The 72,089-nt window shown below is 37.3% G+C and overlaps 3 protein-coding genes across 6 annotated transcripts in view; 2 read left to right on the top strand and 1 right to left on the bottom strand.

The window, feature by feature from the left end:
- Window positions 1–3,856, bottom strand: part of LOC107623290 (uncharacterized) — a 4,049-nt gene extending 193 nt beyond the window's left edge. Inside the window, exons 1-9 of one of the 4 annotated variants that reach the window (XM_016325496.3) lie at window positions 3,684–3,856; window positions 2,446–3,006; window positions 1,831–2,325; window positions 1,659–1,714; window positions 1,481–1,552; window positions 1,119–1,221; window positions 958–1,023; window positions 571–681; window positions 1–348 (exon numbers count right to left, since the gene is read on the bottom strand). The exon at window positions 1–348 is cut by the window's left edge and continues 193 nt beyond it. In XM_016325496.3, the coding sequence (XP_016180982.1) occupies window positions 187–348; window positions 571–681; window positions 958–1,023; window positions 1,119–1,221; window positions 1,481–1,552; window positions 1,659–1,714; window positions 1,831–2,325; window positions 2,446–3,006; window positions 3,684–3,758 (1,701 nt within the window). In that variant the 5' untranslated portion in view covers window positions 3,759–3,856 and the 3' untranslated portion in view covers window positions 1–186. Of the gene's footprint in view, window positions 349–570; window positions 682–957; window positions 1,024–1,118; window positions 1,222–1,480; window positions 1,553–1,658; window positions 1,715–1,830; window positions 2,326–2,445; window positions 3,027–3,181; window positions 3,275–3,683 lie in introns of those variants that run through there. The other 3 variants (XM_021112865.2, XM_088506459.1, XM_088506460.1) reach the window with 3 other exon arrangements.
- Window positions 3,857–48,445: 44,589 nt separating this feature from the next.
- Window positions 48,446–50,671, top strand: LOC107622027 (uncharacterized). Its single transcript, XM_088489213.1, has 4 exons — window positions 48,446–49,856; window positions 49,956–50,160; window positions 50,245–50,411; window positions 50,523–50,671. The coding sequence occupies exons 1-4, from the start codon at window positions 48,446–48,448 to the stop codon at window positions 50,669–50,671; spliced, it is 1,932 nt and encodes a 643-aa protein (XP_088345339.1).
- Window positions 50,672–53,257: 2,586 nt separating this feature from the next.
- Window positions 53,258–54,166, top strand: LOC110268358 (uncharacterized). Its single transcript, XM_021114460.1, has 5 exons — window positions 53,258–53,407; window positions 53,528–53,664; window positions 53,746–53,798; window positions 53,897–53,996; window positions 54,094–54,166. Exons 1-5 carry the CDS (start codon window positions 53,258–53,260, stop codon window positions 54,164–54,166), a joined length of 513 nt encoding a protein of 170 aa, XP_020970119.1.
- The last annotated feature ends 17,923 nt before the right edge of the window (window positions 54,167–72,089 follow it).

Here is a 72,089-nt window from a genome sequence, read left to right as displayed (position 1 = left end):
ATTTGGAAATAATCCCTTCCTAGTTCAAAAACTTATTCATATTCTAGAATCTATAGATATAACTAGAAAACTAAGACTAAAATACAAAATTTTCACTTCTGTGAAACTACACATCAGAAAGATAAAATCTGCTGATCATTTTCACTGATACAAAGTTGAAGTCAACACAAGGGTCAATATCACCCTTCAATGCTGAATATTTGGAGAAGCATTTTCTCGTGTGATCTTTGTCATTGAAGTTACTGAGTTCCTTGTTGATCGGTTGAGTTTTTCTGTAGCACGATTGGAATTGTTGGTGCTGATTGGAGGCTTCCATGAATTTCCAAAGCTTTTATGTGTCACTGAGGTCTGAAAAAGGATAAATATTTAAATTAGAATAGGAACATTTCCCATAGTTAAAAGAAAATATCAACTATAACATTAATGTTTAATAGATCATGTGGGAATAGTGTAAGATGGTAACTGAGATGGTAAATAGTGTATAGATAATACAAGCTATTGGACTATCGAGTTTATCTCGGTACACAGTTTATAGCATTGTCGCAACATTAGAAGTGAATGGAAACACACCTTTTGGATCTGATTACTAGGCGAGCACGATGCACCATGCCCGTCCTCATTTAGTTTGGGTTTAGAGCCACTGCTCTGCCCCAGCTTGAAATCATGCTTTATGTTATTCTGCTGTAAAATCCAAATTAAATATGTCAACTCAGTAGGCACAGGTAGTTACAAACTAATCAACTTCTTAGGAGAAAAGAGAGGGGTTGCTATTGCCATTGAGAACGAACAACACATGATTGAAAGAACATCCGATAATCTGCTTATATATCAGATCATATTCAGTTCTTACAACTGATTGATTTACATAAGATCTCATATTGGCTTATGCAGTTATGCCTCTAATGAATCAATAATAGTTCAAAGATCGTAGTAGCAGAAACCTTGTAAATTACTCACCTCAGGTGTCCTTTGAAACTGAATTTTCTCAACTTTGTTTTTGATTCCATACACCCTTTCAAGGAACTGAAAACAAAGAAATGGAAAAAGAAATGTAAGAATGACCTTTAGTGGTGATGATGAAAAGAAATCATGGTTAAGGTATAAAGATATGAACGTGCCTCTTTGCGTTTTACTGCTCTTTCTTCACTTCTAAATCTAAACGGTGATGACATGGTAGGGGGTCGATGAATAATTTTGTTGCTGCTAGAAGATTTCATGCATCTGTTGCAAAATATATGAAAAGAAATGGCATAATAAGATCGCCACATTGCCTTGAAGGTAAACTTTACACATTCTTATGCACTCGAATTTATCAATTTGAGATTTACATTCGCAAACAGGCATAAAACATCTCTACTGGATCACACTTATTAGGACAACATGTTTGTTCATAAAAGCAGTAGCAGCCAGAGAGTTGCAAAATGTAGCAATCAACAAAGTGCCCATTAAACAATATTAGCAACTTTAAAAATGCACTTACTCAGAAGAGGCAGAGGGAAGTTTCACATTCGCAGCAACACCTCTAGACACAGATTTAAGTACCTCTTCAGTCCTGAGAAGGAAAACATTTTCGTGTTGGTGAAATTTATTAACTCCAAATCAAGCAGTAAAAGTTAGCATATTATTAATTCAAAAAAAAGGTTCAAAAGACAAAATACCTTCTTCCTGGATAAGGTGGATTTTCTGAATCTTGATTCGAGAAATCATAAGACAACTAAAGGGGGTGGATAAAAGAAATCTCTTCAGTAGTCAAAACATTTAAATGGTATCTTGAAAGGAGTATATTTCATTCTCAGAAAAGCCACAGATATAAATATGAAGAGTTAATACCTTAGTTGATATGTTAGATGCCAGTGGACGAACTTTGGGAATATTGCGCAAACTACAATGATTCCTTTCAATTCTTTTATCAAACACTGAAGCCATTTCAGTTGCTTTGCCTGTGCTAGAAGGGAGATTGAGTGATCTACGGAGTGAGCTCGAAGTTGGTCTCTTCTCCACAGAGCCTCCGCCTGGCTTCATACCCTTCAATGTGTGATTTTCAGGTCTAGGTTTAACAGCTGCAGTAGCAGTAGCTGTCATACTTGTTTTATTGGCACCAGAAGGACCGGTTAGTCTCTTCTTCTCAATTGAAACTTCAACAGCCTTCTTACTTTTCAAGGTGCTGTTTACGCCATTTCTGGATTGTGCATCTGTTTTGCTTGTTTCACCATTGCCCGAGGAAAGATTGATTGACATGTGGAGTGACTGTGAAGTTTGCCTACGATTCTTAGTCAAGATGCTGATTGACTTCTTTTTTATTCCACTTCTAGGATCAGCGACACCCTGCAGCATCAATTGGAGAAATTTTCATTAGAGTTGCTGCAGTTACAAATTTACTCGCTGGAATAAATACAAAGAAATCAGATATAAAACAAAGAAAGAAATAAGAAAGAAAATATTTACATGATCAGACTTCTTCTCTTCTCCAGGGAGAGCAATATTCTGATGGATTTCAATTTGATCATGCTGGTTAGAATCATCAGTAATGACACAACTTTCGTTTGTAATAACGTGAGTATACGACCCGTCCCCTTCTCCATGCACATTGGAAATGCCTGAATCACTTTGTCCAACATCAAGGTTATTTCTACTGGTACAATCAATAATAACTTGGCAATCATCAGCTTCTTTGTCTGGCTGTTCATCTGAAGTCGCAATCGCATCGGCACTTAACTCGGCAACATCTGATGAGTCGTTGCAATTTGATTCCAGTGTTTCTGAATTGAAAGTTCCTGAAGCTTCATTAGCTTCTTGAGCCAAGACAGCCTGTTTCTCCGCAGCCTTCCTCTTGTAACGAGCCTCGAAGTAGGCCTTTTTCGCAGCAACAGAACCCGGCTTGGAATATTTCTCGGCTTCTTCCACATAACGATTGCTTGTGAACGATGACCATCTCTCCCAATTCAGACTTTCTGACAAAAACCTCCCAAAAGAAATAGATTCGCCAAGTACCCTCATGGAGTCCCCCTAAAACCAAAAAATAAAAACTAAATAACGAAGGGAAATAAGAAATACTAATTAATTATTGCAATTGGTAAACTCACATAAACTAAAAAATTCAAAATCTTCACACACATGCATCAATTTTTTTTAAGGAATTATTCTTAATAGAACAATTCAACAACAATCAACGAATTTTTACCGATTGGTTCCAATCGTCATTAAGAGCAATGTGAGGTGATACTGCAGAAAAATCCACAAACTGAGCGATGGAAACCATGGCGAAAATATAAAAAAGAAGATGGCACCGGAAAGTTACCACATAGATGATAGCTAACAAGTTCACTATATATATGAATCAAATTTTTGCCAATTAAAGACTGTAACAGAAATCGTTGAGTAGTATGGGAAAAAAAAGGAAAAACCATTCTAATAAAATAATAAAATTAAAAACACAAACAAACCTAACAAAAAACGGTTACACTGTTCATACACTAAAACTTCTCCTTCACTGAATTCTTCTGGTTCCTTTGTTTTCTCAACAACCAAAAACACTAAATGATAGCGGATTCACAATCTTCTAATTGTAACAAAACAGAGCCATAATAAATAAAATAAATAAAAAAAATTAATAAATTAAATGAGTATTATAGAACGAGGCGCGAGAAAGATGAGATTTTGAAACAAAAATAAAAAAGGTTTACCTCTTGAGTGGCGGTGGAAGTTTCCGAGGGAGCGGAGAACGAACGAAAGAGAAAACTGGTCGATTCAGCTGCCATTCACAAGGTTGTTTTTTAACTAATCTTCTGACATTAACAACGAGAGTGATATGAAAGTGCGACACTGAACTGCAACCGTGCTATAAGCGGTTCAAACTTCAAACTTCAAACCAAAGTCTTAATGGCATGCGGGAAAAAAAAATATTCTTTTATTTTTTTTTTTGGGGAGGTTAACGTTATAGATTTGTGTTAAATATTAATGCTCATTTTGATTATTGTACAGGGCTACAGGCATTATAGGGGAAAGTTGTGCATCTTCAGATGCCTTTTTTTAAATACAAGAGTTTAATTTTAATTTTAATGTAATGATATTTTAAAATATTTTATATAATTATTTAATTATTTTTTTAATTAGATATATATAAAATTATTTTTATATTGATACTATATTAAAATTAATTTTATTTTATATATATAAAAATTAATATGTCTATTAATTTATTTATTTTTATGAATTAAATATGAATAATAATAATAATAATAATAATAATAATAATAATAATAATAATAATATAATAAGTATGTTATATTAAAATCAAAAAGTGATCAATTTAATTATTAGAGTTAACAAAACTTTTATATATATATATACACGATGAAGAGTATTTTTGAAAAGAAAATTAAATATATATTTTAATTAATTGTTTTTTATATTTTCATTATATATAGTATAAATATAATTTACAAAAAAAGGTTATTTTGTTAATACTAATAGTTGAACTCATAATTTTTTATTTTTTATACAACATATTTATCATCTTGACTAAAATTAAATTTATAATTCATGTGTAAAGAAAATTATTAAATCGCTTATTTTGATCTTTTCTTTATCATATCTTATCTTTCACAAGTTTGTTATGTTCATCCTTTTCTAAATTTGTTATGTTTATCTTTCTCTAACAGAATCATCTAAAAAATTTGGTTATTTTAGCTATTTTAAAAATTCATGATCAATTTAGTATAAATAAGTAGCATTATTCTCTACATTAAATACATTAAAAAGAATTTTATCTTTTCTTTTTTTTATTCTTTCACAATTTTATTGTATTATCATAGCCATAGTATCTAAGAGGATAAGCTATTATTTTTCTGGTAAGAAACCATCATACTTCTTTTCATACTTTTATCATAGTTTTAACCCCTCCCACAATAAATAATCAATCTTCAAATGTAGCTTAAATCCTACCTCAGTCTTAGTTACTCCTGTACTAAAAGAAAACAATTACCATTCATAGAATAGATCATTCACTATGGCCATAATTTCTAAAAATAAATATGGACTTTTTTCCGGCAATTTCGTTTGCCCTGACAGTTCCGTCTGCACTTCCTGCACTTCATTCTGTTTTCACTTTCTTCTTTTGACAGTTTCATCTGCGCTTCTTTCTTCCGGCAGTTCCGTCTACGCTTCCTTCTTCCGGTAGTTCCGTGTGCGCTTTCTTCTTCTAGTAGTTTTGTCTGCGCTTTCTTTTGACAGTTCCGTCTACGCTTTCTTTCGACAGTTCTGTCTGCGCTCTTACCGCGCTTTACGCGCGTTCTCTAAAGATCGCTGCTTGCTCTCTCTCTCTCAAGCACATCATCTCCTTCTCTGTTTCTGCAACCGGTAGCCCTAGCTCCGCCGCGCCTCTCTCTTGCTCTGCATCATCGCTGTAAGAACCGGCATCACCGTTTTAATAAAATAATAGTTTTAAGTGCCCGGAAAAGATTCAAAATTTAGAAGTTTTAATTTGAAAATTTAAAGGTAAATTTTGAATTCAGTGAATTTTTCTAAGTTGGAAAATGTGTCTTTTGCGAAAGATTTTGTAAAAATGTGTACCGGTGCTTAAGTTGGCAGTACCGGCTCTAGACTGTCCAGTACCGTGATTTTATAAAAATAAGATTTTTGAAAAAATTAATTTATTGTTTTGAAAAGGCAAAAAATAATTTAGAATCGAAAAATCTTAAAGATTTTAGCCCAAAGTGGGCCAAACGGACCAAAAACGCTAAAGGGTTGGATCGGGCCCAAACCGGACCCAAGGCCCAACATATATATGTTCATTAAATGAGCATTTCAGCTCATTTCCACCCCAAAATAAGAAATGGGGCGCTGCTGAGTTGAGAGGAGAGAGGAGAGGGGTTTCACTATTCACCTCCATCTTCCTCAAGCCATAACTTGAGTTACGGAGCTCCGACTGACCAGCCATTTGCGGCCACAAAAAGCTCTCGTCGAGCTCTTCGTTTTTATCTAAGCAAATCTGGTAAAAAATCGCATCTCAAGCTCCAGTTTTCAGCCCTAGAATTTCTGCATTTTTGGGTTATAGTTTTGAGTAGATTTTGTGGTTTTGCTTGTTTAGGTGATCTCTAGTAGTGGGTAATTATTGGGCTTTGCCCCAATCGCCGTTGGATAAGGTAAAGAACCTTTATATCCTTGCAGTTTGATGTAGTGTGAGCTTTAGTTGATAATGCATGGTTATGTTGTATGTTTGAAGCTTGTTTTTGGAGCTTGGTAGAAGCTTGATTGGAATCAAGTTTGGTGTTTGAGCATATTAGGAATCGGTCAAGGTATGGTTTCGGTTTCCTTTATGTAATATGTAATGTTTCATGAACCTTATGCTAGTTGACCTTAAGATAGGATTGGATGTTTGGGTGTATGTTTAATTGTATGTGATTTTGATGTTTGAAGATAAGTTGTAAGATAGTGATGATGATATAGAGTTTTGGGATATGGAATATATGAATTTTTATGTTGATTGTTGGTATTTAATGACTATGAAGGATGAATATTGTGATTTATTATTGTTGATGAGGGTTTGTTGATATGGTTGATGATTAATGAGATAGGGCTCTTTCTTCTTCCCCCTCGCCCTCGAATCCGATATTTCTAGAACGCTAACCTCTGGCGGGGATTCTATACCTATAGCAAACTTGAAATCTCCTTATAAAGAAATTGAAAGAACTGGCTAACGATGAATATTGATGTTGTTGGTAATGGAAGGTGAGTGTTGATATTGTTGATAAATGATGTGGATTATGAATTTTGGATGATGATAAATTGATGCTTGGTGTTGATAAGTGATGAGCGGATAGTTTATACGCTTTTTGGGGGTAATTTCATGTAGTTTTTAGCATATTTTAGTTAGTTTTTAGTATATTTTTATTAGTTTATAGGTAAAATTCATATTTCTAGACTTTACTGTGAGTTTGTGTATTTTTCTGTGATTTCAGGTATTTTCTGGCTGAAATTGAGTGAGCTGAGCAAAAAAATCTGATTCAGGCTGAAAAAGGACTGCATATGCTGTTGGATTCTGACCTCCCTGCACTCGAAATGGATTTTCTGGAGATACAGGAGTCCAAATAGTGCGCTCTCAATTGCGTTGAAAAGTAGACATCCAGGGCTTTCCAGAAATATATAATAGTCCATACTTTTCTCAAGGATAAATGATGTGAACTGGCGTTCAACGCCAGTTCCATGTTGCATTCTGGCATTAAACGCCAAAAACAGGTTACAACCTGGCGTTTAACTCTGGAAACAGCCTAGGCACGTGTAAAGCTCAAGTCTCAGCCCCAGCACACACCAAGTGGGCCCCAGAAGTGGATTTCTGCACTATCTATCTTAGTTTACTCATTTTCTGTAAACCTAGGTTACTAGTTTAGTATTTAAACAACTTTTAGAGATTTATTTTGTACCTCATGAAATTTTTAGATCTGAACTTTGTATCTTTGACGGCATGAGTCTCTAAACTCCATTGTTGGGGGTGAAGAGCTCTACTGTGTCTCGATGAATTAATGCAATTATTTCTGTTTTCTATTCAAACACGCTTGTTTCTATCTAAGATGTTCATTCGCACTTCAATATGATGGATGTGATGATCCGTGACACTCATCACCATTCTCAACCTATGAACGTGTGCCTGACAACCACCTCCGTTCTACTTTCGATTGAATGAGTATCTATTGGATTCCTTAATCAGAATCTTCGTGGTATAAGCTAGAATCCATTGGCAGCATTCTTGAGAATCCGGAAAGTCTAAACCTTGTCTGTGGTATTCCGAGTAGGATTCAGGGATTGAATGACAGTGACGAGTTTCAAACTCATAAGGGTTGGGTGTAGTGACAGATGCAAAAGGATCAATGGATCCTATTCCAGCACGAGTGAGAACCGACAGATGATTAGCCGTGCGGTGACAGCGCACCTGGACCATTTTCACTGAGAGGACGGATGGTAGCCATTGACAACGGTGATCCACCAACATACAGCTTGCCATAGGAGGAACCTTGCATGCGTGAAGAAGAAGGCAGGGAGAAAGCAGAGATTCAGAAGACAAAGCATCTCCAAAACTCCAACATCTTCTCCATTACTGCATAACAAGTATTTAATTCATGCTCTTTTATTTTTCGCAATCCAAACTGATAATTATAATTGATATCCTGACTAAGAATTACAAAATAACCATAGATTGCTTCAAGCCAACAATCTCCGTGGGATTCGACCCTTACTCACGTAAGGTATTACTTGGACGACCCATTGCACTTGCTGGTTAGTGGTACGAGTTGTGAAAAGTGTGATTTACAATTCGTGCACCAAGTTTTTAGCGCTGTTGCCAGGGATCGTTTGAGTTTGGACAACTGACGGTTTATTTTGTTGCTTAGATTAGGAAATTTTTTTTTTGGTTTAGAGTCTTCTATCATTGTTTTTAGTTGAATTTTTTTTTTAAATTCTTATTTTCTCTTTTTAAATTTTTCAAAAATTTTTACAAAATAATAATTGAGTTTTCCTGTTTGAGTTTAGTTTCATATTTTAAGTTTGGTGTCAATTGAAATTTTTGAATTTATATTCATTGTTCTTTCTTAATCTTCAAGTTGTTCTTGTTTATTTTCCTTGTTTGATCTTTAGTTTTTCTTGTTTTGTGATTTTTCTTGTTTTTCTTGTGCTTTTTCAAAATATCAGTTTTCAAAAAAAAAAATTTATACATTAAATACCTTATTAAAACACTTTAAATTTATAACTCAATTGGCTAGAGCATTGTGTTTATATTCCTGGTAATTAGGAATTTTCATTTTAAAACTTTTTCAAAAATAATTTTTCTTTGATTAAATCTGGTGCCAAACTTTTAAGTTTGGTGTTCTCTTGTTATTTTTCTTTAATTTTTGAAAAGTTATTCTTAGTTTTCTAAAAGTTTTAAGTTTGGTGTTCCCTTTTATGTTCTTGAATCTTTGAATCTTGTTCTTGTTGTTCTTGTGAGTCTTCAAGGTGTTCTTGAATCTTCTTTGTATTTTGATCTTAAAATTTTTAAGTTTGGTGTTCCTTGGTGTTCTCCCTCCAAAATTTTCGAAAATAAGGAGCATTGGATCTAAAAATTTTAAGTTTTGTGTCTTTTTATTGTTTTTCTCTTTCCTCATTGAATTCAAAAATATCTTTTCCCTTTATTTTAACTGATTTTTCGAAAATTACCTTTAAAAAATTTAGATTTTTATTTTAAAAATCAAATCTTTTCAAAATTCAAAATTTTATTCAAAAATCATATTCAAAAATTTTCAAATCTCTTCAATTAATTAGTCAATTCAACATTCAAATTTCTTTTTATTTTCTTTTTCTTTTAATTTTCGAAGTCTATATTTTATTTTCTAATTATTTTACTTTATTTTATTTCATTTTTTTCGGTTATTTTTAATTAAATAAAACAAAAAAAAATAAATAAAAATAAAAATATATTTTACTTGCAATTCACATCATCTCCCTTTCTCCGTCATGGATCTAAGAGGAAATGAACAGTCCAGAAGGACTCTGGGGTCATATGCTAACCCCACTACTGCTGCATATGGGAGTAGTATCTGTATACCCTCCATCAAAGCAGGCAGTTTTGAGCTAAATCCTCAGCTCATTGTCATGGTGCAGCAAAACTGCCAGTATTCCGATCTTCCACAGGAAGAATCTACTGAGTTTCTGGCACAATTCTTGCAAATTGCTGACACAGTACGTGACAAGGAGGTAGATCAGGATGTATACAGACTGTTACTATTTTCGTTTACTGTAAAAGATCAAGCTAAAAGGTGGTTAAATAACCAACCCACAGCAAGCATAAGGACATGGAAACAGTTATTAGACAAATTCCTGAACCAATATTTCCCTCCAAAAAGGATGATACAGCTAAGGCTGGATATCCAAGGCTTTAAACAAGAGGATGATGAATCCCTTTATAATGCCTAGGAAAGGTACAGAGGGATGCTAAGGAAATGCCCCTCTGAAATGTTTTCAGAGTGGGTGCAGTTAGACATCTTCTACTATGGACTTATAGAAGGAGCTCAGATGTCCCTAGACCACTCAGCTGGTGGATCTATACACATGAGGAAAACTATTGAAGAGGCTCAAGAGCTTATTGATATAGTTGCCAGAAACCAGCATCTGTACATAAGTAATGGGTCCTCCATAAAAGAAGAAGCCAAAGCAGTATCTACTGAACTTGGTCCTCCAGAACAAGTTGCTGAACTCAATCAACAATTGTGCTTTCTAACAAAACAGCTAGCAGAATTCAAGGAGATGCTACAAGACACTAAAAATGCTAATAAAAATATGGAGGCACAATTGAATCAGACAAAACAGCAGTTATCAAAGCAGATAATAGAAGAGTGCCAGGTAGTTCAATTAAGAAGTGGGAAAATATTAAATCCAGCTTCCACCCCTGGCGTTCAAACGCCAGTGAGGGATCAGACACACACAAGTACTGATAACAACCCCTCTAAAAAGGCTTCTTCAACCACCTCTGTAGGAAATAGACTTGCAGCAACCAAGGTTGAAGAATACAAAGCCAAAATGCCTTATCCTCAAAAACTCCGCCAAGAGGAGCAGGATAGGCAATTTGCTCTCTTTGCAGACTATCTCAGGACTCTTGAAATAAAGATTCCGTTTGCAGAGGCACTTGAGAAAATACCTTCTTATGCCAAGTTCATGAAAGAGATATTGAGTCATAAGAAGGATTGGAGAGAAACTGAAAGAGTTCTCCTCACTGAAGAATGCAGTGCAGTCATTCTGAAAAGCTTCCCAGAAAAGCTTAAAGATCCCGGGAGCTTCATGATACCATGCACATTAGAGGGTAATTGCACCAAGACAGCTTTATGTGATCTTGGGGCAAGTATCAATCTAATACCTGCATCCACTATCAGAAAGCTTGGTTTAACTGAAGAAGTCAAACTAACCCGGATATGTCTCCAACTTGCTGATGGCTCCATTAAATACCCATCAGGCATGATTGAAGACATGATTGTCAGGGTTGAGCCATTCGCCTTCCCCACTGACTTTGTAGTGCTGAAAATGGAGGAGCACAAGAGTGCTACTCTCATTCTAGGAAGACCTTTCCTAGCAACTGGACGAACTCTCATTGATGTCCAAAAGGGGAAACTAACCCTGAGAGTCAATGAGGATGAGTTTAAGTTGAATGCTGTCAAAGCCATGCAGCATCCAGACACACCAAAAGACTGCATGAAAGTTGATCTTATTGACTCTTTAGTAGAGGAGATCAACATGGCTGCGAGTCTCGAATCAGAGCTGGAAGACATCTTTAATGATGTTCAACCTGATCTGGAGGATTCAGAGGAATTGAAAGAGCCTCTGGAAATTCCTCAGGAAGAGGAAAAACCTCCTAAACCCGAGCTCAAACCATTACCACCATCCCTGAAATATGCATTTCTGGGAGAAGGTGACACTTTTCCAAGTGATCATAAGCTCTGCTTTGAATTCACAGGAAGAGGAAGCACTACTTCAAGTGCTAAGGACACACAAGACAGCTCTTGGGTGGTCCATAAGTGACCTTAAGGGCATAAGCCCAGCTAGATGCATGCACAAGATCCTATTGGAGGATGATGCTAAGCCAGTGGTTCAACCACAGAGGCGGTTAAATCCAGCCATGAAGGAGGTAGTGCAGAAAGAGGTCACCAAGTTATTGGAGGCTGGGATTATTTATCCTATTTCTGATAGCCCCTAGGTGAGCCCTGTTCAAGTTGTCCCCAAAAAGGGAGGCATGACAGTGGTTCATAATGAAAAAAATGAACTGGTTCCTACAAGAACAGTTACAGGGTGGCGCATGTGTATTGACTACAGAAGGCTCAATACAGCCACCAGATAGGATCATTTTCCTTTACCATTCATAGACCAGATGCTAGAGAGACTAGCAGATCATGATTTTTACTGCTTTTTGGATGACTATTTAGGTTACAACCAAATTGTAGTAGATCCCCAGGATCAAGAGAAAATTGCATTTACATGTCCATCTGGAGTATTTGCCTACAGAAAGATGCCATTTGGGCTGCGTAATGCACCTGCAACCTTTCAGAAATGCATGCTCTCTATTTTCTCTGATATGGTGGAAAAATTTCTGGAAGTCTTCATGGATGACTTCTCAGTATATGGAGACTCATTCAGCTCCTGTCTTGATCACCTGACACTAGTTCTCTAAAGATGCCAAGAGACTAACCTGGTTTTAAACTGGGAAAAATGTCACTTTATGGTGACTGAAGGGATTGTCCTTGGGCATAAAATTTCAAACAAGGGAATAGAGGTGGATCAAGCTAAAGTGGAAGTAATTAAAAAATTACCACCACCTGCCAATGTTAAGGCAATTAGAAGCTTTCTGGGGCATGCAGGATTCTATAGGAGGTTTATAAAGGATTTTTCAAAAATCGCAAAACCTCTGAGCAATCTGCTAGCTGCTGACACGCCATTTGTGTTTGACACAGAGTGTCTGCAGGCGTTTGAAACCCTGAAAGCTAAGCTGGTCACAGCACCAGTTATTTCCACACAAGACTGGACATTACCATTCGAATTAATGTGTGATGCCAGTGACCAAGCCATTGGTGCAGTATTTGGGCAGAGGCATGACAAGCTCCTGCATGTTATTTATTATGCTAGCCGTGTTTTAAATGATGCCCAAAAAAATTACACAACCACAGAAAAGGAATTGCTTGCAGTAGTTTATGCCATTGACAAGTTTAGATCATACTTAGTAGGATCAAAAGTGATTGTGTACACTGACCATGCTGCTCTTAAATATCTACTTACAAAGCAGGATTCAAAACCCAGGCTCATAAGATGGGTGTTGCTTCTGCAAGAGTTTGATATAGAAATAAGAGACAGAAAAGGGACAGAAAACCAAGTGGCTGATCATCTGTCCCGGATAGAGCCAGTAGAAGGGGCGTCCTTTCCCTCTATTGAAATCTCTGAAACCTTTCCGGATGAGCATTTGTTTGCCATTCAGGAAACACCATGGTTTGCAGACATTGCAAACTATAAAGCTGCAAGGTTCATACCCAAGGAGTACAGCAGGCAACAAAAGAAAAAATTAATTACTAATGCAAAGTATTACTTGTGGGATGAACCGTATCTCTTTAAGAGGTGTGCAGACAGAATAATCAGAAGGTGTGTGCCTAGAGAAGAAGTACAAAAGATCTTATAGCATTGCCATGGGTCACAATATGGAGGACATTTCGGAGGTGAGCGAACAGCCACCAAGGTCCTTGATAAACCACTATTTCATGGTTTATCTTGTGCTCAATTGAGTGGATTTTATCAACTCTTTACCCACTTATTCATATTATTTGCATGGTTTTACATTTGCCTTCCTAAATATGTGCTTTGATTGAAAACATGCTTCTTTGGCCTTGAGTTCCCTATGTTTAATCCTCTCTTATTACCATTAGATGCCTTGATATGTGTGTTAAGTGATTTCAGAGATTACAGGGCAGGAATGGCGCAGAGGATGGAAAGGAAGCATGCAAAAGTGGAAGGAATACAAGAAGTTGGAGAAACTGCTAAGCTGTCCAGCCTGACCTCTTCGCACTCAAACGGCTATAACTTTAGCTACAGAGGTCCAAACGACGCGGTTCCAGTTGCGTTGGAAAGCTAACGTCCGGGGCTTCAATTTGATATATAACTTTATTTAGGGGTTTATTACTTGTGACAACCAAAACGTTTGTAAGAAAGGTTGATTGTTTGGTTTAGTAACTATACTTGCAACGAGTGTTTACTATAACTTCTAAACCATCAATCTTCAGTTCTTCAAAATGGCGCCGTTACCAGAGAATTGCAAACGTATGCCTTATTATTGGTTATTGTAAATATTTATTTTTTGCTTGTTTATTTGTTTTTATTTTTTGCTTTTTCATAAATTAAGAGGTTATTGGTTTTTATTTAGTTATTAAAATTTTTTTTTTCAAAAATTTGTTCTTGGTGTTCATCTTGATCTTCAAGTTATTCTTCGTGTTCATCTTGACCTTCAAGTTGTTCTTAGTTGTTTTCTTCATTTTGATCTAAAAATTTTAAGTTTGGTGTCATTTTATTGTTTTCCTCTTTCCTCATCAAATTCAAAAATTCAAAATTTAAAACTCAAATTTCAAATTTCAATTTTCAAAATTCAAATTAAAAAAAATTTAAAATTCAAATTTCAAAATTTCAAAATTTCGATTTTCAAAATTCAAATTAAAAAATTTAAAAATTCAAATTTCAAATTTCAAAATTTAAAATTTCAAAATTCAAATCTTTTTCAAAAATCATATATTTTTTCAAAATCTTATCTTATCTTATTTCAAAAATCAAATTTCAAAATTCAAAATTTCAAAATTCAAATTTCAAATTTCAAAATTTAATTTTCAAATTCAAAATTTAAATTTCAATAACCTTTTAATTTGAATTTGTTTTTATTTTCGTTTTTAATTTTTATTAGCTACTATGAATTCTTACCCCTCTCGCTTTGAGTTTGGTTCCAATGTTGTTGCAAGGAATAGAAATTATAACAGGAACATGCATCAAGGTCAAAATAATCAGAGATGGAAGGAGCCACGAGGATCTGATCAACCCTTTAGGCAACAACCCCCTCCAAGATACCTTGGATCACGACCATTCCAGAATGCATGTCAAGACAATAGATATGGTGGACCCCCTTGTAGTTACCAACAAGCCTCATCATATGCCAATGAACCACCTCCTCAACATGACTTTGGACCACCATACTCACAAGCCCCCTACTACCAGACATCATCACATGATTCTAACCCGTATCTACCACACCAGCCACCTTATGAGCCATATGAACCATATATAGAACCACCCCAATTCCAACCCAATTACTCCCAAGAACCACCACCTCAACATTTTCCATCTCCATATCCATCAATCCAAGAGCACTATGATCCTACTTATGATAGCTGAGCGCAACAAGAATCAAGGGATCGTCTCACGGAAACATGTGCAAAACTTCAAGCAACCCTTCACCAACTGGATCAAGCGATAAATCGATTACCTTCCCGACGTTCGGATACTCAAGGAACCCCCATGGCCTCATGTGGGCAATCTAATGAAGAATGTAGCATGAAGGAGATATTAGAAACTCCGGTGGACAGTGAGCAGCACGATTTTATATTGAAACAATTGGAAGAAGCTACGCCTGCCATTGAGGAGGAAGAAGTAGTTGAAGACTTAGGAGATGCTGAACCTCCATTGGAAAGTCCATTCATAAATCCTCCTTCCAAGATGTTTAAAATTGATGTTGAAGAGGGTGTACAACCTCCAAGGCATGTCATGGTTAAGGACTTGGAAGAGGTCGATCAAGAGATGGAGATTCAAGAAGAAGAAGCACAACCTCCCATGCCCTTGGAAAGCAATGAAGAGGAGATTGAATTGGAAGAAAGCTACCAAGAGGAAGAGGTTGAAATTGAAGAAGCTTGCAAAGAGGTGGAAGTTTTCAGAGAAGAGCACAAAGGAGTGGAGCTTGCAAATTCGTTAACAATACCTCCCCCTAAGTTGCCATCATCCTTCACAACATTCAAGTGGGTAAAATTCATATCCCTTAGCTTTCTAATTCCACTTGAATATGGGCTACTGGAGACGGATGGTCAACTTAGAGCTCTTTGTGGCATTAAGAGTAAGAGGAAAATGGTCAGTGGTAAGAATTATCCTGCAAGGTTCATTATGGTTGGAAGCTTTAAGTTTAAACACAAAGGTTGGTGTAGAGCTCAATTGAATGGGTCTAGGAAGTTGTTTGGACGCTTCAGTGAGAATTCTAAAGTTGAACCACCCAGATGGAATCATAATGATCAACACAAAGACGGGTGCAAAAGCAACATTTGGGACCGCGGAATTCAGTCTAGCAATCAACACTCTTGGGACCTTGTCACTTGCTTCAACTTACTTGAAGGCTTTCTGCGCCTAGTTTGGGACCTCGGAGGTTACTGGAGATACAAACATTGGTGGAGATTCCTGGATGAGTTCAAGCACAAGCCACCATAACAGGGAGCTCACCAAATGTCCAACTTAAGGACTTTAACTAAAAGTGCTAGGTGGGAGACAACCCACCATGGTATGATTGTTCCTTTTTCAGTTTTAATTCTAGTCTGTTTTGTTTGTTTTTAAGTTTTATTTTATTTCATTGGACCTGGAATCATGCATAACATTCATATTAGCATTGCATTCTGCATACTGCATTATTAAAAAAAAAAGAAGCACGCACGCGACGCGGCAGTGTCACTGACGCATCCGCGTCGCCAGTGCATTGGGAAGCAAAAAAATCAAACAGAGAGTCACGCGATAGCGTGGCTGGAGGCGTGTCTTTGGCACAAATTGATTCACGCATTCGCGTCATGTGGGAACTTTGGCCTCCCACGCGACCGCGTCACCTACGCGGCCGCGTGACATGAAAATCGACGTCAAAAGGGTGCATAGCCGAAAGTTATGCTGGAGTGGTGCTGAACGCCCAATCTTACCACGCGGACGCATGGCTCATGCGTCCGCGTCACATCCCTGTCATGACCACTCACGCGATCGCGTCGACCACGCGATCGCGTCGACCACGCGATCGCGTCACCCTGATATTTGGCAATAATGCATTTTGAACAGAGAGTTGTGCGAGCGCGAGGCTGCCCTCGCGCCAGTAGCACAAAATGCGTCACGCGTCCGCGTGACCGACGTGACCGCGTCGATTAATTTAAGCGCAAGTCGCGCAACCGCGTCCGCGTCGCTTGCGCCGCACAGCTTATCCAGATCAGCCAATTATCTTATCTTTTCTTCCCCAATCCTAATTTCTTCTATCTTTTCTTCTTTCTTCTTTCTTTCTTACTTTATTTCTTTCCCTTCTCATTCTTCTTATCTTTTATTTTATTTTATTTATTTGCATACTTTCATTCATTTTATTTTAATTTTGTATATTTTTTATTTTTTTCTAAATTTATTATTTTACCATTGGTGTTCAAATGTTCTTATTCAACTGTTATATCTTTTCTGGTATTATCTTAGTGCTTATGACTTGTTTTATTCTGATTGGGTAACATTATTTAAATCAATGCTAATCTTTTATGATACTTGTACTTCTCTTGCATTGATATGAACTTATACTATCTTGCATTACCCACACTCTCTTCCCCATTGTTAAAAATTTTGTACCACTGGTATGCCATGTGCTTATATTATTTCCTCACGTACATGTTGAAGCTTCCATGTAAATGAGACCCTTATCATTTGGCATTAACCCAACCATACTTCATTTATTTTCTTATCTTTATTATTGGGTTACCTTTCTTCCCTTTTTCTTTCAGGATGGCCACCAGGAAGAGAACCGGAAGACGTTTACATGGGGAGACAGACAAGTCCATTTGCAAAATCTTCGGAGAAAAGCGCCAGTTGGAATAGCCCGTCCACCTGCACATCTTAGCATGTACCGAGGACGGTGCAATCTTTAAGTGTGGGGAGGTCGATACCGACTTCCATGGGTTAGTCACTTTATATTTTAGCACCAATATTTAATTTTCTTTGTTAAATTAGTTGTTGCATTTGCATATTTGTTTGATTTTATGCATCTAGTTACTACTTGATTAAAGTAATAAAATTCTTTTAAGACCCTATCTTTGAAAATTTTCACTAATTTAAATTAAAAAATTTTTTTTGTGTTAAACTTGTTTGAAGTTGTATTTGGAACATGAATTACAGCTAAGAACACACAACCTATGAGATTTTGAGCTTATTTACATGGTTACATTATTTAACCATAAATTTTTATTCTTGTGTGTTTTCTTCTCTATGATTGCAATCTTTGCTTTGTTCCATTCTATATGTCCATTATTTAGTGTATTTACATGCTTGCATATGATTGAGGCCATTGTTTGATTCTAGCTCACTTATCCCAAATTAGTCTATCTTTTACATCACCCTTGTTAGCCCCCTTGAGCCTTTAAAAAACCCCTCCTGTTCTATAAACCACATTACTAGCCTTAAGCAGAAAAATAAAATAAAAATCCCAAGTTGAATCCTTGGTTAGCTTAAGATAGAAATTGTGTAATTGTTTAAGTGCGGGGAACCTTATGGGAACATAGATGATAGAAATAAAGGTAGAAAGTTAAAAAGAATAAAAATATTTCAAAATAAAATTTTGGGAAGCAAGCTCATATGAAATCAAAATAATTAAATTACCATGTGCATTGAAAAGAAAAAAAATAAATATATTAAGTAATTAAGTAAGGGGATACAAAAAAAAAAAAGAGAAGAAAAATAATATTACCCCAAATGCAAAATAAAAAGAATCAATGCACATGGGACAAAATTCAAAAAAATAAGTTTGATACATGAGCATGTAATACAAAAATGGGAAAAATTTGGGTAGCTAAGTAAAGTATTTTAAAATTGTATAAAGTATGTATATGTTAGGTGAGATCTTAGACTAATCAAGGATTCACTTTATAAAGCTCACTTGGCCATACATATATCCTTACCTTTACCTCAGCCCCATTACAACCCTAAAAAGACCTCATGATGTTTGCATTGGTACATTAAATATTTGTTGATTGGTTAGGTGAAGAACAAAGTTTAGAAAGTATGACTAGAGAAGAGTAGAGTGATTACCCTATACACTTGAGAGATTAGAGTGATATACACTACTAGTGAGGGTTCAATGCTTGATTCTGTGTTCCCTGCTTTCATGAGCTATCTTCTTACAAATTTACTTGTCTTTTATTGTGTAATTTGAATTAGTGGAATTTGATTCATATTTGTCTTGGAGAACTTATTTACTTTTAATCAAGTAGGTAGAATCATTTTGCATGTAGTTGCATTCATATAGATAGGATTGCATTTCATACATTTTACCATTCCCCTTCACTCTTTTAGTTCTCTTGAGTTTAGCATGAGGACATGCTAATGTTTAAGTGTGGGGAGGTTGATAAACCACTATTTCATGGTTTATCTTGTGCTCAATTGAGTGGATTTTATCAACTCTTTACCCACTTATTCATATTATTTACATGGTTTTACATTTGCCTTCCTAAATATGTGCTTTGATTGAAAACATGCTTCTTTGGCCTTGAGTTCCCTATGTTTAATCCTCTCTTATTACCATTAGATGCCTTGATATGTGTGTTAAGTGATTTCAGAGAATAAAGGGCAGGAATGACTCAGAGGATGGAAAGGAAGCATGCAAAAGTGAAAGGAATATAAGAAGTTGGAGAAACTGCTAAGCTGTCCAGCCTGACCTCTTCTCACTCAAACGGCTATAACTTTAGCTACAGAGATCCAAATGATGCGGTTCCAGTTGCGTTGGAAAGCTAACGTCCGAGGCTTCGATTTGATATATAATTTGCCATAGCTTCCCCGACGTGAGGTGACGTGAACGCGTGAATGACGCGCCCGCGTCGCATCTGCGAACTTCAATCCACGCCACCTCGTGGACGACGCCTCCGCGTCACTTGCCCGCGACCTGAACGTAACAGAAATTACAGAGAGCAATTTCTAGGCTGTTTTTGACCCATTTTTCAGCCCAGAAAATACAGATTAGAGGCTATAAAGTGGGGGAATGCATCCATTCATAAAAATAAGCTCATAATTCATAATTTTAGTTTTAGATGTAGTTTTTAGAGAGAGAGGTTCTCTCCTCTCTCTTAGGATTTAGTTTTAGGATTTAGGATTATTTCTTCTTCATCACAGGTTCAATATTCCTTTTTTATTATTTTCTCAATTTTATTTATGAATTCTTCTATGTTACAGATTACTCTTCTGAATTAATGTTATTTGAGGTATTTCAGTTTATTATTGCTCTCTTTTATTTATGTTACTGTTGCTTCCAATCTGAAGACATTTTTATTCCAGTAGATTTACTTTTCCCTTTTGGTCTTGGTTAAGAAATCAGTAACTCAGGAGTTATCAAACTCAACATGATTGATAATCGTTATCTTTGCTAATTGAATTGAACTTCAATAATCCCAATCTTTCCTTAGGGATTAACTAGGATTTGAGGTTCTAACTAATTAGTCACTTGACTTTTCTTTACTTTAAGTAAAGGCTAACTAAGTAGAATTAAGATTCAATCTTCATCATCATTGATAAGGATAACTAGGATAGGACTTCTAATTTCTCATACCTTGCCAAAAGTTTATTTTACAGTTATTTATTTATTTTACAGTCATTTACTTATTTTAATTACAATTTAAATTACTTGTTCGTTATCTTCAAAACCCTGATTTACAATCTTCATAACCAATAATAAGAACATACTTTCCTGCAGTTCCTTGAGAAGACGACCCGAGGTTTGAATACTTCGGTTATCAATTTATTTAGGGGTTTGTTACTTGTGACAACCAAAACGTTTGTAAGAAAGGTTGATTGCTTGGTTTAGTAACTATACTTGCAACGAGTGTTTACTATAACTTCTAAACCATCAATCTTCAGTTCTTCAGTCCTCCAATGTGGCTTCTACTGGCCTACCCTCTATAGAGATTCCCGAGAGTTTGTACGTAACTGTGACAGTTGCCAGAGAGCTGGTAATCTGCCTCATGGTTATGCCATGCCTCAACAAGGAATCTTGAAGATAGAGTTGTTTGATGTATGGGGTATTGACTTCATGGGGCCTTTCCCACCATCATACTCAAACACTTATATTCTGGTTGCAGTCGACTATGTATCTAAATGGGTAGAGGCCATTGCCACACCCACTAATGATACTAATACGGTGCTGAAGTTCCTCCAAAAACATATCTTCAGCAGGTTTGGTGTCCTTAGAGTACTAATCAGTGATGGGGGCACTCACTTCTGCAACAAACAACTTTACTCTGCCATGGTCCGATATGGAATTAGCCACAAAGTGGCAACTCCATATCATCCACAGACAAATGGGCAAGCTGAAGTCTCTAACAGAGAACTAAAAAGAATCCTGGAACGGACTGTAAGTACCCGTAGAAAGGATTGGGCAAGAAGCTTGGATGATGCTCTGTGGGCTTACAGAACAGCATTCAAGACTCCTATAGGGACCTCTCCATACCAGCTTGTGTATGGTAAGGCCTGTCATCTGCCCGTAGAACTGGAATACAAAGCCTACTGGGCAACCAGATTCCTAAACTTTGATGCCAAATTAGCTGGAGAAAAAAGATTGCTCCAGCTGAATGAGCTAGAGGAATTCAGACTCACTGCTTTCAAAAATGCCAAGCTTTACAAAGAGAAAGCAAAAAGGTGGCATGATAGAAAGCTGTCATCTAGAGTCTTTGAACTAGGACAGAAGGTTCTGCTGTTTAACTCTATGCTCAGGCTATTCCCCGGGAAACTGAAATCCAGGTGGAGGGGACCATATGTGATTACAAGTGTGTCACCATATGGCTATGTGGAGCTTCAAGACATTGATTCTAATAAGAAGTTCATTGTTAATGGACAGAGAATCAAACATTATCTTGAAGGCAATGTTGAGCAAGAATGCTCAAGGCTGAGGCTAGATTAAAAAGCTCAGCAAGGTCCAACTAAAGACAATAAAGAATCGCTTGCTGGGAGGCAACCCAACCATTAGTAAAACTCTTTCTGTTATTTTATTTTATTTTATTTTATTCTTCATTTTATTTATTTTTAAAGCATATAAGTTCAATATTAACAAGGTAAAGAATCAATTGCATAAGTTCACAGGGCTACAGAAGGATTCAGAGCACAAAACAGGAAAAAGGAGCTCACTGGCAAGAAAACGCCAGTAAGAGGCACAATTGGGCGTTAAACGCCCAAAAGGAGCATCTACTGGGCGTTTAACGCCAGTAGAGATAGCCATCTGGGCGTTAAACGCCAGATTTACAGCATCCTGGGCGTTCAGAAAAATGCCCAGTGACAAAGGAGTTTCTGGCGTTTAACGCCAGCTGGAAGCAACAGCTGGGCGTTAAACGCCCAGACCAAGCACCAATTGGGCATTAAACGCCCAAAACATGCAGCAGTTGGGCGTTTAACGCCAGGATTATGGGGAGTAGGCAATTTCGTTTTCAATTCAAATTTTTTCCATTTTTTATGTTTCAATTCATGATTTCTTGCACAAACATGTTACAAATCCTAATTTTTCAAATCCTTTTTTTCAAAAGATATCAAATGTATCTTAATTCATAAACCCTTTTTTTTATCCTCTTCAAATTATTTTCAAATCCTTTTCAAAACAAACCTATCTCTTTTCCTTCTACAATCTTTTCAACTCATCAATATCTTTTTCAAATCTTCACAACATCTTTTTCAAAATAAAGCTATCTTTTTCAAATATCTTCCATATTATTCATATCTTTTAAGTTTTAAAGTGCATCCTCTTCCTATCATACTTATCTTTTACAAATCATATCTTTTATCATATCTTCTTTAAAATTTTCGAAAACCCACCCCTTCCCTTTAAATCCTAGTTCGGCCTCCCCCACCTCCACAATTCGGACTTGGCTCTCCTCATATCCCCCTCCTTTCTTTTCTTTTGCTTGAGGACAAGCAAACCTCTAAGTTTGGTGTCTTTATTCGTGATCACTAAGCCAATACCCACTAAGATCATGGCTCCTAAGGGAAAACAAACCAACTCAAGAGGCAAGAAAGAGAATATTCCAAAACCACTTTGGAATCAAGGGAAGTTCTTAACCAAAGAACATTCAGACCATTACTACAAAATAATGGGTCTAAGGTCAGTGATCTCGGAAGTTAAATTCGATCTGAAAGAAGACGAATATCCGGAGATCCAAGAGCAAATTCGAAACAGGAGCTGGGAAGTCCTAGCTAATCCTGAAACAAAGGTGGGAAGAAACATGGTTCAGGAATTCTACGCAAATCTGTGGCAGACGGAGAGGCAGAGAATAGCGGGAACCGCATTCTATGACTATGGAACTCTGGTCAGAGGAAAGATTGTTCACACCCACCCTGACAAAATAAGGGAGATCTTCAAGCTGCCTCAACTGCAAGATGACCCAGACTCCTTTAACAGGAGAATAATGAGATCAAACCTGAACTTGGACAAGATCCTAGAGGACATATGTCTCCCTGGAGCTAAATGGACAACCGACACAAAGGGTGCCCCGAACCAACTCAAAAGAGGAGATCTCAAACCAGTCGCCAGAGGCTGGCTGGACTTCATTGGGGGCTCTATATTGCCCACTAGCAACCGCTCTGAGGTCACCATCAGAAGAGCAGTGATGATTCATTGCATTATGCTGGAAAAAGAAGTGGAAGTTCATCAGCTGATTGCTTGTGAGCTTTACAAGATTGCAAACAAGAACTCCAAAGTTGCCAGATTGGCTTATCCAAGCTTGGTCTCTCTGTTATGTAAAGATGCTGGGATAAAAATGGGAGTAGATGAGTACATCCCAGTTGAGCTACCAATCACCAAAAAATCTATGGAAGGACAACAAGTGCAGGACGAATCCATCAAGAGGAGAGCACAGGAGTTCCTCCCAGAAATCCCTCAAATTGAATACTGGGAGCGCCTAGAAGCATTTGTCACCAAGTTGCAAGAAGCTGTGGATCAACTGAAGGAAGAACAGCAAAATCAAAACAGCATGCTCTGCAAACTGCTTAGAGAACAAGAAGAGCAAGGGCGTGAACTGAAGGAACTGAAGCGCCAGAAGCTATCTCTTGAAGGGCCAAGCACTCCACAGACTAAAAAGGCATCCACCTCCCAAATTCAAGGTTGTTGAGTTCTAATCTTAGCCTTAACTCTGTGATAATTGTTCTTATTAGAAATTTACCTTAGAAGTTATATATGAGTAGTAGTAATTAGTATCTCTATTTTGATTTTATCTCCAATTAAGCTATAATTTATTTTTCTCATCATCATCAAACATGAATAAAATAGCAGATTTTTAGAATAAGGAGGCAATATTTTTTCGAGTTCTTAATAAGGAAAATTCTAATTATCTATATATGGTGGCAATACTTTTTGTCTTCTGAATGAATGCCTTAACAGTGCATGTTTTTTATATTGAATTTTATGAATGTTAAAATTGTTGGCTCCTGAAAGAATGATGAACAAGAGAAATGTTATTGATGATATGAAAAATCATGAAATTGATTCTTGAAGCAAGAAAAAGTAACAAAAAAAAGGAGAAGAAGAAGGAGCAGTAGAAAAAGCCAGTAGCCCTTAAAACCAAAAAGCAAGGGTAAAAGAGGATCCAAGGCTTTGAGCATTAATGGATAGGAGGGTCTAAAAGGAATAAAATCCTGGCCTAAGCAGCTAAACTAAGCTGTCCCTAACCATGTGCTTGTGGTGTGAAGGTGTCAAGTGAAAACTTGAGACTGAGCGGTTAAAGTCGAGGTCCAAAGCAAAAACAGAGTGTGCTTAAGAACTCTGGACACCTCTAATTGGGGACTTTAGTAAAGTTAAATCACAATCTAAAAAGGTTCACCCAGTTATGTGTCTGTGGCATTTATGTATCCGGTGGTAATACTGGAAAACAAAGTGCTTAGGGCCACGACCAAGACTCATAAAGTAGTTGTGTTCAAGAATCAACATACTAAACTAGGAGAATCAATAATACTATCTGAATTCTGAGTTCCTATGGACGCCAATCATTCTGAATTTCAAAGGATAAAGTGAGATGCCAAAACTGTTCGGAAACAAAAAGCTACTAAGTCCCGCTCATCTAATTAGAATCTGAGCTTCACTTAAAACTCTGAGATATTATTGCTTCTCAATTTCTTTTTATCCTATTTTATTTGTCTAGTTTCTTGGGGACAAGCAACAGTTTAAGTTTGGTGTTGTGATGAGCGGATAGTTTATACGCTTTTTGGGGGGTAATTTCATGTAGTTTTTAGCATGTTTTAGTTAGTTTTTAGTATATTTTTATTAGTTTCTAGGCAAAATTTTCATATTTCTGGATTTTACTATGAGTTTGTGTGTTTTTCTGTGATTTCAGGTATTTTTTGGCTGAAATTGAGGGAGCTGAGCAAAAAAATCTGATTCAGGCTGAAAAAAGACTGCATATGCTGTTGGATTCTGACCTCCCTGCACTCGAAATGGATTTTCTAGAGCTACATGAGTCCAAATGGCGCGCTCTCAATTGCATTGGAAAGTAGACATCCAGGGATTTCCAGCAATATATAATAGTCCATACTTTTCTCAAGGATAAATGAAGTAAACTGGCGTTCAACGCTAGTTCCATGTTGCATTCTCGCGTTAAACGCCAGAAACAGGTTACAAGTTGGAGTTAAACGCCAGAAACAGGTTACAACCTGGCGTTTGACTCTGGAAACAGCCTAGACACGTGTAAAGCTCAAGTCTCAGCCCCAGCACACACCAAGTGGGCCCAGAAGTGGATTTCTGCACTATCTATCTTAGTTTACTCATTTTCTGTAAACCTAGGTTACTAGTTTAGTATTTAAACAACTTTTAGAGATTTATTTTGTACCTCATGACATTTTTAGATCTAAACTTTGTATCTTTGATGGCATGAGTCTCTAAACTCCATTGTTGGGGGGTGAGGAGCTCTGCTGTGTCTCGATGAATTAATGCAATTATTTCTGTTTTTTATTCAAACACGCTTGTTTCTATCTAAGATGTTCATTCGCACTTCAATATGATGGATGTGATGATCCGTGACACTCATCACCATTCTCAACCTATGAACGTGTGCCTGACAACTACCTCCGTTCTACGTCCAATTGAATGAATATCTCTTGGATTCCTTAATCAGAATCTTCGTGGTATAAGCTAGAATCCATTGGCAGCATTCTTGAGAATCCGGAAAATCTAAACCTTGTCTGTGGTATTCCGAGTAGGATTCAGGGATTGAATAACTGTGACAAGCTTCAAACTCATAAGGGTTGGGTGTAGTGACAGACACAAAAGGATCAATGGATCCTATTCCAGCACGAGTGAGAATCGACAGATGATTAGCCGTGCGGTGACAACGCACCTGGACCATTTTCACTGAGAGGATGGATGGTAGCCATTGACAACGGTGATCCACCAACATACAGCTTGCCATAGGAGGAACCTTGCGTGCGTGAAGAAGAAGGCAGGGAGAAAGCAGAGATTCAGAAGACAAAGCATCTCCAAAACTCTAACATCTTCTCTATTACTACATAACAAGTATTTAATTCATGCTCTTTTATTTTTTGCAATCCAAACTGATAATTATAATTGATATCCTGACTAAGAATTACAAAATAACCATAGATTGCTTCAAGCCAACAATCTCCGTGGGATTCGACCCTTACTCACGTAAGGTATTACTTGGACGACCCAGTGCACTTGCTGGTTAGTGGTACGAGTTGTGAAAAGTGTGATTTACAATTCATGCACCAATAAGTATTGATGGTGATTTGTTATATTGATGAATAATGAGGATTATGAGAATTCATGGTAATAAGTTAATGTCAAATGTTTATGATTTCTGGTTTGTGTGCGCATGCACACCCTGTGTATTTTTGAAACTGTGCATACGCATACTCTTGTGTGTACGCACACACGGGGATAGGCTGCTGTTGGGAGCGCTAGCATGCTTTGTACACACACACCACCAATGAAATTTTGCAAGCTGTGCGCACGCACAGCCTTGTGCGTACGCACATGCCCTGTTTTTCAACTAAAATCTTGTTTTTAACTGTTTCACCTTTCCAACAAGCTTGTAAACTTCTGTGACACCTATCTAAGATTTTTTGGCTTATTTTTGGATGTTAAAACATAGAGAAGGTCATGGGTGGAATTATTTGGGTATTACCTTGAAAAGTTAGAGAACGGAGGCTTAGGTTTCTGGTGTGTATTGAGGATGAGTTTGGTTGAGAGAGAAGGAAGAGTAGTGAATTTGGTGTAATTTCTAGTTGAACTGGTGGATGTGGAGTTGTAAAGTATACGGTTGAAGAGATTTTTGAGAAATAGAATCGCTTATGATGAACTTGAGAAATATGAATGTTTAAGGATGTTAATGGAAATTGATGATGGTTGTGATGAGTTGAGGACTCAAAAAGGAATGATGATCTTGATGAATGTTGAGAGTGTGTCAGGCACTATATCCTTGGGTTAAGTACGATAGTGTGCAGGGTATTATGTCCCTAGGATTGAATTATGATTAATAACCATTTCTGCTGCAAGAGTGTGCCAGGCACTATACCCTTGGGTTACGCATGCGAGTGTGCCTGACACTATATCCGTAGTTTAATAGAGTATGCCCAGCACTATATCCGTGTATCAATAGAGTGTGTCCGGCACTATATCTGTGGGGGTGGTAGAAAAGCTACATCTGAAAGGATGTGTCGGATTGGCATTTATAGACTGACAAGTGATATCACGAGCCAATAGGACATGCATTCATCATATACATCTCTTATGTGTTTGTTTGCTTTGATTACTTGAGTTTGCCTAATTGTATAATATTCCTACTTGATTCTTGAATTACTTGTTATATATGAATACTATCTGTGTTTTACTTGCTTGTATTATCTGTGATTGTCTGGTACTGAGGAGGATAGGTAGGCGATGGCGATGGGGTTGCGTGGAGGGTAGGTTGGCAAAGGCTGTGGGATACAGCGGTGTGGTTTAGTATTAGTTAGAAATTTCCTAAGTTTAGATAACATTGTTTATGGTTTATGGTTTATGTTATTTATTTTGTTAAAGCTTGAATATTCTGTATCGATGTGAAGTTCTAGGATTGGCTTCGGCGTCCCGGAACCTTATATCTTACATTATTGGGCACTGTTACCATACTGAGAACCTCCGGTTCTCATACCATATTCTGTTGTTATTTTTCAGATGTAGGTCGCAACCCAGCTCGGTGAGTTGCTTGATGGTGACAGAGCGGAGGATCTTTATCATGTTTTGGAGTCCTTTGATTTATTTTTATTGGTAATCTCACTTTTGTATTTATTTTGCCTAAATGCTTACTTTGAAAGAAAGCTTGTATAAGTTGTTTTATCTGTTTAAATTATGTATTATATAACTAGCTGGCTTAAACTCCGCGAGCGGCGGCTAGATCCCTATGATTATTATCTTTTGATATATCTATTCATATGTCTTGGTATCTGTACGTATATCTTGTGCTTCGTTTAGTATAGCTTCATGTGAACGTTTTGATCTTTTCGAACTCTGTTTTTGAGCTTAATCCTTCATCGGGTTTCTAGAATATATTATTTCTTTCTACATAATATGTATAATCCTTAGAATTATCGTAACCTTTGATTAACCTTTGCTTTACGGCATGACGTAAGGCTTAGAGTAATTAAGGTGTTATATTTAGTGGTATCAGAGCGGTTTGTCCTCGTGAGCCTGAGGGATGGGTCGATTGTACTTCATTGCATACTCTGTGTATTTTTCTTTCATGCTATTTAGGTTATCTGTTTGATATATGCATAGCATGCTTTTTATGAATGCCTTTTAGGGATAATTGAAACACTAGGCTTTTGATATTGAGACTGATCACCTTGATATCGGTTGTTTGGTGTAGACAAGAACCCTAATGGCTACTCGCGGAGGAGGTCGTACTCATACACGAGGAGGAACTGAGAATGACCGACCGGCCGATAATCATGCCGAGTTTATGGCAGCGATGGCCAACTTGACTAACACTATGGAGGCGAATGCTGCCACAACTTTGCAAGCTATACAAAGGTTGGGTCAACCAGAGGAAACGAAAACAGTAATGGAAATGGGAATGAAAATGGGGAAGGAGAGGGTAATGGCTCGGGAGGTGCTCCGATGACTTTGGCTTCGTTTCTGAAGGTTCATCCACCAACTTTCAGAGGTTCGACCAACTCAACTGAAGCAGACAATTGGTTCCGAGCTATGGAGCTCTGTAGGTTCTCAAGAGTATGTTAGGAACCCCTGAGACCTATGAGAGTTGAAAATGTATTAAGTACCAAGGAGGTCTCAAGGACGACATCATGACCGCTGTAGCTCCCTTAGAAATAAGGATGTTCTCGGAACTAGTGAACAAGGCGCAAGTTGTGGAGGACTGTGCCAAGAAGGTAGTTGAGGCGAGAGAAAATCATGGTTATACTGACAACCGAGCTCGTGGCGATTACCTTGGACCAAGGGGACAGAACTTTAAGAGAAATGGACACACTCCTCAGCATCTTCGAGGTCAAGGGAATTTCAGAAGAAACAACAATGCTCAGTTCCACATGGCAAATTAAAATGGTCGATGCTATACTTGTGGATTGCCAGGGCACCTTGCTAAGGACTGCCGTCGAGGGAGAAACTGAGATGTGGGTATGAGTTAGCAACCAGGCCGAGTTTTCACTATGAATGCAGGAGAGGCGACTGAATCAGATCCGTTGATAAGAGGTAAGCATATAAAGTTGTTGTGATATGTTATTAGGACCCAGTTGGCTTTTATCTTATGGAAGGTTGTCGTAAGTTTGGTCGAACATAGAGATTTGTTAGAGAGACCGATGGAGAAGGAGGCTTTTGATGCATGTAGCTGAGTAATCCAGATTCTTAATGACGATAAATTAGAATGGACGTGCCAGAATGGTTATCAGGCATGACTAGAAATCTTGTGGGCTCCCTGTATGGGTGATGGGTGCGGTTCAGTACTAGTGACAACGGAAGTACCGACTGACGCTTTTGCGGTTTTTTTAACTATGATTTTGCGGTTTTAAGGTTTAGAATGATTTTCAAATCTGGTTTAGAACTTTGGTTTAAATGAATTGGTTTTGAAACTAAGTCGAAACTCTTAGTTTGAATAATATGGTTTACAGAAAAAGTGAGTTCTAAGATTTTCTTAATTTGTTAATTTGGTCTGACATTTGACTTATCAAAAAAGGATTCAAATTGAAAAGTTATGATTTAAGGATTTTAATGAATTTAAGAAAATCATGATTTAAACTAATTGATTTAAGAAGAAATAATTTTTGAGTCTTTTGAAAAAGCTTTGACATTGAAAAGGTTTAGATTGAACTTGTTTTGAAGCTTTTGGAAAATATTACAAAAGCGGTATTTGATTTAAAGAAAAATCTCTGTTCGAAGTAGTGGAGTGAGTCGGACTCTTAGTGACAAATAATCAGAGTGACGCAGCGGAAGATGAGAGGGAACATCGACACGGTAGGACACTTCGAGGAAGATATATCGCGTGATTTGAATTTTCGAGGGCAAAAATTTTATTAGGAGGGGAGAATGTAAGAACCGGCATAACTGTTTTAATGAAATAATAATTTTAAGTGCCCGGAGTAGATTCAAAATTTAGAAGTTTTAATTTGAAAATTTAAAGGTAAAATTTGGATTCATTGAATTTTTCTAAGTTGGAAAATTTGTCTTTTGCGAAAGATTTTTGTAAAAATGTGCACCGGTGCTTAAGCTGGCAGTACCGACTCTAGACTGACCGGTACCCTATTTTTATAAAAATAAGATTTTTAAAAAATTTAATTATCGTTTTGAAAAGGCAAAAAATAATTTAGAATCGAAAAATCTTAAAGGTTTTGGCCCAAAGCAGGCCAAACAGACCAAAAATGCTAACGGGTTGGACCGTGCCCAAACTGTACCCAAGGCCCAACATATATATGCTCATTAAATAAGCATTTCAGCTCATTTCCACCCCAAAATAAGAAATGGGGCGCTGCTGAGTTGAGAGGAGAGAGGAGAGGGGTTTCACTATTCACCTCCATCTTCCTCAAGCCATAACTTGAGTTACGAAGCTACGAAGCTCCGATTGACGAGCCGTTTGCGGCCACGCAAAGCTCTCGTCGAGATCTTCGTTTCTATCTAAGAAAATTTGATAAGAAATCGCGTGTCAAGCTCCAATTTTCAGCCCTAGAATTCTACATTTTTGGGTTATAATTTTGAGTAGATTTTGTGGTTTTGCTTATTTAGGTGATCTCTAGTAGTGGGTAATTGTCGGGCTTTGCCTCAATCACCGTTGGATAAGGTAAGGAATCTCTATATTCTTGCAGTTTGATGTAGTGTGAGCTTTAGTTGATAATGCATGGTTATGTTGTTTGTATGAAGCTTGTTTTTGGAGTTGGTGGTGGCTTTTGGTTTGACTTTGATGGTTTGGAGCTTGGTGGAAGCTTGATTAGAATCAAGTTTGGTGTTTGAGCATATTGAGAATCGGCCAAGGTATGTTTTCGATTTTCTTTATGTAATATGTAATGTTTCGTGAACCTTAGGCTAGTTGACCTTAAGATAGGTGATGCGTGGCAGAAGTTAACCAATTTAGAGATTCAATTAAGAGACAACATTGTGTGTATAGCTCTTAATCGGCTAGGATCTGCCTCACCAATTTAGAAAAGGGTTGTCACAAATTTTAGAAATAAAATACTGGGAGTATGAGTCCCAAGTCATCTCCCAACAAGTTGAGGAAAAGAGTGCTAGTTTATTAATCAGAAAATTCTGAGAAAGTTGAGTTTGATAATGAGCAATTGAAATAATTGTGAATTAAGGCAATAAAAATAAACTAAGAACAATTATTGATGCTCTGAATAAAAAAAAAGCCTTGACTGGGGGAATAATTAAGTGGAACTTCTATCCTTGTTGGGATCTTCTCAAGTGTGGTGTAAAAAGGTTGTTGTTCTCACTCGATTTTCCCTTACTAAATAAGGAAAGGTATGGTGATTGAGCTAACGATTACCCTCAGATCCTAGCCCTCTCCCTTGGGGAGGTCTAGTGTTAGTAGGTATGGAATTAGCCAACAACGTCCATTTTAACCAGGCACTTGAGCATTCCAACTCAAGTATCTCATCTTAATTAACTCCCATGTCAAGTGGAGGGTCTACTCCATTGACATGAAATTAATAATCATAAAAATATGCGAAGATATAATTAAATAAAATAAAGTAGAGAATTAAAATTAATTAAAATAAAAATGACTTTATATATTAATAAATTCGAAACGCAACATAATCATCTGAACATAATCAATAATTAAAAATAAGGGAATAAGGAAACAAACTAAAGTAATGTCTTTAACGGAGGTAATGATTCTTCAACATCCACTATCAAAAGCATAAACTATCAATGTAATGTAACTCTAAAAACTCAGATCTAAAACTAAGAGTAATCCTAATGTCGTGAATCTGAATGTGTGTGGATGCCTCTTTGAGTTTTTGCATGTTCCCCAGGTGTAATTTGTGTTTCTGGGCCGAAAACTGGGTCAAAAAGCGGTCCAAAATCGCCCCCAGCGTATTCTGTTATTTTTGCAGATCGCGCAGGTCACGCGTACGCGTCATCCACGCGTTCGCGTCATTCAGCGATTTTCCTTGTCACGCGATCACGTTAGGCACGCGTCCGTGTCAGACGTGCTGAATCCGATCCACGCGTTTGCGTCGGGCACGCGTCCGCATCGCTGCGATGTCTTCATTTTGTGCGTTCGCGTGGGCCATGCGCTCGCGTCATTGCTCGCTGGTCATCTCCTCAATTTCTTGTGTTCCTTCCATTTTTGTAAGCCTCATCTCCAATTTCCAAGTCATTCATGCCCTATGAAGCCTGAAACACTTAACACACGAATCACGACATCGAATGTGATAAAGGAGAATTAAAATACATAATTAAAAGTCTCTAGGAAGCAAGTTTTTCAATCATGAACAATTTTGGGAAGGAATTGTAAATACATGCTAATTATATGAATAAGTGGGTAAAGATTTGATAAAACCACACAACTAAACACAATATAAATCATAAAATAATGGTTTATCAATCTTCCCACACTTAAACAATAGCATGTCCTCATGCTTAGTTGAAGGAGATAGAGTAAATGAATAGGGAAATGCAAAACTCATGAAATGCAATGCAACCTATATATATATGAATGCAACTATATGCTTCTTGTCTACTTGGTTAAAAGTAAATAAACTCTCCAAGACAAATATAAATTAAATTTTTCACTAACTTAATTCATATAGTAAATACAAGTAACATTGTAAGAACACAGCTCATGAAAGCAGGGAACATAGAAGTAAGCACTGAACCCTCACTGATGGTGTATATGCACTCTAATCTCTCAAGTGTATAGGGTAATCACTCTACTCTTCTATAGTCATGCTTTCTAAAATTTTGTTCTTCACCTAACCAATCAACAATATTTAATATACCAATGCAAACATCATGAGATCTTTTCAAGGTTGTAACCGGGCTAAGGTATGGGTAAGGATATATGTATGGCCAAGTGAGCTATAATATGAATCTTTAATTAACCTAAGCTCTCACCTAACATACACTCTATATACTTTTAAATTCATGCCTAGCTACCCAAAAATTTCCCACTTTTGCATTACATACTCATGTATCAACTTTTCTTTAATTCTATCACATATGCATTGAAATTCATTAACTTAGCGTTGGGATAATTCTGTCCCCTTATTTATTTACTTAATTACTATTACTTTTTTTTAATTAAAAATAAACATAACTTATCAATGCACATGGATTTTAAATTTTCATAGTTTCACATGAGTAGGTACCCAAATTCTCATTATTTTATTATGACACATTCCCTTATTAACCCTTGTTCCCACAATTTTCCCATACTTAATTAACACACAATTTCTATCTTAAGCTAACCAAAGATTCAATTGGGATATTTAATTATTTTTCCGCTTAAGGCTAGTAATGTGGTAAAATATAGAACAAATGGGATAAAAAGGCTCAAAGTGGCTGACAAAGGTAATTTAAAGGGTAGGCTTATTTGGGATAAGTGAGCTAAACAAATAATGGCCTCAATCATACGCATGCATATAATATATTAAATATTGGACATATAGGATGAAACGAAATAAGATTACAATCATAGAGAAGTGAACACACAAGAATAAAATATTTATGGTTAAATAATGTAACCATGTAATTAATCTCAAATCTCACAGGTTGTGTGTTCTTAGCTTTTTAAACTATGTTCCAAATACAACTTCAAACAAGTTTTCACACAAAAGTTTTGCTTTAAGTTAGTGAAAATTTTCAAAAATAAAGTCTTAGAAGAAACTTATTATTTTCAATCAAGTAGAACATGCATGTGAATAACCTATTTCTATGTAATCTATTATATCTAGATAAAAGAAAAATTAACTAAATATCCTATTTTATTGGTGTTTTAAGGGAAAGAAATTACCTCCGGAAGTCAGGTACTGACCGACCTCCCCACACTTAAGGCTTTGCACTGTCCTCGGTGCCATCTGTCAAGAACAAAGGGGGGCTGGTAGCAGCATCTCCACCATCGGGACCGTCATGGCTCCTTGTGCTGGTAAATGAAGTGGACTCCGAGGTGTCTGGGTCTTTGTAGTTTCTCATAAGTAGCTCCTTGAGGTATGTGAATCAGCGCTTGTTACGGTGCTCTCTTAGCTTTGCTTTGTGTTCCTGCCGATCCAACCTTTCAAGTATCTGATGGAGCAGTTGGTTTGTTGTAGGTGCTTGTGGTGTCGACGGAGGAATGTCTTCAGCTGGTTTTGTAGGCTGGCTTGTGGTGGCTGCTGGTGGTCTGATATATTTTCCGTTAGAGACATACTGATCATCCTGTGGAAGTATGGCTTTGGTGTCCCCAGCTCTGTAGGAGACTCCGGCTGCTGAGATGAGATCTGAAACCAAGGCGGAAAAAGGTAAGTTGCCCACAATTTGTACGTGTCTCATTGCATTCCGGATGTGTCTTGGTAAGTTTAGGTGCTGGTCTGTAAGGATACACCAGAGTAAAATAGCCATGTCTGCAGTGAAGGAGGACTCGTGAGTACTCGGAAATACATAATGGGACATGATCTGTGCCCATACTTGAGCCTCTAAGGTAAGTGCTGAAGCCGATATTCCCATAGGTTGGGAACGATGGTATCCGTAGATCCATAAGCTGCCAGGTTGTGCTATAACTCTGAGAACGGCGTCCCAGTCAAATTGGTATGTCTGGCGCTTGAGTGAGGCTTCTTGGAATGCGTCCAATCCTTCCAGAGCAGGGAGAAGATCTAAATCTTGTTGAATGACCTCTTCAGTTATAGGGACTTGCTTCTGACGGACATAGACAGACTGCATGGTTGCCATGTGAAAGTTGGAGTAGAATTCTACTACCCATGAAAGATTAACCTGCCGTGGCTGTCTCCGTAGGAATCCCCATTGTCTTCGTTCGATTTGTGGCTCAACAAATTCAGCAATGCGCGTTGGGAGGATGAGAAGGTATTCATTGTTGTAATTCCTCTCTGCCAGGATGGGGAACATCTGCTCACAGTAGCGGTTAGGAAACCGCGCAGTGTCCTTTGCTGGAAAAGCTTTTTCTTTTTTCATCGACCTTGATGATCCTCTTGATTTTTTTTGTTGAGGGCTTTACTGCTGTTGAAGATGGCTCTGCCACTAATGCTCTTTTTGTTCCTCTCCTTGCTGGTGGTTTGGGGGTGGCTTTCTCCTTTCCTTTCTTGGTGGCCATCCAAAAAAAAAAAAAAAAGAGAAAGTAATATGTAAAGCTAAGGGTTCGAGCAAGGGAGCGAATAATATGAGTGATAATCAATGCATGGTAAAGATGGATGTCATTAACACATGGTTGCGAATCCATGTGAAAAGTTCATCAAAGGTAATATAGTAGATGCATGTGATGGCAATTAAATACAAGATGTTTATTGGCATGCCGGCAAAAGCATGAGTAGCATAGATCAAGCATTCAATGTCCAAGTTAGATTACCTCATCATTCAAACTAACAATCTGTTTGTATTGACAATTATATTTTAATCAATAAAATATAAAAGGGGTTTTGTGAAAAGCAGGCATTAAAGTAGTGGGATAGAATAAATTAAAATAATGTGCAATGCCATACGGGCAATTTCACAAACACTTGGCATGCATGTTGAATATGTTATTGAAAGTAGTAAATTTGAACATGCAAGCAACCTTATGAAAAGTAATATTTAATTGTCAAACAAATCCATGATAATCCACAAGCAAAATATGGAAAATAAAGACTGAAATAAATTTTCAACACCAATAAAAAGGAAGAAAATAAGGAAAATATAGATAATAAAGGTGAAAAGAAAAATTTAAGACATAAATAAAATTGATAAGGGAAAGTAAAAAGTAAAGAGAGAAAGAAAAGAACCTTGATGATGGTTGTGAAAAATAAGGAAGAAGAAGGTAAAAAGTGAGAATGAGTAGAGAAAGAAGAAGGGGGAAGAAAGAAATAACAAAGGAAAAGAAAAATTAGGATTTGGGGAAGAAAAGATAAGATATTTTGGCTGATCTGAAATTTCTCTGCGCCGCATGCGACGCGGACGCGTGGCTCACGCGGTCGCGTGGCATGTGAATTTGTCAAGTGACACGGACGCGTGGGTCACGCGGTCGCTTGACTTGATTTGTGCGATTGGCGCGAGGGCAGCGACGCGTTCGCGCAACTCTCTGTCTAAAACTTATTTTGCCAAATCATTTGGGTGACGCGATCGCGTGGTTGACGCGATCGCGTGAATGGCGATGCTTTGAAAATGACGCGGCCGCATGGGGTACGCGGTCGCGTGATGTAGCTGGTGCTTTTAGCACCAGTCCAGCCTAGCTCCATCGCAACATGCTGCCATACACCTATTTACGTCGATTTTACAGGGTCACGCGTTCGCGTGGGTGACGCGGACGCATGGGAGGCCATTTTCCAAACGACGCGGCCGCGTGGGTGACGCGGACGCGTGAGCGTGTTTGTGCCTAAGGCACGCCTCCAGCCACGCTTTCGCGTGACTTTCTGTTCAACTTTTTTTTCTTCCCTACGCATTGGTGACGCAGACGCGTCAGCGACGTTACCGCGTCGCGTACATTTTTATTAATTAAATAAAAAAATGCAAAATGTTCATGCAAACTATATGCAGCTATATGCAGGGATGATGATGAGAGTCATTAACATCATGAAAATAGAATAAAATTAAAATTAAGACTGAAACGGAACGATCATACCATGGTGGGTTGTCTCCCACCTAGCACTTTGCTTTTACGTCCTTAAGTTGGATGCTCTTCAGGCTCATTCTGCTTCTCTTGGTGGGTCTTCCAAGAGGAAGATCTCTAGTTCCTTTTGATTCTTTGTCTTCTCACCATGATAAAGCTTTAGGCGATGTCCGTTGACCTTTAGAAATTTGGAGCTAGTAGGATGACGCAGGTGGAAAACTCCGTATGACTCTACCTTTTCTACTCTGTAAGGACCTTCTCATCTTGATCTCAGTTTACCTGGCATGAGCCTCAGTCTGGATTTATATAGTAGAACTAACTCCCCTGGTCTGAATTCTTTCCTTTTAATGTGCTTGTCATGGATAGCTTTCATTTTCTCCTTGTAACGCCTGGAGTTATCATATGCTTCTAGGCGAAGGTTCTCTAGTTCTGCTAGTTATAGCTTTCTTTCAGCACCAGCTTTTGTAGGATTCATGTTGCACTCCTTCACAGCCCAGAAAGCCTTGTGTTCCACCTCTACGGGGAGGTGGCAAGCCTTTCCGTATACCAAGCGGAAAGGACTCATCCCAATGGGTGTCTTGTATGCTGTTCTATATGCCCAGAGTGCATCTTGTAGCCTGGCACTCCAGTCCTTCCTATGAGATTTTACTATCTTCTCCAGAATACGTTTAATCTCTTTGTTAGAGACTTCTGCTTGTCCATTGGTTTGGGAGTGATAAGCTGTGGCTACCTTGTGAATTATCCCATGCCTTTTCAGTAATCCTGTTAGTCTCCTGTTACAAAAATGGGTGCCTTGATCACTCACGATTGCTCGTGGTGATCCAAAGCAACAGATAATATGGTTTCTAACAAAGAAAACAACAGTGTTAGCATCATCAGTACGGGTAGGAATTGCTTCCACCCATTTAGAAATATAATCTACAGCTAACAGTGTATAGAAATAACCATTAGAATTTGGAAATGGACCCATGAAGTCAATGGCCCATACATCAAAAATTTCACAGAAAAACATATGCTGTTGAGGCATCTCATCCCTCTTGGATATATTACCAAATCTTTGGCATGGAGAACAAGATTTACAAAATTTAGCAGCGTCTTTAAAAAGGGTAGGCCACCAGAATCCACAGTCTAAGATTTTTCTAGCTGTTCTTTGAGGGCCAAAATGTCCTCCACTCTCAGATGAGTGGCAGGCCTCTAAAATGGACTGGAATTCTGATTGAGGAACACACCGTCTAATTACCTGGTTAGTACCACACCTCCATAAATATGGGTCATCCCATATATAATATTTGGATTCACTTTTCAGCTTATCTCTCTGGTGCTTATTAAAATTTGGAGGAAAAGTATGACTAACTAGATAATTAGCTACGGGTGCGTACCAAGGAACTACTTCAGATACTGCCTGTAAGTTATCAAATGGGAAATTATCATTTATAGGAGTAGAGTCACCCTTAATGTGCTCAAGGCAACTCAGGTGGTTTGCCACTAAATTCTGGTTACCACTCCTATCCTTAATTTCTAAATCAAATTCTTGTAACAGCAGTATCCAATGTATTAGCCTTGGTTTGGACTCCTTTTTAGCTAATAAATATTTTAGAGCTGCATGGTCTAAATACACTACTACCTTAGTACCAAGTAAATAGGCTCGAAATTTATCCAGAGCAAAAACAATAGCAAGAAGCTCTTTTTCAGTAGTAGTATAATTAGACTGAGCAGCATCTAAAGTCTTAGATGCATAAGCAATTACAAAAGGATCCTTACCTTCGCGGTGAGCCAGCGCTGCTCCTACTGCGTGGTTGGAAGCATCGCACATAATTTCGAATGGCTGGCTCCAGTCTGGTCCTCTTACAATTCGAGCTTGAGTCAGAGCGACCTTCAACTTATCAAACGCTTGCATACATCTCTCACTGAACTCGAACTCAATATCTTTCTGCAGCAATCTGGATAATGGTAGTGCTACCTTACTGAAGTCCTTAATGAATCTCCTGTAAAAACCTGCGTGGCCAAGGAACGAACGGACTTCCCTCACAGAGGAGGGGTAAGGTAAACTAGAAATAATATCCACCTCTACTGGATCTACAGAAATGCCAGTATTAGACTGAAAGAGCAAAACTCTCGTGCGATCTAGAATTTTCACAAATAAATTCCCATTGTAAGTATAGCTTCTAGACCGACAAGAATTCCTTTCTTACAAAAGTTTTGGTTGTCACAAGTAACAAACCCCTAAATAAATTGATAACCGAAGTATTTAAACCTCGGGTCGTCTTCTCAAGGAATTGCAGGGAGGTGTTCTTATTATTGGTTATGCAAAGGTATATTTTGGGGTTTTTAAAAGGTTTGAACAAGGAAATAAATTGCTAAGAAAAATAAATTAATAATTAATAAAACTCTTGGCAAGATATGAGAATTAGAATTCCTATCATAATTATCCTTATCAGGTGTGATGAAAATTGGGTTTTAATCCCACTTAGTTAAGTCAAGTGGACTAATTAATTTAATCCTCAAGTCCTAGTCAATCCCTTTGGAAAGACTAGCTTTAGAGTGATCCAGATCAATCAGTAATCTGCCAATTTCAACCACTGCTGAGTTGATAACTCAAGTGTTACCAAATACTTAACCAAAGCTAAAAGGAAGAAAATATCTAAATTAAATTAAAAGCATCCATAACATAAATAAAGCAAAGCAAAATCGAATCTGAAATACCTCAAATTATATTAAAAAAAATCAATCTAAACATAAAGAGTTCACAAACCAAATTGAGAAAATAAATAAAAGGAACATTAAACCTGGAATTTGAGAAGAAGAAATCCTAAATCCTTTAAGAGGAATCCTAATCTTAAATCCTAAGAGAGAGGAGAGAACCTCTCTCTCTAAAAACTACATCTAAATTATGAAAAGTGAGTAATGGAAGACATGTTGTTGAATGGATGCATTCCCCCACTTTATAGCCTCTAATCTGTATTTTCTAGGCCGAAAAATGGGTCAAAAACAGCCCAGAAATTGCCTCCAACGATTTCTAGTACGTACAGGTTGCGGGAAAGTGACGCGGAAGCGTCGTCTACGCGTTTGCGCGGATTGGGTTTTCGCCAGGTCACGCGTCCGCGTGATCCACGCGTTCACATTGCCTGGCTTCAGGGAAGCTATGGCAAACTATATATCGTTGCGAAGCCCCGGACGTTAGCTTTCCAACGCAACTAAAACTGCATCATTTGGACCTCTGTAGCTCGAGTTATGATCGTTTGAGTGCAAAGAGGTCAGGCTGGACAGCTTAGCAGTTCCTTCAACTTGTATTCCTTCCACTTTTGCATGCTTCTTTTTCATCCTCTGAGTCATTCCTGCCCTGTAATCTCTAAAATCACTTAACACACATATCACGGCATCGAATGGTAATAAGAGAGGATTAAAGTTAGTAATTTAAAGGCACAGGAAACATGTTTTCAATCATAGCACAAAATCAGGAAGTAAAATGTAAAACATGCGATTAGTATGAATAAGTGGGTAAAGAGTTGATAAAAACCACTCAGTTGAGCACAAGATAAACCATGAAATAGTGCTTTATCATAGACACAACATGTCCTAGTACAATTCCTTGTTTGACCATAAAGTGACATTTTTCAAAATTTAATACAAGGTTTGTATTAACACATCTGTCTAATACTTTAGATAAACTATCCAAGCAAAGGCTAAATGAATCACCATATATACTAAAATCATCCATAAAAACTTCCATACATTTCTCAATAAGATCAGAAAAAAGACTCAGCATGCATCTTTAGAAAGTAGCAAGGGCATTACACAAGCCAAAGAGCATTCTTCTATAAGCATACGTTCCAAAAGGGCATGTAAAAGTAGTCTTCTCCCGATCTTCAGGAGCTATATGAATTTGAAAGTATCCTGTATAACCATCTAAAAAACAATAATGAGATTTACCTTACAGGCGATCAAGTATTTGATCAATGAATGGCAAGGGGTAATGATCCTTGCGAGTGGCTTGGTTGAGACGCCTATAGTCAATGCAAACTCTCCATGAATTCTGCACTCTAGTTGTCAAAAGCTCTCCATGTTCATTCTTTATTTTTGTGACTCCAGACTTCTTTGGCACTACTTGTACTGGGCTGACCCATTTACTATCTGAAATCGGGTAAATGATATCTGCTTCAAGTAGCCTGGTCACTTCCTTCTTGACAACTTCTAAGATGGTGGGATTCAATCTTCTTTGAGGCTGATGGACAGGTTTTGCTCCCTCTTCTAAGAATATTATGTACTCACAAATTTGAGGACTAATGCCTACTATATCCGCCAAGCTCCATCCAATTGCTTTCTTATATTTTCTCAGCACTCTGAGTAGTTGCTCTTCTTGTTGAGAAGTGAGTTCCCTTGCAATGATGACTGGAAACTTCTGCTTGTCCTCAAGGTAAGCATACTTGAGGTGTGGAGGAAGGGGCTTTAACTCTAATTTCTGCTCATAGCTAGGTTCTGGATCATCCGGGGCTGGTGATAAAGGTAGAGTTTTCTCATTATTTTCAGAAAGTGTCCCCACACTTAGACCTTGCTCCATGTACTTCTCTTCTAATTCTTCCTGGTGAACTTCAGCTACAGTTTCATCAATAATATTACACTGGAAGATAGAATGATCTTCCGGAGGATGCTTCATAGCTTCATTCAAACTGAAACTTACTGTTCTGCCATCTATCTCAAAGGAGTAAGTTCCTGAGAATGCATCCAGCTTGAACTTTGAAGTCTTCAGGAATGGTCTTCCAAGCAGGATTGATGATGGTCTTCCTGAGTCTTTAGGGGGCATTTTTAGGATGTAGAAATCAATGGGAAATGTAAGCCCTTCAATGCTCACTAGTACATCTTCAGCAATTCTAACTACTGTAATAATGCTTTTATCTGCCAACACAAAACGAGCTGCCAACCTTTTTAAGGGACGGAGCCTCAAAGTATCATATATGGACAAAGGCATTATACTAACACATACTCCTAAATCACACATATAGTCAGAAAATATCACACCTCCAATGGTACAGCTAACCATACATGGACCTGGATCACTACATTTTTCGGTGCATGCGGACCACGCCTAAGGTCTGCAGCACGGTTCTTCGTGCAACACCAATAGCAGCGATCCAGGAAGCTTGCGGCGCCGCTTCCCCCTGATCCCACAAGAAAGAGGAGCGGGAGACCTACGATCAATCTGTGCGACCCAGGGATTTGAGGAACAAGTTGCGAATGGGATGGTTGACGGGTCTGAGGGTGAGAACGAGGTGGATGGCATAGGCGGCTGCGCAGAGGCGTTTCGGGGTGAAGAGTTGGTGGCGGCTCCAGAGGATTTGGCGAATGGAGGGGTTAGAAGGTTGGAGAGGAGTGGTAACTCTGGCCTTCTACCGCTTGCTGGCCTTGGAGATGTTGTGGAGGGCAAGAACGCTGTGGATGGCACAGGCGGCTGTGTTGTGGCGTTCGGGGTGAGGAGTTGGTGGCGGCTTTGGAGGATTTGGAGGATGGAAGGGTTAAATGGTTGGAGAGGACTGGTATCTGTGGCCTAGGAGATATTGGAGCCGTGTTAGGCATAAACGGTGGATATGGAGAGGCTAGTGATGATGGTAACCTTGGGGACACCGATGGCGAGAACGGCTCAGAAGGGGAGAACAAAACTGCTGGTGAAACTGAAGACAGAAGCTGGGCAAACCAGATTGATGCTGCTAACGACGTTGTGCATGCCTGTAATGGATCGAAGATAGGTCTGGGGAGGTCGGATCTGAGTGGGGATGGAGATGGGAATACTACTAAAAAGGGAGACGGAGATGAATATGAAGAGGAAATTTGTGACAACTAGAGCTCAACGCTTAAGGAGCAGATGCTGGAAAACAAGAGGACATGGGAAGTAGCTGTGGAGTCCGGTGCAATGCCGTATAACGAAGAAGACGATATTATGTCTGCCCTCCAAGCTCAAAATAAAGAAAATTCCCAGAAAAGAAGATTGGTGAAACAAAAGGCAAAAGCAAGACGGTGCAGACCTAAGAATAAAAACAAGGTGTGTAATATTATTTTAACATGATTTTTAGTTCATGGAATGTGAGGGGGTTGAAGGGGGACGGTAAAGTGAGAATGATAAACGATATGAAGAAAAAATATAGACTAGATATGCTAGGCCTGATTGAAACTAAAAAGCATGGAGTGACTAGATTTGATGTATCAAGGTTCTGGGGGCAAGATAGTGTTGGATGGGAATATGTTGAGTCGGATGGTGCGTCGGGAGGATTGTTGTTAATGTGGGATGAAATGATTTTTAGAATGATTAATTGTTATAAAGGGGAGAGGTGGCTATGCGTAGAAGGGATAATCTTGAAGAACAATTTCAATTGTGCCTTTTTCTTGATTTATGGTGCCCATACCAGAGATGAAAAACTTGCTGTCTGAGAAGAGTTGAGCTATACAGCTGGATTATGCCAGGTACCTTGTTGCTTCATGGGTGACTTTAATGAGATTGTACATGTGGAAGAAAGAAAAGGTAATGTCAACCTATCAACTTCTGCTGAAGAGTTTAAGAACTGGATACAAGATATGCATCTGGTGTACTTACCGCTTAATGACCGGAAGTTTACCTGGTTTAGAGGACGCTCATGTAGCTGGATTGACAGAGTTCTGGTTAGTTTAGAATGGGTGGAGGAGTTCCTAGAGATTCGCTTGAGAGGAGGACCACGGGGCTTGTCAAATCACTGCCCTATGATAGTAGAAGATACTAGATTGAGATGTGGGCCTAGGCCATTCTGGAGTCTTGACTCGTGGTTTACACATGAAGGCTTTCGAAGAATGATCAAGGAGGAATGGAGGGGATTAGGTAATATACAATTCACAGATAAATTGAAGGCCTTGACAGCTCCCCTGGGAAGATGGCACAGAGATAACTTCGGCGACATGGATAAGAAAATTATGAAGTTTGAGGAAGAGATAAAGAAGATAGACGACATGGTAAGCAATGGAGCATATGATGGAACAGTGGAGGCAAGAAGAAAGGCGTTGGTGACATGCTGTGAGAAGTGGTATGTAAGGAAGAAACTGCACTGGAAACAGATGTCGCGATCATGCCTCGCGAAGGACATGGACAAAAATACCAGGTACTTTCACAATATAGCTTCAGCAAGAAGGAGGAATAACAGGATTGATGCGTTGGTAATTAATGGAAGGTTAATCAGGAATCAAGCAAGAATAAAAATTACTATCAAAGAGTTCTACAAGAAATTATATCAGCAGGAGGAGACTCCTATAGTGGGTTTTAGAGATGGACTGGTGAATATAATAGATGTAGAAGATGCTGCAGCTCTGGAGGTTTTGCCGTCATCTGAGGAGATTAAAGACGCAGTGTGGGACTGTGAATCATCTAGGGTACCGGAAAGTGATGGGTACAACATGAACTTCATTAAGAAGTGTTGGGATAAAATCGGGGCTGAGTTCACGGCAGCTGTGCTAGGATTCTTTCAGACATCTAGGCTACCGAAAGACTCTAATCTCACATGGGTGGCTTTGGCGCCAAAGTTCATTGGTGCTAAGGAGATCAAGGACCTTCGACCAATCAGCATGGTTGGCTGTGTCTATAAGGTGATTTCTAAGGTATTGGTTAGGAGAATGAGATTAGTTATGCCAGGCCTAATGGGAAAGACTCAGAGTGCGTTTGGAAAGGGACGAAAAATACATTATGGGGCTCTGATTGCTTGTGAAACTGTACATTGGCTCAAATCGAGGAAGAAAGAAGCGGCTATAATCAAGCTGGATTTTCAAAAGGCATATGATAGGAAAAAGTGGAGATTTGTTGACATTGTTCTGCAGAAGATGGGATTTGGCTTCAGGTGGAGGGAGTGGGTTATGGAGTGTGTCTGCACATCTACTATGTCAGTGTTGGTAAATGGTTCGCCAACTAAACCATTCAAGATGGATAGAGGTCTGAGATAAGGTGATCCTCTTTTTCCGTTCTTGTTTGTACTTGTTGTTGATGTTCTACATAGGATGATTGGGGAGGCAGTTAGAAATAGTCAGATATCCCCTCTGTTTGTGGGAAGAGACAATATAGAGTTGTCACATCTCCAGTTCGCTGATGATACTGTATTGTTCTGTCCGCCAGAGGAGGAGTCCGTTAAGAATTACAAAAGGCTTCTACGATTCTTCGAATTAATGTCAGGTTTAAGCATCAACTTTGAGAAGTCGAGTTTGATACCAATTAATTGTGGTCAACAGTGGGTTCAGAGCATGTGTAGCTTGCTGGGGTGTAAGGAAGCTGCTCTTCCGGTTAAATACCTGGGAATCCCTTTAGGTGCGAATCCGAAGTTGGTCAAGACTTGGAGGCCAATAATTGACAAAGTGGGGGAGAAGCTCAGCTTATGAAAATCCAAGATTCTGAATAAAGCGGGGAAGTTGGTTCTAATCAAAGCTGTTTTAAATAGTCTACCGGTATATTATTTAAGTTTATACAAGATGCCGAAAGCTGTTGCGGAGAAATTTATTTCATTACAGAGAAGATTCTTGTGGGGTAAGGAGGATGGGAGGAATGGCATGGCTCTCGTTAGATGGGAAGTGGTCCAAGCTCTAAAAAGGTTAGGTGGGCTAGGAGTCGGTGATGCAATGCTCCGCAACACAGCTCTATTATTTAAGTGGTGGTGGAGATTCTCTAAGGATGAATGTCCGTTGTGGAAGAAAGTTGTATGTTCCTGTAATAATCTTTCCCCTAACCAGCTTTTATCCATCCAGGAATTACCTACAAGAGGGAGGCCTTGGAAGGATATCTGTCAGTTACAGATAAAGGAGCAACCTGTAAGAGACAAGATGATAACTGGCTTGTCAATGGAGATTGGTGATGGAAGGAGAACTCATTTTTGGGAAGATGTCTGGTTAAGTTGTGGTTCCCTGAAGGCTAGGTTTCCGAGGCTGTTCTCGGTTTCAACCCAAAAAGGCTTTGTCATAGGGGTTTGTGGGTTTTGGGATGGGTTAGAGTAGATCTGGAACTTCCAATGGAGGCGCGAGCTATTCCAGTGGGAGTTGAAACTTTTAAATCAATTACACGAAACCTTGAGGCCGGTAAAACTAGCTTCTGACAGAGAGGATAGAGTTGTCTGGAAGTTTGACAGGCAAGGTGTGTTTTCTACTAACTCCTTTGTGCAGGTACTACAAGCGGAGACGATTTCAGAAGACGTAACAAGCTATAGCTTCACCAAGACTATCTGGAAAGGTTTAGTCCCCCGAAGGGTTGAGTTATTTATATGGTTTGCTTTAATAGGCAGAGTGAACACTAAAGAAAGGCTGTGTCGACTTGGAATTGTTAGTCAGGGGGATAATGTGTGTGCTCTATGTAATAAGGATGTTGAAAATATCTGCCACTTGTTCCTTGGTTGTGAATTTACATGGCAGGTGTGGTGCGCTTGGTTATCTTACTTTGGCATTAAATGGTCTGTTCCGGGTACTTTAAAGGAACACTTTGAAAGCTAGACAGGTGTCACAACTAGGAAGGAGGAAAGGAAGAAGTGGTTCGTAAACTTCTTTGCGGTTATTTGGAACGTCTGGTTGGAAAGAAATCGGAGATTGTTTCAGAATTCAAGCAAGTGTGCTAGCGAGGTTATCAACATGACTGTGCATCATTACAATGAGTGGAGGTGCGATGATCCCTTTTGTTGTTGATGACAATGCCGGAGATGACATGGAAATGCGTATTTATCGAATAATTTAGATGGTAACAACAGGTGTTATTTTATTATTTCTTTATTTTATTGTTTGTTTATGTATCTGCTCCACGCTTGTGTTGAGCTTTTCTTGTTTCAAAAAAAATTATATTGAATTATAGGAGGAGTAAATCTTTTTCCACTAATAATATCTAGGTTTCTTTATTTCAATTTCTCAAATTCCTTTTTAGTTTTCATTTCGGGTCGTTATTCATTCTCAGTTGAGTTTTCTTTTCTTTTCTTTTTTTTAAATTATTTATTATAGCAATTAATTAATTGTGGGGGAAGTGAATGATTGCGTGTATGCTTTATAGATCCTAACTGGAAAAGCTTAAATTGTGTATTAGCTGAACCTTAAGAAACTAATTTATGACCTCAACAAAATTAAAAGAATATTTAAAAATTTCAATATTTAAATCATAGTTGTAAGAACCGGACCGGACCGGCCGGTTCGACTGGAAAACCGATGAACCGGACCCATAACCGGTCCGGTTGAGTGATGTAATTGGATAAGGAAAAGAGCCGTTTCGAACCGGGTTGAATCGGCCAGTTTTGATGAAAACCGAAAAACCGGCGGTTTCTGGTAAACCGACCAGTTCGGAAATGTTTTTTTTTTTTTATTCCTTTTCCAAAACGACGTCGTTTTGGTTTACTTTAAAAAAAAAAAGAAAAGCCCTACGGGCTACCAAACCCCACCCCCACTCCAGTTCCACTTTCCCCTTTTCCCCCCAAGTCCCCAACCCTAACGGCGCCTAAGCCTCAGACCTCCGCCAGTCCGCCTCACCTCACTCACCCAGCCCCTAGCCCCCAGCCGCCCGCCGTCATCCTCTTCGTCTCACCGCCGGTCTGAAATCTGAAGGAACCAACTCAACCAAGGGAGTAGGAACAGCCGAACAGGACAGATACAGACCCGCCACCTGCGAACTCACCGTTGCCGCCCATTCGAACTCGCCGTTCCAGCGCCGTCGCCCTCGCCCAGTCGCCGTTGCTTTTTCGGTCGAACTCGCCGTTGCCTCGCCCTTCTGTTCTGTGACTCTGTCAAACAGGTAAGGTAAGCTCCAGTTCTGTAATCTGCTTCTGCTCGGTTCTGCACTTGAAGTTTAATGATTGTTATGTGAAAAATGCATTACACCCGCTCTGTTCTGCATTGCACTTGTAACTTGTAAGTTGTAAACTTACTTTTTTTCTGCACTTCTTGCTGACTTGCTGTTATGAATATGAATATGCTTGTTGAAATTGTTAAGCTGAATATCCTTGTTGAAAGCTTGAGATATGAAACTGTTGAATATGCTTATTGAAATTGTTAAGCTGAATATCCTTGCTGACTTGTAAGTTGTAAATTTGTTGTGTTGTTGATTTGTACTGGAAATATGAAACTGTTGAATTATATGCTTGATTTGAATCTATGAAATATGAATATGTTTGTCTTGCTGAATAGGGAATTTAACTATTTAAGCATTTAAGTTTTAAGGTTGCTGTCTTGCTGAATAGGGATTAGGAACTAGGGAATTTAGGATTGTTATTGTTTTATAATTTTGCGGTTTTGCTACTCCATATTCTTTTAGAATGTCTGCTGTGAATACACCATCAGAAACACCATCTTCGCAAGAACAAGGATCAACTGCTGATGCATCAATCGGAACCCAAAAAAACAATAATAGAGCAAAAAATGATCCTGCATGGGGTCATTGTAAACAAGTTGTGGAGTCTGGAAAAACAATTCTGCTATGCATATATTGTGAGAAGCTTATTAGGGGTGGAGGAATTCATCGGTTTAAGCTTCATTTGGCTGGAAAAGGAGATGTTGAGTCTTGTCGAAAGGTGCCAGCTGCAGTGAGACACCAATTCCATGAAAGTATTGAAGAGCTTTGAAGCAAGAAAAGAAAAACTCAAGAACAATATGCCGAAAGTTATAATGCTTGTGATGATATTGAAAGAGAATTTGATGAGATCGAACGTAATGAGATGCAACAACAACAAAAATTCAGGGTTCCAACACCTATCTCTAGAAAAGAAAAACAAGTCAAAGGTTTACAATCCTATTTTCCATCAGCAACAACACCCGGAGCTCAACCAACTATCAAAAGCGTTCTTCAAAGCAAAGAAATTGTGGAGAAGTGTGATATTGCTATTGCGAAATGGATGGTGGATGCCTCTGTTCCATTTAATGCGGTTAATTCAGCTTACTATCAGCCAATGATTGATGCTATTGCAAGCATGGGTGCAGGGTATAAAGGGCCAAGTTATCCAAGAGTTCGTGGGTATTTGTTGAGTAAATTAGTTGAGGATGTGAGGAAAATGATTGATGGTTATCGTGAGATTTGGAAGCAAACTGGATGCACTATTATGGCCGATGGATGGACTGATCGTTGTAGGCGTACTTTGATTAATTTTTTAGTTTATTGTCCTAAAGGAACTATTTTTCTAAAGTCAGTTGATGCTTCTAATATCTCAAAAACTGCTAAAAATTTGTTTAAGTTGTTTAGGGATGTTGTATTGTTTGTTGGTCCTGAGAATGTTGTGCATATTGTAACGGACAATGCTGCAAACTATGTTGCTGCGGGAAGATTGTTGGAGGCTGAGTTTCCTAAATTGTATTGGTCCCCTTGTGCAGCTCATTGTGTTAATCTGATGTTTCAAGATATTGGGAAGTTGCAAGAAGTGATTCAAACTGTGTCACAAGCTTCACTGATCACTAAGTATATCTATAATCATTGCTATCCACTGTTCTTGATGAGAAAGTTTACAGGTGGGCGGGAAATACTTCGTCAAGCTCCAACTCGGTTTGCTACTAATTTCATTGCTTTGCAAAGTATTTTAGCTCAAAAGGATCCTTTGAGAGCTATGGTGACTTCTAAAGAATTTACAAGCTCAGCTTACTCCAAAGAAGCCAAAGCTAAGAAATTTGTGGATCAAGTCTTGGATTCTAAATTTTGGAGTCAATGCACTGATATTGTTAAGCTTACCTCGCCACTTGTTCATGTTTTACGTATTGTGGATAGTGAAGACAGACCTGCCATGGGTTATCTTTATCAAGCTATTTATAAGGCTAGAGAAGAAATGGTGAGGAGGTTTCAGAAAAGAAAGAAAGTTGTTGATCCTTATTTGAAGATTTTGGATACCCGTTGGGATGCACAACTTAAGAAAAATCTTCATGCCACTGGTTATTGGTTAAATCCAGCTTTTCGATTTAATGCTGGAGAATTTGAAAAGCACAAAGAAACGATTTCTGGCTTGTTGGATGTCATTGAGAAATATGCTTATGATGATCCTGTATTGAACTCTAAGCTGACAAGTGAGAAGAGGATCTTTAAGAATGCTGAGAAAGATTTTGGAAGACCCTCTGCAATACGTGAACGAACCACTGTTATGCCAGGTGAAATTTCTTCGTAAATTTGGTCTTTTACTATTGTGATGTATTTATTATGTGATATTTATGATTGTGATAAATTATTTATCTATTTTTTATGTTAAGATCAATGGTGGGAATCTTATGGTTGTGGAGCACCAAATTTGCAAAAGTTGGCTATTCGTGTTTTAAGCCAGACTTGTAGCTCTTCAGGTTGTGAGCGTAACTGGAGTATTTTTGAACACATTCACTCAAAGAAGAGGAATCGGTTAGAGCATCAAAAACTTAATGATCTTGTTTATGTTCATTACAACTTAAGGTTACAACAAAGGTACTTTCTTGATTGTTTTAAGTTGAAAGCATTATTTTAAAATCTTAATCATCACATGAGTAACGAAATATATTGATAACATAGGAACCAAATGAGAAACCAAGTTTATGATCCAATTTGTCTTGATGCATTTGAGGATCATTCGGAATGGATACTGGAAGATTCACCACCATTTTTAACTCCTGAAGAAATTGATGCTTTACGAAATGATCTTGCAAATATGTCTCTTCAATCACCTTTAGATGATTTAGGTATGCTTTTATTTATTTATGAATTTTGATCAACTATGATTTTCGTATGCCTTATAACATGTTTTATATTATTTTTTATCTTGATTTGTGAAACATTATCTATAATGCTAGATCAATTGGATTTGGAAGATGATCGGGAGGATGATGGAGCTAATAATTCTGTGAAAAATGCAAATCAAAATGAAACCAATCAGGATGTAGCTCCACATTTGTCAGATGAAGAGCAACTTGCCGACTTCGAAATCACTCCTTGGATTTAGTTTATGAATTGTTATCCATATTGTGTTTAATTAAGATACTAATGTACTAGTACTAACTACTTTCATGTTTATCTTTGTATTAGTTATATTTAGACTTTGAAACTTAGTTGTTTTTAAAATGTTGGGGAAGAACTAACGATATGTATTTTGAATTTATTAAGTTTATGACTATTTTTAATATTTTATATTTTTTATTCATGTGAAATCGGTTTTACCGATTCAACCAGCGGTTTATCAGTTGAACCAATAAACCAGTGAACCAGTAACCTGACCGATTTGATTACCGGTCTGGTTCTTACAACTATGATTTAAATGCATAATATATATCTTATTAACGTAAAAGGCATTAATTAATATTTTGCTAACTCTAATCGGATTTGTTGCTAGATCGCAAGTTTTCCATATATATAGGTCCAACGGTCATATCTTGCAATTATTTATGTACTTCCATCAATGGCAGCCTAAATACGTGCATATTTGACGCAGTTTAATTTTTAAGTGGCAAGGTAATTGGTATAATGCATGAATAAAGATAGTAAAGATAACGTATGCGGATATGGCTCAACCTGCTTATCGCAATTTGCGTGATGCTGACATAAGTTTTCTCGTACCTTATGAGATGGTGGAGACATGCCACGTGTTTGATTGGTTCACCATAATTCGATACAAAAATATTGTTCGTACACTAAAATCAGCAACTAAAATCAATCACTAATATATTTATATATAAATATATGTGATTTAATTTATTTTTAATGTATATTTATATTCTAATATATATTTTAGAATTAAGTACGATTTTAGTCCCTAAGATAAGAGCTGAAAAATATTTTCGTCCTCAACTTTTTTTTGCATTCAAATTCGTCCCTAAAATTTCATCTAGTTTTAAAATCGTCCTTCGGACCAAAATACCATTATCCTTCTTTACCAAAAATCTCCATTTCTATTCTTCTTTTTCTTCTTCTCAATCACAGCAGCATCTCTTCTTCATCACAACATCAACAATAACAATAAAACAATGTAATAAACATAAAAAAACAGAAACAAAAATAGAAGCAAAAACAGAAGTGAAAAAATAAATGTGTATTTAAAATATCAAAGAATCAAAATACAATTCATTTCAACTAGCAGCAACAGCAGAAGAGAAGAAGAAAAGAGAAACCATCACCATCTCTCTCAACTCCGAAGAACAACAACAATAAAAGAAACAGAAGCAAAAGAATCAACAACAACAATGGAGAATGGAATCAGAATCAAATTCAGAAGTAAAAGAAATAGAAATAGAAGAACAATGGAATTAGAATCAACAACAATAAAATTAGAATCAGAAACAATGTGATTACCAAAATCAACAAATCAATAAATCAACAATGTAATTAACAAAAGAAATAAATCAATAGCAGAATTAGAACTTTAGGGAGGAGCAGCGGCAAGGACATGAAGCAGCGGCTAGTGAGGGGCAGCGACAAGAGACAAGGAGCAGCGGTGACTAGCAAGAAGCAGCGGCGAGCAGCGAGCGGCGAGGAGCAGCGAGTGACGAGTCAGCGTCGAACACTGGCGTAGAAGCAGAAACGGTGATGCGGTGTGCGACGCCGTCCTCCCTCGCCAGCGTCATCGCCACCTTCCTCTTCCCCTTTCTTCTTCTTCCCTTCCCCCTTCTTCTCTTTCTCTCTCTCGTCCGTTCTCTTTCTTTTTTTTTTTTCCTTTTTTTTATTTTATAATTTTTTATCTTAGGGATAATTTGGTAAAAAATTTGAAGGTTTAAACAAAAAGGACGATTTTAAAACTAAGTTAAACCTTAGGAACAATTTTGTATGCAAAAAAAAGTTGGGGAGGAAAAAAATTTTTGACTTATACCTTAAGAACCAAAATCATACTTAACCCTATATTTTATATTGGCAACTAACTTTGGTGATTGATTTTAATATATACGCAACATAGTCAAATCCAATAGGTGTTGCCGGCTTTTTTCTCATAGGGACCCTAGGAGAAGGCTTTGTAACTTTTACTGCGAGAAAGCATATAAGAGTAGGGATGCACATGGATCGGATAATATCCGCACATCTGCGGTAATTATCCATATCGAATCTGTATTTTGCTTATATTATCTGATCTGCAAAGTCATTGGATCAGATTCGATCTGCACTTTAATAGGATCGGATAGCGGATATTGTGCTATACCCGTAGATCCGCGTATCCGCACCTTCAATAAATAAATAAATATATAATTGAAAAATATAAATATAAAAGTTAAAAAACCCTAATCCAATAACCCTATCTATTATTATTATTATTATTATTATTATTATTATTATTATTATATAATAGAAGACAAGTAATGGATTCTATGCTTGACACATGTAGCAGTTCCTTAAATGGCAAGTGGCATGCATGGTAAGTATGAAAATTAATCAACATACAATGGGTAAAACTGACATTGCAATGCACATGAAGTAAATCGGTCATATATAATTCAAATATCTATTCTTTATCATTAAACAATCCTGGCGGGAAACCTGAAATGCTCCACAATATTATTCACATTCCAATCACTACTTCTCAACCTATTGGGAGACCTGAAAAACAATGGAGGAACATTTTGATTTAGTATCCGATGTGAACGCCAAAAAACTTGCATGGAATTTCAAAGTATTCGTTGTAAGGGTATGGGCAACTTCAAACAAGTTCAATGTCAATGAGATTGGCTCCATTGAAATGGTTCTTCAAGATAACCAGGTAGGAGCATTTGTTAATATATATTTTTTACAAAACACAACTGTGCTTTATATGTCATTGTTATGGCTTAAACATGATAAGGATATACTAACTCTTTAAGTGTTCACTTCATTATCACAGGGTGGCAGGATTTATGCAACCATACCAAGATCACTGGAAAAGAAATATATTAGTGTTATTCTTGAGTTCCACATGTATACTATGAGTAACTTCATAGTAGTTGACAACATGACCAAGAAAAAAAATGGTGTTAATAGGTGGGTACTTGTGCTTTCACACAAAACAAGGGTTGAACATATAGAAAATTCAACTTTTTCTTTGGAAGCATTTCGATTTAGGAACGTTGCAGAGCTGCATACAGTCGAGAAAGTAGAGGATCTTGAACTGTTTGGTGAGTCTAACACTATATGTAATGATCCATAGATGTGCAGAAAAATTATAACCACTTGGAAAGCCATATCTAAAAGTGTGTTTCTTATTGTTTTGTAGATATAATTGGAGAAGTTTTTGGAAAGAAAGATCCAAGAGAATTAGTAACTAGCAAGGGAATAGAGACTAAGCACTTGGTTATTATTATGGAAGACTTGGAGTAAGTTGTTATTTATGTATTTTTATTAAGAGAGATAAGTTCTTTATTCGGTTGTCTTATTTATATAATAAGCTTGAATTTCTGGGGCTGATAACAGGAAGAGCAGGTTAAGTTGTACTCTCTTTGACAAAACTGTTGACCAGATACTCCCCCACCTTGATGACGATTGACTTGAACCGTTTATTGTGGTCCTCCAATATTTTAAAGCAACCAGATAGAATGGCAAAACTTCAGTGCAAAGCCACTTTGAACTATCCAATGTCCATGTCAACCCAGAACTAAAAGAAGTTATGTCATTCAAAAAAAGATCAGTACATTTTGAAAAGAAGTTGAATGTATTGTGGTCATATAATGGCGTTGTCTAACCATTAACACGTGAGTTGCAGCCTAGTCAGCGGTTTTGAGTCAACTTCAGTGAGGATTAGTGATAGATGAATTATCGTCGGTCTAGAATTTCTCTTATAGAAAATAATTACTTTGTTGTAAGCATAATTCCAAATCAACTAATAATTCTCCATCAAAGTTTAATTTTGTTTGTCACAAGTACAAACCCAATAAAAACCGAGAGTATTTAAACCTCAGGTCGTCTCACAAGGAATTGCAATGAAGTGCTCAATTATTAGTTATGAAGGAAACAAGGGGGTTTGATTTGGTAATTGACAAGAAAAGTAAATAACAAGAAAGTAAATGACAATCAACTAATAAAGGAAAGGAAAAGAGCTCTTGGCTATGGCATAGAAATTGAGATCACCATCCTTACCTAACAACCATATATTGACAATTATGAGGGACCAACCCATCAAGTCTACTTCTATACTTAAAGTAAGTTAAATAGGCTTGATCAACATCAACCATAAGTTCCAACCTAACTATTAATTAGCTTAATAGTAAGTTAGTGTCAATGGATATCAAATTGATCAACAAAGGACCCAAATCACCAATCCAATTAGACCCAATGACTCAAGGTCATTCAATTCCCTTAGCCTAGGCCAAGAGTAAAGAAAACTACTCTATAACTAGTGAAAATATTTTATCAAACACCTAGAGTGCAATAAAAGTAAACATCACAAATTGCAAGAATTAATGAAACCCATAGCTAACAAAAACAAGAAATCAACATAGCAATTAAGATAAACATAAAAATACATGGAAACATAAAATTGCATTAAAAGAAAATGAAAATCTAACAAGGGTTCATGAAAGTAAAAATGGCAACATAAAGCAAATAACAAGAGAAACTAAGAAGATCAAGACAATAGAATAATAAAATATAAAGAGAGTTGAACTAAAAACAAGAATTAAAAGTTGGATCTAAGAAAATTTAACCTAAACTACCCTAAATTCTAGAGAGAAAGGAGAGCTTCTCTCTCTAGAATTCTAACCTAAAACATGATGAAAACTAAGTTATGACTACTTCCCTCCCATTCCCCTACAATTCTTGGGTTCAAAAGCATCAGAAATGAGTTGGATTTGGGCCTCCTTCAACTTAGAAGTCGCCCCCAACGTATTGCCTTTAATGAAGTCACATGCCGCTTGTCACGCGTACGCATGGGTTACACGTACGCGTCACTGGCAACTTTCCTTGTCACGCATACGCGTCGGTCACGCGTACGCATCACCTTGACGATTCCTTCTCACGCGCACGTGTGAGCCACGTACACGCGTCGCTGGCAGATTACCAAAATCCCACTTCTTCATGAATTCTCCATTTTTGCATACTTTTTCTTCATTCCTTCAATCCAATCTTTGCCTTTTAAACCTGAAACCATTTAACAAACATATCAAGGCATCGAATGGAATTAAAGTGAATTAAATTTATCAATTTTTGGGTCTAAAAAGCATGTTTCCACTCTTAAGCACAATTTAAGGAGAATTTACAAAACCATGCTATTTCATTAAATAAATGTGAGATAAGTTGATAAAATCCCCTAAATTAAGCACACGATAAACCACAAAATTGGGGTTTATCAATTAGCCATCAGTCAATGCAAAGTTCATGGGCTAGGACTGATGAGCTCAACAACGGCACGGCTGTTGTGAAAACGATCGAAGAAGTTTTGAAGTCTGTCTAGGTAATTTGATGTTTTTATTGTTAAAGTAATTTTAATTATGAACCTATTTGTTGTTTAAAAAATCTTATGAGCTATTAGGTAAAAGGTCTTGATGTGTGCTTTCCAGGAGGAGCCAACCTAGATTGCAGGCACTATTATCTTAATCAATTCTGGGAAGGATGATGGTTTTATAAAGCATGCAGGCAATGTCCAAAAAAGGTGGAAACTCCTATTGGAAATAGGTATGAATGTGCGAAGTGTGGCCACACCCATGGATGTGCAGCACTCAGGTGTGTGTTGTTAATTTCAGTGATTAATAGTGATTAGTATCTTCATTTTATTGGCTATTTGTGATCCTTGTACTAAAACTATTGTCATTATTATCACATGAAATAACAGATATAAGGTTGAGATCATGGTCTTTGATGGTATCGGAAGCATTACATTGTTGCTGTGGGACAGAGAAACTAACCAACTGTGTAGAAAGACAGCTGGAAAAATTGCAGATGAGGATATATATAGCACACCAAATCCTTATATCATTAGGGATTAAAGTTACAATTCTGTTTTTTAAAATAGTAAAAATTAGGTACACACAAATACATCTAATTATTGGTTGGGATTTTAGGGTGCTAAAGAGGATGAATACCCTAAAAGTCTGGACAACATGATGGATAGAATGGTTCTTTTCAAAATCAACGTGAAAAATGGCAACATAAAACACTATGATCAGATTTACAGTCATGAAAGTTTGTGATAATGAAGAAACAGTTGCGAAAAACAAGCCTAAGAAATGGACGTTAGCACATCTGTTAACATCACTGTACGTGTATACCTGTTCCACTTTAATAAGTAGATATGTTTTCCAAACTGGTGTACGGAATTGTGATCACACTTTTTATAGCTCCGGTACAACTAACCAGCAAGTGCACTGGGTCGTCCACGTAATAAAACCTTACGCGAGTAAGGGTCGATCCCACAGAGATTGTCGGCTTGAAGCAAGCTATGGTTATCCTATAAATCTTAGTCAGGCAGATTCAAATGGTTATGAGGTTTTGATAATTAAAAGATAAATAAAACATAAAATAAAATAAGATACTTATGTAATTCATTGGTGGGAATTTCAGATAAGCGTTTGGAGATGCTTTTGTTGCTTCTGAACCTCTGCTTTCCTATTGTCTTCATCCAATCATGCGTGCTCCCTTCCATGGCAAGCTGTATGTTGGTGGATCACCGTTGTCAATGGCTACCATCTGTCCTCTCAGTGAAAATGGTCCAGGTACGATTTCTGTACAGCTAATCAACTGTCGGATTTCTCGTCTCGGATGAAAAATACCAGCACAACTACCGCACGGCTAATCATCTGTCGATTCTCACTTTTGTCAGAATAGGATCTCTCTATCCTTTTGCACACTGTCACTGCGTCCAACATTCGTGAGTTTGAAGCTCGTCACAGTCATCCCGTCCCAGATCCTACTCGGAATACCACAGACAAGGTTTAGACTTTTCGGATCTCAGGAATGCTGCCAATTGGTTCTAGCCTCTACCACGAAGGTTCTAATCTCACGGATTTGAGTGCTCTGTTGTCAGGAGAGGCAAGTCAAATCCGTGGATCAGAGACCCAAGAGACTATACTCCGGCTGTCGTCCAATGACTACGTTGAACATCATGTAGACCGTTTGTGGTTGTCAGGCACGTGGATCTTGGCTAAGCGAGTAACGAAGATAATGGGTGATTGTCATGGGTCACCCCTTCATTCTGACTTAACTGAATTAAGTACGAGAGTATATCCTGGAGAGGAAGTAAGCGTGAATTGAAAGAGAAACAATAGTACTTGCATTAATTCATGAAGAACAGCAGAGCTCCGCACCTTAATCTATGAGGTGTAGAAACTCCACCGTTGAAAAATACATAAGAGAAAAAGGTCTAGGCATGGCTGTGTGGCCAGCCTCTCAAATGTGAATAATGGCATAAGCTTAAAAGTCCAAAGATACGAATAGAATAGGAAAGAATAGTATTTATACTAAACTAGTTACTAAGGATTACAAAAATTGAGTAACTAAGTGCAGAGAGTGCAGAAATCTACTTTCGGGGCCCACTTGGTGTGTGCTTGGACTGAGCATTGAGTTTTACACATGCATAGGCCTTTTTTAGAGTTAAACGCCAGCTTGGATGCCAGTTTGGGCGTTTAACTCCAGTTCTGGTGCCAGTTTCGACGTTTTACGCCAGAAAAGGGTCTCTGGCTAGCGTTGAACGCCAGTTTGGGTCATCAAATCTCAGGCAAAGTATGGACTATTATATATTTCTGGAAAGCCCAAGATGTCCACTTTCCAACGCAATTGAGAGCGTGCCAATTGGGCTTCTGTAACTCTAGAAAATCCACTTCGAGTGCAGGAGGATCAGAATCCAATAGCATCTGCAGTCCTTTCTCAGCCTCTGAATTAGACTTTTGCTCAGGTCCCTCAATTTCAGCCAGAAAATACCTAAAATTACAGAAAAATACACAAACTCATAGTAAAGTCCAGAAATGTAATTTTTGCATAAAACTAATAAAAATATAATAAAAAGTAACTAAAACATATTAAAAACTACCTAAAAACAATGCCAAAAAGCGTATAAATTATCCGCTCATCACAAACCATACAATTTTTTTTATCAAAATATACATTAATATCTAATTATGATTAGGGTTTCACTGTAAATAGGAGAATGGAGGTAGCAACACATTAGAGATGTCCAGACATGTTAATCTTAAGAGTGATAATGATCCTTAGCTTACTGTGGTCAGTATGTGCAAGTATTTTTAATATCATGTTGATATATGTTATTTAGGTTCTGAAAATATTCTAAGTGAACTGTCATGCATGTCTTTGTATAGGATCTTGTGGAAGATTGTGTTGAAAGCCTCAAATACAAAACACCAGCTAAAAGAATTACCAGTAGTTTAAAGTGTGGTTCGGTTGTTGCTAATCAGATTGATGAAGAATGCCAGCTTTCAACCAATAGGTTCACCCGAAAGGGAGGAAAAAAACAAAAGTCTCAGACATATGATACTGATAATTAAGTATTAACTAAAGTTTACAAAGTAATTTAATATTGGTAGTATATGTTTAATCATGGACTATATGTTTTGGAAGATGTTCTATGTTTGGGGATCACAAGACTTACATATGTGCAATGATATTCAAAAAGAAATGTATCATTGTAAATATATTTTGAATGAAACTTATATTATATGAGTATGATTTATATTATGTTATGGTGTATGAGAATATATGCCTTAAACATAATCAATGTTGAGTAATACCTTAAAAATTTAAACACATATAGAAATTGATTGTACAACTTATTTTTCACGTGATGGATTATATATCACTACAAATTTGACACTATGAAACACAATTGACAACCTAAATGGGAATTTCTGATTAACAAGGACTATTTACATATTGACAAGGACTATTGATATAGCTAACTTATTCAAAATATAACTTTACTTTAGAGTTGATTTCTCATCTGTGTGATGCTTGGGAAGACTACTCAAAATACTTAACACGGGTTATAAAATGGTGTACAAAGGACAAAAACTATTAATTAAACTTCATTATTTAACCATGTATAATTATGGTGCAGAATAAAATTTATAATTGGAGAAGCCATATCTAAAAGTGTGTTTCTCAAATTGCAAGGTAAATAAAATAGAAAAGCATATTGGTTTTTGAGTGGGGATGCAATTCATGAAAAAAGAAATAGTGAATTGGAGATTAAAGAAGAAGCCATATAGTGATGAAATTTTTTATTTGACATATTTATTATGAATGGTGAGAAGAGTGGCCAAATGTTTTTATCTCTCATTTAGATGATATGAGATTGGATCCTAGGCCAATGTTAATTCAGGGAGAAACGTAAGAACAAAAGACGAGGCGCCAATTTAGATTTCAAGAAAGATAGTGTGAGCTTGAGGAGGTAATCAACTTGATCAAGAGCACATGGAGGGAAGAAGTGGAGGGCTCTGCGATGTACAAGTTGGCTGGAAAATTGAAGAAATGTAGACATCGATTAGTAGACTGGAAAAAGACCTCATGTTCAAACTCTAAGACCCGAATAATCAACCTCAAAGAAAGCATTACTTCTGAATATGAAAAAGGGGAACAAGCCAATCCTATTGACCTAAGGGTGATGAAGGCTGAATTGGACGAAGCATTGTAGAGGGAAGAGAGATACTGGCGGGAGAAATCTAGAGTAAAGTGGCTAAAATGAGGGGGATATTTAGGGGATGACGAAGGTAATATTGCTACTACTTCTAAAGGCATCGCTGAAATGGCCCAAAAATACTTTGAAAAGCTCTTTACTTCGAGCAATCCGAAAGACCCAGAGGAGGATATTCAGGGAATCCCTTAGAAGATCAATAATACAACTAATAGGATGCTGGTCCGAAAAGTCACTGAGAAGGAAATTAAGTCAACGGTTTTCTCTATTAACTCCTTTTCAGCCCCAGGGGATGATGGTTTTACTGCTAGATTCTTCCAGTTCTTTTGGGAAATAACAAAGAAAGATGTATGTCAAGCTGTCAGAAGTTTCTTTCAGGGAGGTAAAATTTTAAAGGCTTTTAATCATACTCATATCTGCCTTATTCCAAAAGAGATAAACACTACCTCTATGAAGCAGATTTGGCCAATAAGTCTTAGCAGTATTTTTTATAAAATTATCTCAAAGATTTTGATCCATAGAATGCAGTTTGTTATGAATAGAGTTATTAGTGATAATCAGAGTGCTTTTGTTAAAGGAATATTAATTAATGATAATGTCTTAATAGCTCATGAGCTAATGCATTTCTTGAAAACAAGAGCTATGGTGAAATGGAGATGGCATTGAATTGGACAAGAGTAAGGCGTATGACAGGGTTGAATGGTCTTATGTTTGGGCCATTATGAGGAAAATGGGTTTTTGTAACAAATGGATGAATTGGATTAAGGAATGTGTGATGACGGTTTTGTACTCTGTTACTGTGGATGGTCAACCTTATGGTTTTTTTAAACCATGCAGAGGATTGTGCTAAGGTGATCCTCTTTTCCCCCTTTTTATTTCTATTTTTTGCAGAGGGTCTTTCCCATCTACTCCACAGAGGAGAGCAGAGGCTAGAGTTTTCTGGTTTGAGGTTAAATCACAGATGTCCTAAGATCAATCACCTATTTTTTGCTGACGACTCAATACTATTCAGTCGTGCAACTGTTGCTGATTGTCAAGGTATACTGCGTACTCTATGAAACTACGAGGAAATTAGTGGCCAAGTGGTCAATATAGATAAGTCATCAGTGTTTTTCAGTAAAAACACTCCTCTTGCTATCTGAGATCAACTAGCTACCATTCTCCAAGTTCCTCATGTTGGTAACCAAAACAAATACCTGGGTTTATGATGATCGGATATTTTATACGCTTTTTGGCATAGTTTTCATATAGTTTTTAGTTTGTTTTGTTAAGTTTTTACAGGTTTTAGTGTTAAATTTATATTTTTGGATTCTACTTTGAGTTTCTGTATTTTTGTACAATTGCAGGTAATTTCTGGCTGAAATTGAGGAGCTGGAGCAAAAGTCTGATTCAGAGACAGAGAAAGCACTGCAGATGCTGTCCAAATCTGACCTCCTTGCATTCGGAAGAGCTTTTCTGGAGTTACTGAAGTCCAAATGGAGCGTTCTCAATGGCCATGGAAAGTTTACTTTCAGAGCTTTCCAGAAATGTATAATAGTCTATACTTTGCTTCAGATTAGAAGGCCCAAAACTGGCGTCCAACGCCAGCTTCCTGCCCCCTTTTAGGCATCCAGCGCCCAACGAGTAGAGACCAGCGTCCAAATGCCCAGAGAGGACCCCCTAGCAGCGTTCAACACCCTAGAGGTCTCCTAGCACGTGGATCTCATCAAACCTCAGCCCAAACACTCACCAAGTGGGCCTCAAAAGTGGATTTTAGCACTAAAAAGACTGTTTTACCCTTACTAGTCATTGTTTAGTATTTAAGGGATTAGATTTATGTTATTCGAACACTTTTTACAATAATTTTTACCATATTTTCGAATTCATCATTGTATTTCCTTTCATTATGAGTTTCTAAACCTCCTAGGTTGAGGGGAGGAGCTCTGCTGAGTCCTATGAATTAATAAAAGTATTACTGTTTCTTCTTCGATCCGTGTTTGATTTATTTCTAAGATGCATACTCGTTCTTCAACATGGTGAATAGGATGACCAGTGACAATCAGCTCTGTTCATCATACTAGAACCGTGTGCCTGACAACCACCCGTATCTACTTGGGTTCATGTGAATATGTGGCTGGAAAGCACGAATCGCCAGCTTGATTAGGCATCTCTCAGACGGCTAATCCATGACTTTGTTGGGGACTTCTCGAGACACCAGTTTAGCCAATTTTCGGGGAAATTAGGATATCTGTGGTAGAGGCTAGAATCAAAATAAGCAGCATTCTCTGGTCTGGAAGATTTGACCTTGTCTGTGGTGTTTTGAGTAGGATCGCCAAGAGAATGAACTGCTAGAGCTTCCCCTCCGTCAGATTAGATGACCACGGGCAATGGCATTTGATCTGGAGAAGAGGAGATCAATGACCACGGGCAATGGCGTTGATCACAAACAGCCTGCCATAGAAGAGATCATTCACAAGCAAAGAGAACAATATTACCAGAGTTAATTCAGAAAGGCTAATAGGCAACTCCTATCCTCAACTATATTCCTATTACTACTTCCATTCACAAAATACCTTATACCATTCTCTCATATTTCTTTTAATGCAATTAAGCCTCAATCTAACAACTTCTTGATTTTGCCTGACTAAGATTTACAAGGTAACCATAGCTTGCTTCAAACCACAATCCTCGTGGGAACGACCCTGACTCGCTCAGGTATTACTTGGACGACCCAGTGCACTTGCTGGTACAGCTGTATGAAGGTGTGGGGATTCGTGCACCAGTTTACTAGCAATAGTCCAGAGATCAAAGAGAGCTAATTTTAACTACATCAAAGACAAGGTTAATCAGAAGCTACAACATTGGAAGAGGGCACTATTGTCACCAAGTGAAAGGGAGGTGTTGATCAACGCGGTGGCTACAACTGTTCCGTTATATATGCTTAGTTGTTTTAAGCTCCCTGAGGCACTTCTAGATGAATTGCAATGAGCCATTCTCCAATTCTGGTGTGGACAAAAGACAGATGAGAATAGACTGCAGTGGGTGGGATGGAAGACTACTTGTAGGCCAAGGAGCCAAGGGGGACTGAACTTCAAGGACTTGAAAGCTTTTAATCTTTCTATGCTAGCCAAGCAAGGATGGCGACTCCTAACTTGAACAAATTCATTGATATATAAGGTGTATAGAAGCAAGTATTTCAAGTTTACAGATTTTCTCAGAGCTGAGGCTGGGAATAGTCCCTCTTGGGGCTGGCGAAGTGTTTTAGAAGGAAGAAAAGTACTGGAAAAAGGCATACTATGGCAAATCGGAAGGGGAACTTCTGTCAAAATAAAGGAAGATTCTTAGGTCACCAAGTTTACAACAATAACCTCTATCTCGAACCCTAACTCAATAGACCTCCCTCTCTGGGTATTAGATTTAATTCTTCCAAATTAATAGTGAAACCACAATAAAATAGAAGAATTTTTTAGTCTAGAAGTCTCAGAAGCTATCATCAAAACTACCATTAATGATGGAGAAGATAAAATTACTTGGATGAAGGAGAAGACTGGCAATTATTCAGTTGCAACCGGCTACCAGATGGCATTCCAATTTAACCACCCACCAGTCGAATACCTCCTTGAACGATTTCAACATAAACAGATGTAGTCAAATATCTGGAAATTGAAGTGCCAACCAAAAATAAAAACTTTGTTTGGAAAGTACTACATGAAGGCATACCTGTTAAATAAAAGCTCTAAGTACGAATTTCGAGTGTTAACCTACTCTGTCCCAGATGCAACTTGGTAGAGGAAACAGTCGTTCACTACATCTGGACATGTGCAAATTCGGCGGAAGCTTGGGAGAGTTCTGGAATTACTGTGCTACACTACGAAGAAGAAGCATGGAAATGGTGGTTAGCAATCCAGAACGAAATCGTAAAGCAAGGCTAATAAAAGGAAGGAGAGAACTAGTTGCGAATTTGTGCTGGCAGCTGTGGAAGGCTAGGAACGAGTTAGTGTTTGAACAGAAACGCAGATCTCCATTCCTATGCTTGGAAGAAGCTCGAACAGCAGTGAGAGAGAGAGAGAGAGAGAGAGAGAGAGAGAGAGAGAGCGTAAGATGACCATTTCCCCAATTTGATTGAAACTCTGTCTGAAGAGTATGTTTTCTATTGTTGGATCTTTTCCTTTTATCTACCTGGTGTAAGTTAGCCCAATTAGGCTCAAATGTAATAAAATTCTACTGTCTTAGGGAAAAAAAGAGATTGCAATTTAAAACTGTAATGGTCAAATGTGGTGTTTTAAAGAAATTTAAACAAGTAATGTTTTAAACAAATAGTGAATTCGAGATTAAAGAAGAAGCCATATATTGATGAAATTTCTAAATTTGCATATATTTCTTCTGAATATAAAGTATTTAAATATGCATTCGAATAGATATGATACATCTTTAAGATGAAGTAAAAATTTGTTTGGTATAAGGAAAAAAAGGTTGTCACATAGCTGAATTCGTTGAGTTAACAAAAGTTGATTCAAAAAGTTAACGTAAATATGGTTAGTAGTATAGGGGAGTTAAAGTTTCTTTTCTTTCATGAGAAAGATTTGGTATGTATTAGGGTATAGACAACGACATGGACGAGGTGAAAAGCAGAATCTTTTGGTACTAAAATGGTTTATTACTATGAATAAATAGAGATGGAGAAAATATACATTAACATCTATTCCAAATAATAAACCATTGTTAAATGAAATTAGTTTTGAAACGAACTTAGTTAACCCAATCAAGTTAATAATATTAAAAATTAATAGATAGTGCAACCAAATGTCCATAAAAGGATGCCTCTCTAACATAACATGATCTTCAATGACTAAAATAAAGTCAATGGATCCTTATACCGATTAAGTAAAATACTTCTTTTTGACAAATACAATGTTAAAAGATGATACAGGCTAACAAAAAATAGTTAATTCTACAGATTTTGGTTTGTGTAGGGAAAAGCTAAGAGAAATAAAAGTCAACTTCATTCTTTATCCATGTTTAATTATCATGCTAAAAGAAATTATAATAATTCAAATTTCTAGGTAAATGAAATGGGAAATTATATTGGTTATCGAGTGGCGATGCAACTCATGAAAAAGAAATAATGAATTTGAGATTAAAAAAAGGTCATGTAGTGATGATATTTCTGAATTGGTATATATTTCTTATGAATATAAAGCAATTGTTAGTAACTTTGCATTTTTTGCACGTAATGGGCAAATGTATTGTTATAAATAAATCTAAACAAGGTTCAAGAGTATAGGCTATTATATTGCTGACTAATTATGGTTGCAGTCCCAATAAAAATTTTCAACATGTTTCTATGACAAGGTTAAAATAATTAAATATGTATTGAAATAGATATGATACATCGTTGAGATGAAAGAAAAGTTTGAATAGCATAAGTAAAAAAGGTGGTCACATAGCTGAAGTAGTTGATTTCACAAAAGTTGATTAAAAAAGTTAACATAAATATGGTTAGTAGTATAGGGAGAGCTAAAGTTGTATTTTCTATCATGAGAAAGCTTTAGTATCTTCTCAAGAATATATCATTGGAAGTGTAAAATTTGTCTAAATTTTTGGGGTACAGACAATGCATTAACGAGGTGGAAGCATAATCTTTTGGGACTGAAATGGTTTATTCCTATGGATAAATAAAAATGGAGAAAGTATACATTAACACCTACTCTAAATTGGAAAGAGAAGTTAGATAAAATTAGCTTTGAATTGAGCTGGCCCAATCAAGTTAATAATATTGAAAATTCATAGACAATGTAACCAAATGTCCATAAAGGGATGCCTTTCTAACATAATATGATTCTCATTGAGTAAGAAAAAGTTGATGGATCCTTATACGGATTAAGTAAAAAACTTCTCCTCGATAATTACAATATTGAAAGAGCCCATATATGATTTTTAGAGACGGTTTAATAGGTTTCACGAATAACTAAAAATGAAAAAGCAATGGATTTAAAAGCAAAAAGAAATTGGATAAGTTGAATACAATAATATATTTACTAATTGCTCAACTAAGTGACAAGAAATATAAAGGAATTTTTTTAGGTAGATTATGGCTACAGTTTTCGTAGGCTATACACATAAACCCTAAAAACTTTATAATGAAAGTAGAAATGTTTTAGAAGGAGGGTCAAATCAACGATAAAGCACTTGCAACATGGATAGTCATTTTAATGCCATAATCTTTGAAAGTTTCAAATGCTAGTCGATCATAACCGATCAAGTTGAGACAGAAAAAAGGGTTAGATAACAAAGACGAATCATTATGTAACATAGCCAAGGATGCTGCAGCATTGGCTTTTACATACACTACCACCCATAAATCCAATTTTGTATTTATGTTGTTCACATGCATTTCGAATAGCACTCATCGGGTTTCTAATTGTTTATCGCTATTAGCAATGAAGAGATGATTCATTAAAATATTTTTTCACCTTGATACGATATGTCTTTTTAATGCAAGTAAGTATCGTTAATACTAAAGTGAAAGTGTGGTCAAAGAAGACAGTTTATTGGACGACGACACCGTAAAGTGCTTAATATGAAAATAGGGTGGTTTCAGCAATCAACGTAGCTACACTTAGAGTGCCGGAAAGATAGGGTTTTTTTCAAGGAATATCAAATTGGATTTTAGTTATATTTTTTATGGCTACATTCCAGAACACTAAAGGAAGATATCATGATGTGGATGACAAGCAAGTTGAATTTCCAACAGAATTTATAGTAAGAAATAACTAAAAATAATAGACAATAACGAAAAAAGTCCGTTTTTAATTTTTTTTGTTAAACGACATTCCATAATATGAGTTAATAGGATTTTCTCCACCTATACAATACAAGGATTATACCTGCATAAAGAAGGATCTTACTAAGTTTTATGGAGCATGGTAAATAACATTAAATAGTCATAATATCAATAAGAATGGCAACCAAATCATAATCACTATAATCTATTTCCAGTGATTCAAGTACGAATCCACATAAATATTATTAAGGAATATATATTGAAACTCATTACTTTTACTAAGACTTTGTAGTCATAGCTCATCAAATTTTGGTTTTTTCGAAGAGGATATACAGAGATAGGAGTAAAATCATTATGACATATATATATTAGTCAAAAAAAATTTTTACTTTTCTAAGCATTCAAATATAAGAAAATGAAAGCTGATTTTGCTGGTTTTGTTTATACATATAATCAGCCTTTTGTGTCTTTAGTCAACTCAAAGCACATTGTGTAAATCATGTTGCTTGTATGCGAAGTTTGTATTCGTAGGTTTTGATGAATGACAAACCAACAAACGACATGAAAGACAAACCAACAAACAACTTGAATGAACAAGCATGTTGAAAGATCAACCAACATTCAACGTTGAGGAATGAAGAGTTGAAAGCAACACAACAACAACAAGAAACTCAAGTCCACAACATTTGAAGACAAGTATAGTGTCTTAGGACTTAGGTAACTTCTTGTTAAGAACCAATTGCTAAATCTCTCAACACACACTCACAAAATGTTTTGATGCACATCTTGCAATTCGATGCTAGCCAAATGGTTTAAAAACTTGTTTTCAAAGGTACAAAAGCATAGGAATTGACTCCAACAAGTTTGAGATCAATCCTAAGTATTTTGAAGTGATTTTAAGCCATTCTTTAAGGTTTGCATCGATGCACACTCATCTTGCATCGATGCAACCTAGCTGAAAATTCAAATTTCAGCTTCAAAGACACATTTGCATCGATGCAAAGTGTTATGCATCGATGCAAATGATTCAAAAACATAAAAAAACGGCTGGTTTTGACAAAAAGGCTCCATCCCATTAACTCCCCAACGTTTCTAAGGTTTGGGGAGTCTATAAATAGATGGATTGAAGCCTTATTTCATATACGTGAGTATTTGCAAACTATCTTGTTCATATTCTTTCATTCTACACATTTTTAAGGTGTTATAATACACAATTTGAGAGAGCAATATCAATTGGTTCAATAGTGCTAAACTTGTAATCATACACTCTTCTAGAGAGTACTCATTTCGTCTCAACAATTCTTTGAGAATTGTTTTCTTGTACACTTTGTAAATTGGAGTGTGATCTCCAAGGTTGAGTCAAGAGTTATAAACACTATAGTCGGTGAGGATACCAAAGAAGTATACTAAGTACTCAAGGCAAATCTTAGAGAAGGTATCTCTAAGTGGAGTGGGTTAGTATACGAGTGGTGATCATATACCGTGAGGTGTTAGAAACTAAGGACTCGGATTGTAAAAGGTTTTGCGCGAGCACCTTGAAGCTTGGCAATAGTGGAACTTCTCAATAGCGATTGAGAAAGAAAGTGGACGTAGGACAAGGATTGTGCCGAACCACTCTAAATAGCGTTTGCATCTCTCCAAACTCATCTCTTCAATATTATTGTCTTTTACCTTTGAGCAAATAAATTGTGATCGAAAAGTAGCTTCGTAAGTACTTAAGGAATAGCTTAAGTCCGATTGGTGAAAAGCTTGATCAATTTATTTGAGTTGGTGTCTATTGGAAAGCAAAAGCTCCTTATAAATGCTTAGCAATTGAGTTAAGCTCTTGGAAAAATACTAGTACAATAACACTTTTGTATATTGTCTTTAACTTTCGCAAAAAGATTCATTGTTGTTGCAATACTCAATTCACCCCCCCTCTTGAGTAATTGTGCATAGGTTCTACAAGTGGCATCAGAGCTTAACCCTTTGAAAGACTTAACCGTTTAAGGGAAAAGATCATGGCAAGCACAAGCTTTAACAACAACAACACTAGTGAAGGTAACTCAACCGCTAGACCTCCTCTTTTTAGCGGAACAAATTACTCTTATTGGAAAAATAAGATGAGAATTTGGATCCGTTCTCAAGATGTGAGAATTTGGAAAGTGATTGAGAATGGAAATCACATTCCAACAAAGACAACAAGCGCTAAAGAAGGAGAAGTCTCCGTCTCAAAGCAAGTACCGAAAGGAGAAGATGAATATAGTGACGATGATTGGAAGAAAGTGGCAATGAATGATAAAGCCATCAACTTCATTCATTGTGCACTTAACGAGCATGATTATATGAAGATCTCTACATGTGAAACCGCTAAAGAGATTTGGGATAAACTCCAAATCACTTACGAAGGAACCGACCACGTTAAAGAATCAAAGGTATTTATGTTGGTTCATGAATGGGAAAATTTTAAAATGAAAGATGAAGAGAGCATTGAAGAAGCTCTTGAAAGACTCTCCAAGATCTTCAACAACCTAAGCATGCTTGGCACAAAATACAATGATAAACAAATTGTGACCAAGGTGCTTACAAGCCTTACACCAAAATGGAACTCCAAAGTGAACGCCATTGTGGAAGGAAGGCTCTATGATCAACTTACATTTGATCAACTACGAGGTAATCTTCTCACCTATGAGATGACTATGCTAAATAGACAAAAAGGTGAAGAAAGCAAGAAGAAAAGTCTCGCCCTTAAAACAACATCACTACAAGAAGAGAGTGATGATAATGAAGAAGAAGGAGATGAAGAATTTGCACTCTTATTAAAAAGATTCAATAAGTTTGCAATGAAGAAAAACTTCAAGAGAAAAACAAAGGTACCAAAATGCTATGAGTGTGGAGAAGTTGGACACATTAAACCCAATTGTCCAAAACTTCAAAAGGAGGACAAAAACAAGAAATTTAAGAAGAAGGAGAAAGCATACATATCATGGGAGAACGAGGATGAATCCGACTCCGATGACGACGAGGTTGCAAATCTTTGCTTAATGGCAAGCGAAGAAAAGGTTAGTGATGACAACTCCACTTCTTTTAATTTACAAGATGAATATGATGCCTTACTTGAGGTGTACACAAAACTTACCCAAGATTATTCTCTCCTAAAGAAAAAGAATATGGATCTTTTAAAACAAAATGAGATGTTGAAAAACGAGAATATCAATCTTGGAAAAGATAAGTGTAGCACAAGTAGTGATCCATACAAATCTTGTAAAATGCATGAAAATGAAATTACAAATCTTAAGAACACTTTAGCTAAGTTCAATGAATCTTCAAAGAACTTAGATAAAATGTTGAAAAACCAAAAGCATGTTCATAATAAGGAAGGTTTAGGTTTTGAAAAAGGAAAATTTAAAAATACTAAAACTCCTATTAGGCAACCGCAAGCCCAAAAGGCAAGCATGCCTAAAAGGAATGAAGCCTTTAAACATCCTCCTCAACATGCTTCATTTAGAAATTATAATCACAATGCATATAGATCAAAAGATGTTGCATTTAGGAAACAACCTAGGCAACCATTTAGAAACATGCATAGGATGCATAATCCAAATGTCATATGTCATTATTGTAATAAAGTAGGTCATATAGCACCCGTATGCTTTGCTAGAATTAAACATATAAACTTTCGTAGTCAAGATACGAGATGGGCACCTTATGGGCATTATGCTCATACTAACCATCAAGGACCCAAATTCACTTGGGTACCTAAATCCCAATTTTAATTGTTTTGTAGGTACGTGTTGGAGCTAAGGATACAAATTGGTATGTTGATAGTGGATGCTCCAAACACATGACCGGCGGTGAATCAAAGTTCACCGCAATAGAGCCTACAAACGGAGGAAACGTGATCTATGGAGACAACAACACCGGCAAAGTAATCGGCGTTGGAAAAGTTGATAAAAATTCTTCTACCTCCATAGATAATGTTATACTTGTCAAAGGTCTCAAACATAATCTCATTAGTGTTAGCCAACTTTGTGACAAAGGAAACTTAGTCACCTTTGATTCAAAATGTTGTTTGATAAAAAGGCAAGACACTAATGAAATTGTGCTAATTGGGCACCGTGTTGACAATGTATACATGATTAATCTAGATGAAGTTTCCTCAAATGATGTGAAATGCCTTGTTAGTAAAAATGATGAAACTTGGTTATGGCATCGTAGAGTAGCTCATGCTAACATGGACCATCTTAGCAAGTTGGTCTCTAAAGAGTTAGTAATTGGCTTACCAAAGCTACGTTTTGAAAAAGACGTCCTTTGCGACGCATGTCAAAAGGGAAAACAAGTAAAGGCCTCTTTTAAATCCAAAAACATTGTTTCAACAACAAGGCCATTACAACTTTTGCACATGGATTTATTTGGTCCTTCTAGGACTATGAGCTTTGGTGGCAATTACTATGCTTTAGTTATTGTTGATGATTACTCTCGATTTACATGGACCTTGTTCCTAGCAAACAAGAGTGATGCATTTCGAGCATTCAAAAGATTAGCCAAAGTTATTCAAAATGAAAAGAATTTGCATATATCATCTATTAGAAGTGATCATGGTGGAGAATTTGAAAACAATCTTTTTGAAACTTTTTGTGAAGAAAATGGCATTGAGCATAATTTTTCCTCTCCTAGAACACCACAACAAAATGGTGTGGTTGAAAGGAAAAATCGTCATTTAGAAGAAATGGCGAGAACTATGCTCAATGAGGCTAATATTCCTAAGTACTTTTGGGCGGATGCGGTTAGTACCGCGTGTTATGTTATGAATAGGATTATCATTCGACCTATTCTTAAGAAAACACCGTACGAATTGTACAAAGGAAGAAAGCCAAATATTTCCCACCTTCACGTCTTTGGCTGTAAATGCTTTATTCTAAATAATGGAAAAGATAACTTAGGCAAATTTGATGCTAAGGCTGATGAAGGAATCTTCTTAGGCTACTCTTTAACTAGCAAAGCTTTTAGAGTATATAATAAACGCATCATGACTATGGAAGAAAGTATTCATGTCGCTTTTGATGAAACTAACCGTTTTTGTGCTAGAAA

Source organism: Arachis ipaensis, chromosome B10 (genome assembly GCF_059453495.1).
Source record: "Arachis ipaensis isolate K30076 ecotype BB chromosome B10, ASM5945349v1, whole genome shotgun sequence".
Classification (NCBI taxonomy): domain Eukaryota; kingdom Viridiplantae; phylum Streptophyta; class Magnoliopsida; order Fabales; family Fabaceae; genus Arachis; species Arachis ipaensis.
Note: the sequence above shows the minus strand (reverse complement) of the source record. Positions and strands in the feature narration are given on the sequence as shown.

Coding starts and splice junctions, on each gene's coding strand:
- LOC110268358 (XM_021114460.1), top strand. CDS start 53,258: ATGGAGGAACATTTTGATTTAGTATCCGATGTGAACGCCAAAAAACTT. Junction 53,799..53,896: donor AGAGGATCTTGAACTGTTTG/GTGAGTCTAACA, acceptor ATTGTTTTGTAG/ATATAATTGGAGAAGTTTTT. Junction 53,997..54,093: donor ATTATTATGGAAGACTTGGA/GTAAGTTGTTAT, acceptor GGCTGATAACAG/GAAGAGCAGGTTAAGTTGTA.
- LOC107622027 (XM_088489213.1), top strand. CDS start 48,446: ATGCAACAACAACAAAAATTCAGGGTTCCAACACCTATCTCTAGAAAA. Junction 49,857..49,955: donor ACGAACCACTGTTATGCCAG/GTGAAATTTCTT, acceptor TTTTATGTTAAG/ATCAATGGTGGGAATCTTAT. Junction 50,161..50,244: donor AACTTAAGGTTACAACAAAG/GTACTTTCTTGA, acceptor TTGATAACATAG/GAACCAAATGAGAAACCAAG.